Source organism: Benincasa hispida, chromosome 8 (assembly GCF_027475165.1).
Source record: "Benincasa hispida cultivar pf3 chromosome 8, pf3_genome.v1.1, whole genome shotgun sequence".
Lineage (NCBI taxonomy): Eukaryota > Viridiplantae > Streptophyta > Magnoliopsida > Cucurbitales > Cucurbitaceae > Benincasa > Benincasa hispida.
Window position 1 is genome coordinate 56,793,891 of NC_143485.1, and position 72,089 is coordinate 56,865,979.

The 72,089-nt window shown below is 34.2% G+C and overlaps 3 protein-coding genes and 1 non-coding gene across 7 annotated transcripts in view; 1 reads left to right on the plus strand and 3 right to left on the minus strand.

The window, feature by feature from the left end:
• Positions 1 to 1,018: 1,018 nt before the first annotated feature.
• Positions 1,019 to 4,613, minus strand: LOC120083009 (G-type lectin S-receptor-like serine/threonine-protein kinase At4g27290). Its single transcript, XM_039038486.2, has 7 exons — positions 3,252 to 4,613; positions 3,052 to 3,168; positions 2,845 to 2,981; positions 2,048 to 2,258; positions 1,726 to 1,963; positions 1,491 to 1,644; positions 1,019 to 1,409 (listed from the first exon to the last, which is right to left on the minus strand). The coding sequence occupies exons 1-7, from the start codon at positions 4,510 to 4,512 to the stop codon at positions 1,110 to 1,112; spliced, it is 2,418 nt and encodes an 805-aa protein (XP_038894414.2). The 5' UTR covers positions 4,513 to 4,613; the 3' UTR covers positions 1,019 to 1,109.
• A 31,393-nt stretch (positions 4,614 to 36,006) lies between these two features.
• On the plus strand, positions 36,007 to 36,113 carry LOC120084274 (small nucleolar RNA R71). The gene has a single exon (XR_005483639.1). It is a non-coding gene; the product is annotated as a small nucleolar RNA R71 (small nucleolar RNA).
• Positions 36,114 to 48,521: 12,408 nt separating this feature from the next.
• Positions 48,522 to 52,462, minus strand: LOC120083010 (G-type lectin S-receptor-like serine/threonine-protein kinase At4g27290). The gene is made up of 7 exons (XM_039038487.2): positions 51,128 to 52,462; positions 50,640 to 50,759; positions 50,279 to 50,418; positions 49,710 to 49,920; positions 49,364 to 49,601; positions 49,118 to 49,268; positions 48,522 to 49,036 (listed from the first exon to the last, which is right to left on the minus strand). The coding sequence occupies exons 1-7, from the start codon at positions 52,413 to 52,415 to the stop codon at positions 48,728 to 48,730; spliced, it is 2,457 nt and encodes an 818-aa protein (XP_038894415.2). The 5' UTR covers positions 52,416 to 52,462; the 3' UTR covers positions 48,522 to 48,727.
• An 18,034-nt stretch (positions 52,463 to 70,496) lies between these two features.
• The window catches only part of LOC120083008 (G-type lectin S-receptor-like serine/threonine-protein kinase At1g11300), a 4,328-nt gene continuing 2,735 nt past the window's right edge, over positions 70,497 to 72,089 (minus strand). The window contains exons 6-8 of one of the 4 annotated variants that reach the window (XM_090316611.1): positions 71,934 to 72,084; positions 71,519 to 71,839; positions 70,497 to 71,108 (exon numbers count right to left, since the gene is read on the minus strand). In XM_090316611.1, the coding sequence (XP_090172737.1) occupies positions 71,528 to 71,839; positions 71,934 to 72,084 (463 nt within the window). In that variant the 3' untranslated portion in view covers positions 70,497 to 71,108; positions 71,519 to 71,527. Of the gene's footprint in view, positions 71,109 to 71,413; positions 71,840 to 71,933; positions 72,085 to 72,089 lie in introns of those variants that run through there. The other 3 variants (XR_016531445.1, XM_039038481.2, XM_090316612.1) reach the window with 3 other exon arrangements.

Genomic DNA, 72,089 nt, shown 5'->3' on the forward strand with positions numbered 1-72,089 from the left:
CCCCATCTAACATGAATTTTTTAATACCCTCCATACTTGTGGGATTTTTGTACCTGGAGTAAATTAATATCACTTGAATATTATTATTAATTTTAATTAATTATTAAATTTGAATATATTATTTAGTCTTAATAAATTTTAACTAATATATTTACCATTGATATTTTATGTTATCTTAAATATTTAATATAAAATATTATTTATTAGTTATTAATATTTTAATTATTTTATATTTATTTAATTATTTTTATTAATTAAATGAAATAATTTAAATAATATTTAATATAAAAATATTCCATTTAAAGATATTTGAATTGATTAAATAATTAATCAATATATTAATATATTAAATAGTTAAATTTAGTTATAAGTATAGTACTTATTCTCTTACATTTGATTAAATAATTATTTAGTTTTGGTTTCTATATACAAAATTGGTAAATCAAACACATTTATTTAACTTTCAAAAAACACAAACATTAATTATCTCAGACATTTAAAACTTAGACATTTAAATTTCAGATATTTAATATTCATACACACGAAATAATATCTGCGATCCAAAAGATTCCAGGAAAAATGTTACGTTCATATTTTGTTGAATTAATTGACATCATATTCTTTTTAAAAATTATTATAAATGAAGATTAAGAGAACTTTTATAATGGATTAAAAGGTGTGCACATGAAAATTTCAACATGTAAGCTAATATTCTCTAATATATATTAGACAATCCTTCAGGCAATATAATATCCTTTTAGGAATATTTGACCTTAGACTCATATTATTATATAATGCATTGGTTGAAAAATGATGAATAATGAGTAGAAACCATGTTTTTTTTTCCTTTTTAAGAAAATATGTATTTTATGATATAGGAGAGATGTTCGATGAACCATAAATTTAGTTAATCTTAATTTAGTTGTTACTTCTTTTTATTAATTACACACTAAGCAATCTATTTTATTTTATTATTGAACATAGCTCGAGTTTATATACTATCAAGTGAGAAATTAAATGTTTGAATCTTCCATCAATACATATTCTATACTTTTTTCCACTAAATTTGATTAATAATGTAGAATTACATAATTGCAGTGTTGTTAGTATTAGCGACCATCGTCTAACAATGTAATAGTAACATTATTCGTAGTAGAAAACGACGAGTCAATATCAGACAATGCAAATCTTTCCCCATAGAACCCGGGTCCTTTCGGATGAATCAACGACATGTTATCATTTTCTAACATTGAAAGTACAGATGACATAATTGGTCTTTCTTCTGGACGTGCTTGAACACATAGAAGTCCAATATTTATGTATTTTAGTGCTTCACATTCTTGGAATTGATCACCCAACACTTCATCTATTAATTCCAAAGTCTTTCCTTCGTTCCAAAGTTTCCATGCCTGATATATATACCAATTTCATATGATCATTGCAAAAATCTATTAGTTTATTCAAGAAGGTGGTAGTTTCTCTATACTTACATGTCCAAGAAGATTCAGTTGACGATGTTCAGAGTGAAAAAAGCCTTGGTTCCTCTTGCCGCTAACTATCTCTAAAAGCATAACACCAAAGCTGTAAACATCGGATTTGAAGGAAAAGCAACCTTCCATTGCATATTCTGGAGACATATAACCACTACATAACAAGGTTGTGTCAAATATCATACTATAAAATCAAATACGTGAGAACCCAAGTAATAATATTCTTGTTACTTACTAGGTTCCAATAACTCTGTTTGTTTTTGTTTCCATTTGATATTCACCAAACATTCGTGCAATACCAAAGTCTGAAATTTTTGGCTTCATTTCACTATCCAATAAAATATTGGCAGCTTTAAGATCTCTGTGTATTATTCGAAGTCTTGAATCTCGATGAAGATAAAGAAGTCCTCGAGCTATACCAATTATGATATCAATTCTCATTTGCCAATGGAGTAAAGAACGCCTTCCGTCATCTATTTTAAAGGTTTTAGCTCATATCAATCTTTTGGAAAATCAGGTAGAATATTGAAACTAAACCAAAAGAGAAAATTACGAACCAAAAAGGAAGTAGTCCAAACTTTTGTTTGGCATGTATTCATAAATGAGTAATGTTTCTTCCTTGTGAATGCAGAAACCAAGAAGTTTGACAAGATTTCGATGTTGAAGTTGGGAAATAAAAAGGACCTCATTTTTAAACTCTTCCAACCCTTGACGAGATCTTTCTGCTAGTTTCTTTACCGCAATTTCTTGTCCAGATGGGAGTTTTCCCTGTGAATCAATGCTATATGGAGTAATAAAAAATCACGAAACTAATAAAACCCGAATATCTATTTGGACCATCCCAGTCTTGAGACCACTCTAAAGCCTCTATCTATAACAAGCTAGCATAACAACAAACAACTAATTTTTTTAAAAAACTTACTTTTTAAAATCTTGTTTGATAACCATTTGGTTTTTGACAATTAACCTATAAACAACACATTTTAAGGTCATTCTTTTGTTGACATCGTGTAATGGTGCTGACAAAAGCTTCATATGTCAACAGTATCATGTATAGTTTTGCATAGGCAAATTAAACCTTCTCTTGATGATGTTTAGAGGATGCCATTCTCTACATTCTTTAGCCTATTTTCAATTGTTTTTTGTATTGAAGAAAACGTCAAGTCTAGAATAAATCCAAAAGTATGAAGATGAAAATGATATATTAACTAAATATATATATTAGCAAAGTCTACCTAGTCAACAAATTTTAACTGTCACGACATTTTGTTATATCCACTAGTTGTCTGATTTTACTTGGAGACCATTTAGATACTAATTTCAGAAGTACCAAATGCGTCGCCATAGACAATACCTTGTAAACAGGTCCGAAACCTCCTTCTCCAATCTTATTAGACAATGAGAAATTGTTCGTCGCAGCTTCAATAATCGCAATCGATATCTCAAGTTCATTCTCATGAATTAAATCCTCAGTGATTGCAACTCCATTGTCTGCTGATACTTGAAGTTAAATAAAAATGGACTTATGATTCAAGTGAACGAGGAGGAAAGCTTTACGTACCTTTAGCTCTTCTTCTTACATTCCTAACGATAAAAATGCTGATTAAAGCCAAGAAGATTATCGCTGATACGGTTGGCACAACCACCGGAACTATTATACTCTTCCTTTCACTCCATTCTACAATCGCAAATTTATCAGACAATACAGAGCTTTTCTTATCAATGTAGGTGAAAAATGAAGAGAATCAGTTAATTTAGTACCTAATTCTGAAGCGGCCACTCTCACAAACAGATCATCCCCAGTTCCAGCATCACGAACACGTCTAATATCAATCAATTTGTCAAACCAGGTGACACAGGCAGGCCCAATATTAGGAAGTTGCAGCATGCCATAAGCCAAGCACAAACAATCATTCAAGCACTCTGTTTCACAATTATGAATACCCACTTTCAATTTCGCTAAGTTCCTTGTGGAATCTGGCAATTTCACATCACTTATCTTTCTAAATCCTTCTCCTTCTTTGCAAATTTTTTCATCCTTTCTCACACACCCATCTGAAAAATTTTGTGCTGAGTTTTGTTCAAACCCATCTAAACAACCACAGCTTGCTACTAAAACAGAGCTACAAAGACCAAAATTTCCACATAATTTGTAGTCGTTGCAACCAGATTCGTCAAACGTGTATGCTATGTCCCATAGTTTGTCCCCTCCGCCCCACACATAGTATATAACGGATCCACTTGGATCCAACACAGCTCTCGAAGGGCCATCTTTTGAATCCTTTAATGAATATGATATCTCAAATGAAGCATTATAGATGAAATTTGCTCCCTTTGATCGACTTCGGCTAAAACCATTGCCAAACCATGGCCCTCCCCTAAACAACGTCTTGTTTCCCTTACGAACCACAAGTTGAGGAAGCCCATCTGTGTTGACTCCATAACTGAGTTCACCAGAGGATGGATTGTTTTGAGTTTTCCTTGATGTTAACTTCCGATTAAGCCCTGTTTTGGAGTCCCACCCCAGTTTCATTCCCGGTATTAGAGTATCGAAGGGATAATCAAAACTCTGCCACACGTAATCTTCAGATCCTGAATTTGAATCTCTCAGCATGAAATTACCTGTATCTAGGAGTTGAGCGATCGGATCTTGAAGTGATCTTGTTGAATTTGAAGACCAAAAAACTTGATCTGTTTGATTGACGAGAATTAAGTTTCCATCAGGATTGAATTTTAGAGTGGCAGAGGAGTTTAGAATTGGGTTATCTCTGTTTGCCACCCAAACGACATAGTCGGGAAGGCCTTCGTACCATATTCCTAAATACTTGAAATTGGAGGACTTGGGTTGAGCGAAGAATCCCAATTCAAACTTTTCAGCGGCTGAAACAATTACTTGGGTGTCGTTAATGGATTGCCCTGCTTTTAAGATGTCGACTGCGATTGAGTGTTGAAGAAACAGAGGTATAAAACAGAGCAAAGACAAATGATTGAGCCTGAAGATGGATGTCATTTTCTGCATCATGGGCTTGATTGGTGGAGCAACTCACCGTGAAGATTGATAATCGATGCAGCCAAAGACATATAATGATAAAGAAAAGAATCATTCTCTGGTTATTAATTAGAAGAATTACAATGGATGCCATGATATTGGTTGACATCTTCCCATATTTGAAAATTTGTTGCATTGCATACAATAAATAATTTGCAATGCGGTTTTTTTTAAAAAAAAAATAATAACAATAATCACCTATTTAAAGAAGAAAAATATTTGGGGATTTTTTGATTAAGTGTCAATCACAAGTTGTAATGTGAGTTTCTTTTTTAATAGTTTCTTTTTCTTTTTAATGGGAGTAGAAGCATGGAAATGAATACAATTTGATAAATTTTCATAATTTTCGTGATACTCATTTGACTTTGACCATATACCATTTTTACATTTAGTACTTTGCATGTTGTTGAGGTCCCATATCACTGATATACAATTTTATATCTAATAGTGGATAAATTTTAATTTATCAATTTTAAGCGAGTTGGGATCTAATATGAGTTAACAATAAAGAGCATGTAGTTTGAATCCCTTACCTCTATCGTTCTCTCAGCAATTTTACCTTTATCCCTTTCATTCACCTGTTTGCAACAAAAAAAAAAATGGTCTCCAACTTTCTATCTCCTTAATATATATTGAAAGGATGTGTGAACACCTGAAGTAGAAGCAAATCGTAGTCCCAACTTAATTTTAGGAGAATGTATAAATTACAAAGGATGGAAAACAAAATATACAATCCTAATTAAGCGTGTTGTACAAAAAATTAGAAGAATCAAAGGATCGAAGCACACTTACCTTAAAGTCTAATTGTTCGTACGAGATTTCAAGAGAAATTTATTTCGTAGAACTTGAACTTTGTATTTGTATTAATTTTGTGGAAAGTGAGTACAATATCTAAACGATCGGCTTTTGGGCTTGTTGATCTTCTTGGACGATCGGCTTTTGGGCTTCATGATCTTTTTGGACGATCGATTTTTGGGCTTGTTGATCTTCTTGGACGATCGGCCTTTGGACTTGTTGATTTTCTTGGACGATCGGCCTTTGGACTTGTTGATTTTCTTGGATGATCGGCCTTTAGGCTCGTTGATCTTCTTCGATGATCGGCCTTCGGGCTTGTTGATCTTCTTAGAGGATAAGTGTTCGCACGAGGCTTCCGAAGAAACTTATTTCGTGGAGTTGAACTTGAGTTGGTGTTGATGGTGAGGTTGATTTGATGCAATGTGGTTCGATCTCTAGTACTTGATCCTCTGATTCTCTCTCGGTTGGGTAGATGTGCTTGACTTGAAGAAGAAAAGCACCGAACATTCTTGAAGTATAAGTCTTGGAAGAGTGCTTGTGTCTTCAAGGGTCTTCTGTCTTCTAGAAGTGCAGCTTCAGGAGTCTTGAGAGTTTTCTGCTTGTTGATGAATTCTCTCTAGGCTCTTTGAATGTAGAATTGCTTGTATCTTCAAAAGACTTCAGTCTTCAAAATGCTTGTATCTTCAAAGGACTTCAGTCTTCAGAAAGCTTGCATCTTCAAAAGACTTCAATCTTCAGAATGCTTGTATCTTCGAAGGACTTCAGTCTTCATGTGTGGTTAGCTTCAGGAGTCAAGGAGTCTTCTGATTGTAGAGAATTCTTTCTAAGCTCTCTAGAGTGTAGAATTGTTGACCTTTGCAAATGAGGGGAGCTTTTCTATTTATAGAGCTCCTTGATGGGTTTCATGGGCTTGGGCTTGACCTTTGGGCCTAATTTAATTGGACTTGGGCCTGGCCTTTGGGCCTAATTAATTGGACTTGAGCCTGGTCTTTAGGCCCAATTAACTGGACTTAGACCTATTTTGCTGTTTTAGGCCCACATTAAGCTCATACTTGGGCGTAACTGAGCCAACGCCCAAATTATAATGTCAAATTGGTCGAAATTAATTTCTCTCAATCGACGTCTGCGACAAAAACACAGAAATTTTTCTTAATTTCAATTTGAGACACATGTCAACTCTTAATTGGTCACAAATTTGATGATTTCGGAATTTCATCATTAATTTAGCAAATGATGTGGCGATCTGTGGTTGGTCCAGAATTTCTCCTCCAATACTAATCTCTTCACAATCCCTCTCTGGTCATAAACTCTTCATTCCCCCACAAACTCACGAACATCCAAAAATATGGTGACGAAATTTTCCGAACACCACCACAAACAAATCCTTCTTATTCTCAAGGTAGAGAACCAAGTAGGGTTATATGGGCTTGTTTGAATTAATTTTTGGTAGGGAGGAGCCTTTTTTTGAGAGAGTTCCTCCATTGCCTGTTAATAAGACAATGGATCCTCAACATTACCATATGATATGACCGCCAGGGTTTATGTTAAACCTATATAATGAATAGGTGGATTCGCAACCCTCCCACTACGTCGAGGTTTCCTCAACAGTTAAGGTGGATGTTGTAGGGAATCAAATTCCTATGGAAGTGTGAGATCGCCTTACATTCCGTTTTTCCATTTAAAAGGAAAAAAAAAGTCAAATCAGTTCATACCAAGAACAGTGAAGAATAAACATTATTTTAGCATGCTATTGAAGATGAGGAAAAGGAAAAATAAAGCTCACGTTTGTAGAATCCCAAACTTCTTGAAAAATCCTCTTTCTTTAATCACGAACACCTCTTCACGATCAAGGACAACTTGTAAGAATAACCTTGTTATTCTCTAGGATTCAAGGATTGGATGAGTGGTCTCCAATACCTGGAAGAGGAAGAGCTAGAGAGAAAATGATGAGAGAGTTATGAGGATTTTGGGGTGGAGCCTAGGTACTTTTGCATAACTGAAATCTTTGCCTTAAATGGGCTATAAGGATATATTTATATGGAGTTAAACCTTTCTCCAAGTATTTCCTTTATACCCTTAATACTAATTAATTAAATAACCCTTATTTAATTAATTAGCACACTAATTAAATAACTATACATTAAATCTTATATAATATATAATTAATTAATTAACATATAAACACCATATATTTATTTATATCCACTTCTCGAACATTATAATTAATTAATTCTTCATGAATCTAATTCATTTGAATTTAATGTCTGAATCTCATTCAAATATTTTTCTCTTACATAATTTGGATTATATATCACATCTATAACTAACCATTATATATTAATCTCATTAATATAAAATTCCCTCAATTGATTTGAACAATTCAAATCATTCCTCATTACTATCCTTTAGCGAGCTAACAAAGGGACCTTATGGACCTATAGATTAGAAGTTCCAATGATATGAGATTAATTAATTAAACATTTTAATTAAATTAATCAATATTCATCAACTATCGGTCACTAAAGATCGATAGCTGCACTTTTCGCGCGGCAGATATATTTTTGTATTCATGGATATAACCAAATCAAAGTGAGTCGATCCTTCACAAATCGCTCATAACTACAGCTGGGTCAAATTACTGTTTTACCTATGTAGTTACATCTAACTCCTTAAGTACCACTGATTCCTTTAACGAACAAACAGTTTATAGTCCAACTATAAACTAACACCTCTCAGGCCAATGAGAGGTTGTGGCATCATTATTCAAGACTCAGAATTACCTATTACAGGAGCAATTTATCTACTTTCTCTAAGATCAGGAAGGAGAGAATTTCATCTTGTGTAGTTGTGTTTCCAGCTCCTTACTCGGATAAATCCCCAAAATGGCAGGCTTGTTGAGTTGACTAACATAGCCATTCTCACCCATACAGATCAAAGGATTGTCCTCATAAATAGAAATTCATAACTCAGTCAGGATTAAGGTCAAGTTACCTATGGTCATCCTAGTGAAATGTAAGTCTCTTCTAATAATTGTGTTATATAGAGAGACTATTCATTTCATGGTCCGATCTTATACAAACTCTTTGTATAGAATACCTCCACTCACATGTCTCCACATAAATGATCAAGATGAGATCATTTGTAGTACTTTACCACAATTGTAACAACTACAAAGCGAACCGTATTCGTAGTGTCACCAGGATAAAGTACCCAGCCTCATCTGTCTACTATAAACCATTTAGGTTATTATTTAAACATGATCCACCTATATGTCAACCACATACATGTTTTAAGTTACATGATATGATATTGGATCTAAGTTTATTGGATTGAATTAATGTAGTCTAAATGTTAATAAAATACCTCTTATTTTATTAATTATATGTTTGCATTTACAAACTACAAGATATATGAGATTTAGGACACCAAATCCAATATATGTAACCTACTAGATGAACCAACATTGACAAATCTTGTTGATGTACTTGGCTCTTCAACAACTTTTATTGAAAGTTCAGTAGTTTCACTGGAAAGCACATTTAATACTATTTTACTGCATGGTTTGTGCTCCTAATGTAGTCTTCTTCTAAAAATGTAGCATTTTTCGACACAAATACTTTATTATCTTTATGATTTTAGAAGTAACCACCTTTCATTCCTTTAGGGTAACCTACAAATAGGCACAATTTTAAACGAGATTCCAATTTCTTAGGATTAGCCTCAAGCACATGTGTTGGGCAACCCCAAATTCTGAAGTAGCATAAATTACCTTTATGGTCATTCCATAATTCCAAAATAATTTTAGAAACACTTTTGGAAGGAAAATAATTCAAAATATAGGTTGCAGTCTATACTGCATAACCCCAAAACGAATAAAGTAAGTGAGTGCAACTCATCATGGGTTGAACCATGTCCAACAAGGTCCGATTTCTCCTTTTTGATAACTATTCTGCTAAGGTGTACCAGGTGCTGAGAGTTGGAATAAAATTTCATGTTCATCAAATAATCTTGGAATTTCAAATCCATATACTTTTCACCTCGATCAGATCGAAGTGTTTTAATTATTTTACCTAATACAATTTCAACTTTAGTCTTATACTCCTTGAACTTTTCAAGGGTTTCAGACTTATGTTGCATTAAGTAAACATACTCATATCTTAAATAATCATTAATGAAGGTGATGAAATATTCAAATCTTCCTCTTACCTCGACATTCATAGGACCACAGAGGTGTGAATGTATAAGTTCCAAGGGTTCTTTGGCTTTGTGACCTTTTCCAATAAAAAGGTATTTTAGTCATTTTTCCTTTAAGACATGACTCACATACTGGTAGAGAATTTTCTTCTAACTCACTTAGAAGTCCATTCTTAACCAATCTCTCAATACTATTGAGATTTATGTGACTTAGTCTTAGGTGCCAAAAGGGGGCATTTTCTTTAGGAGAATTTTCTAGTCTTTTGTTTTGAGTTACAACATTTCTAACATTTCAGTATTAAGGAGGATCTTAAATGCTAACGACCTTAGCATATAAAGGTTATTTTTTAGATTTGCAGAACAAATATGAACATCCTTCTTGTAAATAAACACTTTATTTACATTAAACGATAAGGAATAGTTTTGTTATAACAAGCATTTTACGGAAAACAAGTTCCTTTTTGGATCAGCAACAACATATACATGTTCTAATAAAAGGTACGATTTATGTAAACAAAGATGAAGTCCTCATTGTGCCTCAACCGAGACAACGTGTCCAGTTTCAATCTACATCGTCATCTCACCAGTCTCCAGCTGGCACTAGGAATTAATTCCCTGAAATGAAGAACAACATAGGTAGTGGCACCTGAATCAATTATCCAGGCAGAATCTAAACAAATTTCCAACACGAATAAATCACATTTACCTTGTTTGGCCTTATTCTTTTCTACCAAATATTTGGGACAATTCCTCTTCCAGTCCCTTCTATTTGCAATGGAAATATATTCTTTTTGCAGTCTTGGCCTTTCTGCTCTTTTGGGTAGCAGTGGGGTTAGCTTTCCCTTGATCTCCCTTCTTTTTTTTCCACTTTTTGGTGCTGGAGGAAGAAGATGCAGACTTAGTTCCAGAGGTCGAACCTCTGTAGAACTTTTTAGAGGACTTGGCAACATTTTCCTCACCCTTGTGTTTCTATTCCTTGACTTTCATCAAGGACTGATAAGTCTGCAGCTCCCATTGAGTAGGGTGGTCAAGTTTTAGTCAATTCTGTTTATAAACGCATTGCTACGGAACTGGAGGAAACTCTCAAATAGAGTTTTCAAAATGAAACTAAGTTGTCTGGCTTCATCGATGACAGATCCGTTCATCCCTGCCACGTTAAAGTGGATCATCATGTACAGAACATGTTCACAAACAGAGGTCTCTTCTTGCATCCGGGCATTAAAGATGTATTTTAAAGCGTAAGAGCGGAGTTATGTTGACGATTGTCCAAACATTCTCCTTAAGCACTCCATGATCTCACAAGATGTAAGCATCGACTCATGTTTCTTGGCCAAAACTTTAGATAAGTTGGCCAAGATATATGCTTAGGACTTTTCATTTGTCTTGGCTCATCGCTCATATGCTTCCCGAAAATTTCAAGCTGCTTTAGTAGCTGAGACTTTAGGACACTCCTCAACAAGGACGAATCGCAAGCCATCGATTATAAGCATAGTATTAATAGTATTTTTTTTCAAGTTTCATAGTTATCGTTGTTGAGTTTGTCAACGGAAAGCAAATTTAATGTAGTGCTCGTCATAATGAAATTGCTAAAACCATACAATTTATTTATATTAGTTATACATACATTGAACAACCAATCAATTTAGCAGAAACTTAAATGTACCCTATGTGACATCTATTTTCAGTGGACATGGTAAAAGCTACTGTAGGATGATCAGTTACCCCTTCATTGAATTAAGAAAATCTCAACTTGTAATTACACTCGAATTACTCTTATTCTAGAAATTGTTAACTTACTTAACATTATCATGTAAGTGTAACCCCTCATTTTATATTCTAGCATTCCACCCAATGAGCCAACCATAGGAAAAATTGACTGGGGCAAAAACTAAAGCAATCCTATTCATTTATGGAGTTTGAGTAAAAACTCATGCAAATGTCATCCGCAAGAAACACAAGCAAAGGTGTCTCGAGACCGAGCATGAAAGTTTACTACAAACTAATGAAGGAGACTGTGGGGATGTGTTAACACACGTCGCTCTCCCACTTACTATAAACACTCTCTCCATTCACCTTGTTATTGATCTATGAAAACACCACTCATAGGAGGACACAAGAAAAGGTGCCTCAAGGCCGAGCATAGATCTAACAATGTGAACTTTTAGGGAGAAACGTGAAAGGAAAGTTGAAGTATCATATACACCATTTTCCTCCCACTGAGTGTGTTGGGACCGGTGTCCTAAATCTCCTTGTAATCTCGTAGTTTGTAAACTTTGTATAAAAATATTATTGTTCATAAAATAAGTGTTATTTAATAAGCATATACTCAATCCAATAAACTAAGATCCTAGGTTATCTTATGTAATTTAAACAAATATGTAGAGACATACAAATGGATCTTGTTTAAATAATAACCTAAATAGTCTGTAGTAGATGGATAAGGCTGAGTACATTATCCTGGTGATAGTACGGATAAGACCCGCTTTGTAGGTGTTACGAATGTTGTAAAGTGCTACAAATGATCTGATCCTAATCATTCATGTAGAGACATGTGAGCGAGGGTATCCTATACAAAGAATTTGTAAAAGACCGGATCACGAAATGATTAATCTCTTTATATAATGATGTTAATAATAGAGACTTACATTTCACTAGGATGACCATAGGTGACATGACTTGAATCCTGAGTTAGTTGTGAACTCCTGCTCATGAAGGTGGTCCTTTGATTTGTACGGGTGAGAGTGACCAGATTGCCTACTCAACAAGCCTACCATTTTGGGGACTCGTCTAACTGGGGAGATAGAAACACAGCTACACGAGATGGAATTCACTCCTTACTCGATGCAGGGGCAAGTAGATAAATTGCTCCCTTAAGGGCTGATTCTAGGGCTTGAACATAGTGGCCACACCCTTTCCTGGCTCGAGAGAGACTTGGTCATAGTTGGACTATGACTTATTGTTCATTAGAGGGATCAGTGGTACTTAAAGAGTTAGATGTAACTACAGAGGCAAAATGGTAATTTTGGCCTTGCTGTATTTACGAGCAATTTGTGAAGGGTTATCGCGCTGTTGATTGGTTATATCCAATGGACATAGAAATTTATATGTAATACAAAGAGTGCAACTGTCGTTCTTTAGTGGAATGATCGCTAGTTAACGAATGTTGAATAATTTAATTAATTATCCAAGTACCATTGAAGCTTCAATTTACATGTCCAATAAGATCCCCTCTGTAGCTCGACATGGATTTAATTGATAATTAATTTTGGATGAATTTGAAGTGTTCAAATTAATCAAGGGAATTGATTATATATGATATAATAAATTTAATTGATATAATTAATATAATGTATTTGATACATTATAATATAAGGTAATATGAGAGAAATTTGAATATAATTCAAATACTAATTATATGAATAAAATTCATGTGATTAAATTTAATATAAATATGATTTATATTAAACACCATAAATAAATTGAGAGGAACTAAATATTTGGATATAATCCAAATATCAATTATATCAATGAGATTTATATAAGTGAATTTACTATAAATATGATTTATATTAAATGTCATGTATGGTTGAGAGAAAATATATCTATAGGTTATATTATATTTTATACAATATGTAACTGTAGATTATATGTTATATGGGATATAACATATAGTTTATATACATATAATAAGATTGTTATTATATATATATAATTATTATTTATTTTATTTTATTAAATTAATATTAATCAATTGTAACTCCCCCCCCTCCTTAATTTCTCTTAGCCAAATACGTGATGAGAGGAGTCAGAAAAAAGGGATGTTGCTCATTCATCTTCCTCCATGTAACACTGAGAGAAGAGTTCTCTCTGAAAAAAAAACAAAAAACAAAAAAACAAAAAAAACAAAAATAGAAGAAAAGTTCTTCTCCTCCCTCTCCTCCTCTCCATCTCATTCCCTCTTCCAAAACCCTAAGGCAGAGCCCACACCTCCTGTCATTCTCAATCTCTAAGGAGAATACAGGAAGCTCTGTTTAGTGGTGTCCTTTTTGGAGAAGGAGATCTGTTCATGACTTGTTCAAGGGATTCTTGAAGAATAGTCTTCAAAGGTAAGGGTTTCTGAAACCCTAAGTTTTCCTTTATTAAAGCATGCTATAATTTATGTAAATGCATATCTTGTTCTTGTTTTACTGTAAAACTTACATTATAGAGTTCTCTCCTCTAAGAGTTCCTTCAATTGGTATCAGAGCCAGGTTGTTGGTTTATTGATCCGAAATTCATTTTTTTTATTGAATTGAATTTTACAATTGATGCATGATTTTATGAAGTGGAAATGTGGATGTTATGCGTTGATGAAATTGCATTGTGCACTCAAGTTTCCTCAGCGGAATCCAAGTGTAAATTCCTCTGAGTTTCCTAGTAAGTCCAGGGTCGAACATAGAGACTTGTGAAAACAAATTACGTTGGTAATTTTTAAGAAAACCTTGCGGTAACCAAATAAATAAATTGATGGCTTGTTGTTGATTGCGTTAATGAAGAAAAATAACAATTACGGCGAAGTTTGAAAAGAGTTGGTAAACGGAAGATGCGATGAGTATGCGGTGAACAGGTTGAGAATGGTTTCGACTAACACTTCCTAGAATGCGTTCATGCTTTGCAATCATGCAACATACATACAATAGTAAACCATCTCTCGATGCGAATGCTACGGCTTCTAATGCTATAACACAGCAAAATATGCGATAAGTCTATAGGACTTACACATAAGCCTTTATTCTTATTTATGCGATGACAGGATAACACACACACAAATAAGGCGACCACATAATATCATTATTATCTCTAGGGTGCATGCAATGCAAGTTGACAAATAGAGCTTATCTCTAAGTCCCTATCTCTTGCTTATGTAGTTCGAATCTTGTTCTTTCGAGTTCAGATTCTAACCTAGCTCTCTCGAGTCATTAGGTTCTTTCTTTAGACTCTCTCTTGAGTAACTCTAAAGGGTATTTTGCATAGCATAAAACAAGACAATTGTAAGCAATGAACTTCCTAGGTCATGTTAGCTTAGTTCTTCTCAACCCATTCGACTAGTTTAGCTACTCATGCATGTCAAGAGAGTGAACAGATGTAGAAATAGAACTTCCATTGTATAAATATAAAGATGAGGTACAAAATAACAATGCAAGTAGAGAATAAAGGGCCTGGTAGCAATCTCTTGCTCCCCAGGCTTTTACACTGTTTTCTACTCGTGCTAAAAAAATACTCGCTCTCGCGAGAGTCGGCCCGCTCTTTGCTTCTTTGCCTCAAGGTTCTCTCTCGAGTATCCCTGAGCGATCTCTAGCATCACCACTCTTCTCTTGCTCCGCCTTAAAATGAAAAGGAAAACTATGGGCAGAGGCGTGAACTTGTGGAACAAAAGATAGCTGAACTGGTGAACTCGTTAACCCCTTTTCCGAAGGATGCCTCTGGTATTTATAGAACATCCAAGGTGAACGGCGGCTTCTCTCTCATGATTGTACAGATGGGATGGCTTTAATTCTGGACTGACGCGTCGAATAATGGTCACCGAAAATTTGAATGTACTTGTGATCGTTATCGACTGTCATCTTAATTCAGATTCGACTGGCATCAGCTTTCTATCCCATCGCGATTAATTATCCTTTCACCCAGATGCACCCACCATGTTGCGCTGACTAAGTTGCGGTGATCCTTCTCGGGCGAATGTTTGCGAACACAATCATCACAAAGCCTTACGGTGAAGTTGCACTTGACCAATGATTTCCTATGATCACAATTCTTGTATTGCGTCAACACATATTCTGCACAAAAATACAAAAATCAACTGTTCTAATGCGATGAACGCATTCGACCACGATATTCTAAAATTGATAATTAATGGACACAAATTAACATATTTCATCAACGCAATCCAACGTTGTTTAAGAACTTAGTACTATGATAACGTGCATTTCTACCCGTTATCACAATGTTGGTGGGTTTTCACTACATTCTATTTAAAGTTCATGCGATGAATGGTTTCAATATGAATGTGGTTTTGTTGATAGATGTTTCGGGATATGATACTTAGTTTTAAGGCATTATTTTATTTACAAATTTAGTTTGTAAAGGCCCCTGTTTTGTGCATAATTTTTGCTATAGAGTCTGTATTTATTGTTTGAATCGCTTGTGCTATTCTCGGGAAGCTTCAAAGACGAATTCAAAGCATTACTTCGATGAAGAAGACGAAGCAGTTCTACAATATCGTGTAGCAATCGTGTAGCTATGTAACTAATGCTACAAAATCATGTAGTATTTGCTACAAGATCGCACAACGAGTTTGCTACACAATCTCTTCAGAGAGTTCATTGAAGAGCAGTTTGGTTTGAGCGGTTCAAGGCCTGGTTCACCTGTTTCGAACCGAATGACTCTTATGCTGTAATAGTTAGCCTTTTAAGTTTTCTTTTAGATGTCCTATCCTGGTCCATTAACTGTTTATTTTAAATATACATATTATGTATGTTCTATATTATGTGTCATATTGTATGTCATAGTTTTAAAACCCACCATACATTATGCATTTATATTCATGCATCAGATAGTATAAATGTTATATTATATGTATGCATGCATCATTTATATTATAATTGTTATAATATATGGATGAATTTATGTATGGAAAGTATGTTATAGTATGATTCATTACCTAGTTATATAATTGTTATATATATTAGTAAGGAATGGAAATTGCATAAAGCATGACGTTACCTTAGGTTAATTTATAAACGTTATGATTAACTAAAGTATGTGAAGCATGCAATGGATGTTTTAATTGTTTCATTTGTTTATAATCATTATAACTAAATGAAATTAGAATTAAAATCAATAATTAAGAGTTGCATGCAAACCTTAGGTTTTAATCATTTTTAAAATTGTTTTAAAATATGATCGACATAGATCTACGTTCACAAATTTCTAATGAGATTATAAATTAGATTAATCTTTTTTAATCGGTTTAATAGGATTAAATTGATTTCAATAAAAGATTAAATTTGTAGTAAATATATCTATGAGAGACCATCTAAGGCAAGTTCTATCTAGACTAGGGTACTTAAGATGATGGAAACGTCACACCCTTACCTGGGAACCTACCTGGAAAGGTGAATTAAATAGGTTTGCTGCAAGTATGCAATTATTTATTAACACTTCTTAAAGTGTTTAACGAATATTAATCAAAATTATTTAACTTTCAAAAGTAAGTGTTACTTTTGGGCAAACTTAAACAATCACTTAGTAAAAATAATTAGCCGTATTTTTTCTAAGTAAATTAAACTCTATGTTGTTAAAATACTCAGTAGAAGGAAAAGATGTATATGATATATCATTTATTTCCACTCACGTATCTCCCTTAATATTCACAAGACTCATGCTTGGCCTTGGGGCGCCTTGGGAGCGTTTCCCTTCGGATGGTATTTGCATGGGTTAATATCAAGATGAATGGAGAGAGTATTTACAGTAAATGTGAGAGGGATGTGTGTCAACATGTCCTACAGTCTCTTTCATTGGTTTGCATCGTAAGACCTTCTTGCACGACCTCAAGGTATTGTGGGAGCGTCCCCCTTTGGATGGTGTGTGTAGTAGGTCAATATCAAGGCAAACTCCAGAAATGGATAGGATTGCTTTAATTTTTTCCTCAATCGGGTTTTTCCTTCAATTGACTCATTGGGGTGGAACTCTAGAGTCTAAAATGGAGGGTCACACTTACGGGAATTATTGAGCAAGTTAATGATTTCTTCACCAAATAAATGATGACTAATTGTTATAGGAATACGAGTTATTCTGGTATAATGATTGGTTGAGATTGTCTCAATTCAATGAAAGGACAACTGACTACCCTTCGATGGCTTTTGTCCTAAATCACTGAAGCGTTATTGCAAAATTAGATGTCAAATGGGGTTCATTTAGATTTTGCTAAAACTGACTGGATTTTTTAAAAAGTTATGCTAAAATCTAATGTAGATCAATGTGTTTATTTTTCAGCAAATATGTCAAATAGCATTTTTCCATTAGTTACCTTTTCTGGTTTGACCAATTTCAATTACACAATATGGAAAGAATCCATTAAAATGTTTTTCATGGTAAATGACCTTGAAATTGTCATGATCGAGGATTGTCCTCAAGTCCCAACCCTTAATGCACCATGAAATGGTCGTGATGCATATGAGGTGTGGACGAAGGCTAATCCTAACGTCCGAGTTCACATTTTGACAAGCATACCTGATGCGTTGGCTGAAAAGTTTGAGAACATGATCATTGCAAATGAGATCATGGAATCAACACGAGAATTGTTGGAACGAAAGTTCTCATGATTCAAGCAAATCGGGATTGATGACAATAAAACCAGTAGTGTCAGTTCCCAAGATAATCTCCAATCTATATTGAATGTCAATGGACTAACAGAGAAAGTAACTGTTGCCTACTTTGGTTAAGTTCATCGATGAGGATTGTCCTCTGAGATGAAACTTGGAGTTTATGACTTGGGTTATGGGGTTGATCCCACTACTCTCTAGAAAAGGAAGAACTCTAAAGAACATAAATCTGATTTACTTGTCTTGGAGACGTGCTTAGTAGAGAATGATGATTCTGCTTGGATAGTTGATTCTTGAGCTACTAACCACATGTATTCTTCCTATCAAGGATTTAATTCCTAGAAACAGTTGGAAGCTGGAGAGATGACTCTTAGAGTCGGTACTGATGAGGCTGTTTTAGTTGTTACTATAGGTAGGCTTAAGTTATTTTTGGACAAGAAACGATATATGTTATTAGATGACGTATATGTAGTTCCTCATATCAAGAGGAACCTAATTTATATTTCCTATCTAATTGAAAAAAAATATTCCATATCCTTCTCTGAGAATAAAATGCTTTTTTTAAGAATGGAATGGAGTTAGGTTTTGGTTAAATGGAAAATAACTTATATGTACTAAGGCCGTTAGTCATAAAAGTCGTGCTCAATACTGAAATGTTCAAAATAGCAATAACTGTAAAAAGGCCAAAGGTTTCTCTTAAAGAAAATGCCCATATTTGGCATCTAAGATTAGGTGACATCAATCTCAATAGGATTAAGAAGTTGGTGAAAAGTGGACTTCTAAATGATTTAAAAGATAACTCTTTACTAGTATGTGAATCATGATTTGAAGGCAAAATGACCAAACGACCTTTTATTGGAAAAGGTTATAGAGCCAAAGAAACCTTGGAGCTTATACATTCAAACCTCTGTAGTCTGATGAATGTAAGAGCACGAGGAAGGTATGAATATTTCATCTCTACATATATGATTATTCAAGATATGGATATCTATACCTAATGCAATATAAGTCTGAAGCTCTTGAAAAGTTCAAGGAGTACAAGACTGAAGTTGAAAACTTGTTAGGTAAAAAGATAAAAACACTACGATCTGATCGTAGTGGAGAGTATATAGACTTAAGATTCCAAAACTATATGATAGAACATGGAATCACGTCCCAACTCTCAGCCCCAGGTATACCTAAAAAAAATGGTGTATCAGAAAAGAGAAACAAAACCTTGTTAGACATGGTTCTGTCTATGATGAGCTATGCTCATCTTCTTGGCTCGTTTTGGGGATATGCAGTAGAAACTGCAGTTTATATTTTGAATAACGTTCCCTCAAAGAGTGTTCCCAAAACACCTTTTGAGTTGTGGAGAGATCGTAAAGGTAGTTTACACCACGTCAGAATTTTGGGATGTCCAGTCTATGTGCTAATGGAAAACTCCAAAAAGTTAGAACCTCATTCAAAAGTATGCCTATTTGTAGGTTGCCCTAAGGAAACGAGAGGTGGATACTTCTATGATCCAAGTGAGAATAAAGTATTTGTATCGACAAACGTTACCTTCTTGGAAGAAGACCACATGAGGGATCATAAGCCGCGAAGCAAAATTTTTTTAAGTGAAATTTATAATGAGTCTATTGAGATTTCATCAAGAGTTGTTAAAGAGGTCGATACATCAACAAGAGTTGTAGATGTCAGTTCATCTAGTCATCCATCTCAAGAGTTGAGATTGCCTCGTAGTGGGAGGGTATGAACCCACCTGTACACTACATGGGTTAAACAGAAGCCCAAAACATCATAACTAATGATGGAGTTGAGGATCCATTGTCTTATAAACAAGCAATGAAAGATTTTGACAAGGATGAATGGATTAAAACCATGAATCAAGAAATGAAGTCTATATACTTCAATTTTGTCAGGGAACTTGTAGATCAACCTAATGGGATAAAACCTATAGGTTGTAAATGGATCTATAAGAGGAAAATAGGTGTAGATAACAATGGTGAATTTTTGGCTAATTTTAAGGATTGTAAAAATGTGAAAGAGTTGAAATAATTTTGGCGAAGATGAAGTATAGAAAGAAAGGGAAGTGGGGTAAAACTGGATTTTAATTTGGGTCATTGGATTGTTCAAAAAGTAAAATGAAAGGTGAAGATTAAAAGTCAAAAAGTAAAAAATAAATATAAAATAAATATTTTAAAAAAAACTTAAAGTGACCGTTATATTTTGTGTTTTTTTAATTACTTTATGTTTTAAAGTAACTGTTGGTCACTTTTATATATATATATATATATATTTGGAATCCTTTTTCAACAAAATCAATTTCTTATAAATCTCTCTCTCTCTTTTTTAATAAAACTAAAATCCACCAATTGAAATTTTAAGCCCCATTGTCTCTCACCCTATAGTTCCAAGTGACACTCTCTAATTAGTCCAATTTGATGATTAATTCGCCATGTCATTGTCTCGGGTATTTTCCATTACGTTTTTTTTTTTCGCTATATCTTTTTCATCCGAATACTGATATGGGTGGTTCAAAAGGCATCAAAATCGTTGTTCCAAGCTCTACGCTATGGACTATTCAAAATAATAAAATTATTAGTAAACAAAATCAGGTTTGTTATCATCAAAACATTAATTAATTAATTAAAATTAATTAATTTGAGATTAAAGGCCAAAAACGCAATGGTAGCTCATGTTCATACACAAAATGGTTTAGCAGAATCATTTATAAAATGTTTGCAGGTAATTGTTAGACCATTAATTATAAGAGATAAGCTTTCACATCTATATGGAGACATGCTATTTTGCATGGAGTGTCACTTGTACGCATTAGGACATTAGCTTATTATAAGTACTCGCCATTACAATTAGCTTATGAACATGGGCCAAATATTTCCCATCTGAGAATTTTTGGATGTGCGATATATGTTCCAATTGCTCCACCACAATGTACTAAGATGGGTCCTCAAAGGAGGTTAAGAATATATGTTGGATATGATTCCCCATCAATTATTAAATATCTTGAATCCTTGACGGACGATGTATTTACTACATGATTTGCTGATTGTCATTTTAATGAGACAAATTTTCCAATATTAGAAGGAGGATTTCAAAAGTTGGAAAAATAAATTACTTGGAATGTATCGTTATTGTCTTATTTAGATCCCCGTACTGATCAATGTGAACTTGAAGTTTAGAAAATGATTTATTTGCAAAATATAGCAAATCAATTACCAGATGCATTTATAGATGTAAATAAAGTAAGTAGACCATAAAAATTGATATCTCAACACAGTAAGTTGTCACTAATGAGTCTGGAATACGCCAGAAGCATGGTAGACCAGTGGGTTCCAAAGATAAAAATCCTCGAAAAATAAAAATATTAATAGTAAAAAATACGTTATTAAGGATGTAAATACCTATAAAGAAATTCATGATATAACTAATGAAGAAGGTCAAATACCTAAAGATAATAATGAGATTTCAATAAACTATGTCATGACAGGAAAAAAAAATGGAACCTAACTAATGTAGTTATTGACAACATTTTTGCGTATAATGTTGCTCTTGATATTATATCTGAAAATGAGGATCTTGAACTAAAATTTGTTCAATAATGTCAACATAGAAAAGATTGGCTTCCGTGGAAAGAAGCAATTGAGACACTATTAAACTCACTTTCAAAACGTCAGGTTTTTGGACCAGTAATCCGAATACCAAAAGATGTTAAACCTGTGGGATACAAATGGGTATTTGTAAGAAAAAGAAATGAAAATAATGAAGTCATAAGATATAAAGAAAGACTAGTTGCACAAGGTTTTTCACAAAGAACTGACATTGATTATGAGAAGACATATTTTCCGATGGTAGATGCAATTACACTAAAATATTTAATTGGTCTGACTGTGTATGAAAGTCTAAATATGCATCTTATGGATATAGTCACAACATATTTATATAGATATATTGATAATGATATTTATATGAAAATCCCAAAAGAATTTACGGTAAATGAAACATATAAATCAAATTCTCGAGAATCATATTCAATAAAGTTATAGAGATCGCTATATGGATTGAAACAATTAGGACGAATGTGGTACAATCGCCTGAGTGGATATTTGTTGAAAGAAGGATATCAAAATAATCCAATATTTCCATGTGTTTTTATAAAGAAATTACAGTTAGGATTTGCAATTATAACTGTATATATTGATGACTTGAATATAATTGGAACTTCTGAAGAGCTTTCGGAGGCAATAAAATATCTTAAGAAATAAATTAAGATGAAAGAGTTTGGAAAAACAAAATTTTTCCTTGGCTTACAAGTTGATCATTTAGTAATGAGATATTTATTTGTCAGTCAACTTATATAGGAAAAATTTTGACAAGATTTTATATGAAAAAAGCATATCTATTCAACATTCCAATGGAAGTTCATTCATTAGATGTGAAGAAAGATATATTATGACCTCGACATAATAATGAAAAACTTCTTGGTCTTGAAATATCATATGTTAGTGCAATTTATGCACTTCATATGTTAGTGCAATTTGTGCACTTATGTATCTTGCTAATAATATAAGACCAGATATTGCATTTTCAGTAAATTTATTAGTTAGATATAGTTCTTCTCCAACAAAAAGATATTGGAATGAAATTAAGCATATATTCCGTTATTTCTGAGGAACAATTGATATGAGTTTATTTCTTTCAAATAAATTAAATTTTAATCTAGTTGGTTATGCAAATTCTGGATATTTATGTTGAATTGATAGTAGCACATAGCGGAAGCGACGAGGATCGATAAGCGCTCTAATTGATTAATTTTGGCAGAAAAGAAAACATGCTGAAATAGAATTTAGTGGGTTTCAAGAACATACCTTTGAAGAACCGTTGAAATCTTTATTTTTAGTTGCAAATTCCTCCAAATCTCTGTGCAGGCCACCACAAGATCTTCTGTACTATTCTCTTGGTGCTCTAAGTTGAGTGGGACTCAAAATAAGTTGGAATCAAATGGAATATGGAGAAAGCTCACTGTAGTAACCCAAATGAAGAACATCTTCTTCTACCCGATTTTTTCAGAAAAATTCAATCGATTGCCTTACTTCAACTTCACTCCAATTTCTTCAATATATTTTAGAATATCATGCAAAGAGATTTGTTGCATAGGATGCAACTCATGCTTAGAGCAATTGAAGATTGAAGATAATGGATTCTTTGTGAGCAACTTGAAGATGAGGATGAAAAATCCAATTTTTCATTTTTGTGCTTTTCTATTTCTAAAATCTAAAATTTATTTTAAAATAATATTTTATTTCTAAAATAAAAAATTTATTATTTTTACAAATTAATTTCATAAATTAATTTTCTAATAAAATTAATAAATAATTATTTAAATAATTTAAATAATTCTAATAATTTAATATCCAATATTAAATTAATTTTTACACAAATTCATGTTCATATATTTAAATATATATATTCTCCAATTTCGTTAGATTCTAATTTGAACGTTTCAAATTAACTTATCATGCTACTCTAGAGCTAATCCATTTCCGAGCTAGTAGGGGGACCTCGTGAACCTACAGATCATGGGCTCCAACGATTCGAGATTAATCGGCTAAACTCATTAGATCGATCTAACCCCCATTTGTTAACTAATGGGTCACTCCACTAAAGCCCACAATTGAACTCCCCTCGCTGTAGATATATTATGTCCATTCGATATAACCATGATTAGTAAGTCAACCCTTCACAGGTTGTTCGTAATAACGGTTGGGTCAAATCTCTGTTTTACCATCGAAATTACCTCTTATTCTTTAAGTCCTCACTGATCCCCTAATGAACAATTGTTTTGTGATCTAATCAACAAAACCGAGTCCTTCTCGAGCCAATGAGAGGGTGGGGTTCCTTGTTCAAGACCCAAAATCAATACTTAAGGGGGACAACCTCTCTATTATCCCTAAAAGCGGGTAGCTATGAAGCACAGATACTTCATATGAGGCAAAGAATCAGTATCCGACACGTAAAGATACTGATACTTCCAGATACTTCTTAGATACGTATCTAACATGCAATTTGACGATACTTCCAGATACTTCTCAGATACGTATCTAACACGCGATTTGACGTATCTATTTCTATGTGTACTTTTTTTTTTAAAAAAAAAAAAAAATACAAGTAACTCAGGTAATATTTCCCAATCTAAAATTAGGTAACCTATTTAAAAAGTTCACTACTCGAGTCGAAAACTAGAAGAAAAATAAATAAATAACGGACCAAACCCTAGACTAGAATCATCTAATCTTCATCTTTACATTTGAGTCCCCATAAAGTCCACCAAAATATAAACCATTTGGATATCTTCAATAATAATTTCTCCATTTATCTTCATACTTCTCTCTCTAATCTTCTTCTTCTTTTTTGCAATATAAGTCGCTTTTCTATTGCATTTTATTAGCTATTGTACTTCAACATCTTAGATGTTGTTTTTTTTTTTTTTTTTTTTTTTGTATTTTAGTGTTTATATTCTATTTTGTGCTATAGATCATTTTGACTATTTACTCAAACTTGATCCACCTTATGTGTCTCAACATAAAATTCAAGTACTCATCCAATAGTCAAGGGACTTTTAGGTTTATTGGATTTCTATTAAGCAAAACATCTATTCAATAATACCATATTCAATTTCCAGAATAAGTTCTATTGTTTACATACCACGAGTTTTAGGACATAAAACCCAACAAACTCTCACTTGGACTGAAACTCCAGTGGTAACTTATATATTAGCAGGCGCAACATAGGAATCTCATGGTCCAAACTAATGGAAGAGACCGCAGGATATGTTGACACATTTTCTTCATCCACTTACTATGAACTACTTCCCCCGTTCACCTTGATATTGACGCATACATCCGCTTTCCGTATTCAAGTCACTTCCAGGGTGACACGAAACGTCATATGAATCTCACGGTGTGAACTATCTGGAGACGTGGTAGTTGAAATCGTACACTAGATTTCTATTCGAACAACTTCCCCTTATTCACCAGAGTCTAAATTTAAGCTAAAAAATACTTTCCGTAGGGAGGTCACTTCTAGGGTGACACGAAGTACTGCTTAAATCTAGACTGTGAACTCTTAGGAACGCGAGAGCTAAGAATAACATATCGTGTATATTATTAATCTCCCACTGAATTTTTCTAATAACTCTATCATATAGAAGTTATTTAATACCATTGAAATGTTCTAATTTTTTAGTATATTTATACTTAGGTTCTTATCAGCTAATAAAAATAACCCTAAGTCTATGTGGTTTATCTAAATATAACACTTATAAATGGACTTAAACCTACGATGTCTAGGTGATAAACTCTTTTATTACCTCACATCGCTCACGAATACTCATAAAACTTGTTTCCAACACTCAATTATTTGACCATAATCCCCAGGCAGGAGGTGTTCCATAGATCGTCAACTTAAATACCCCCAGCCTTCGACAGGATTATATCCCGGTTGAGTTTGTAACCCTAGTTTTACAAGTTTAACGACCTATTTTAACTATTAAAACAAGTGGTTAACCTACATAGGCATGCAACTTTTTTTCGTTATGGATTTTAAATGTCTAACCCAATTTTATAACAACTTATAAAACTTTAGACATGCTAAACATCCACAACATACATGCATTCAATATTTAATATAACACTTATATTAAATATAAGAAACCCGAACATGCATACTATATTATAACAAATTATAACATACTTTCAATGCATGTTGCATACTTCCTATGGTGGGATTTTAAATCTAAATGGCATACTATATGCACATACAAGATTTATTTAATTATAACATACATCCAATGCATAAATAATTAAATGTGGACCGATATGGTTTTAGTTTTAGCAAAGACAAGCAAACAAAAGTCTAACTATTATAAAAACAGCTTCAACACCGCTCGAACCGCTCCAAACTGCTGAACCGGACCCGAACCATCTAAATCGAACCAGCCAAAAACCATTTAAAGCTGAACCGGACCAGACCTTAAGAGAACCAGTCAAACCAACTGCTTTTGCTCTTGCTCTTGCTCAAAATCTCGCTAAGGCTGATCGTTTAGCATTGACGACCATCGTCATGCGTTTTGCCTGATCGTTTAGTGTTTGCATGATCGTTTAGCAACTATTGTATATCGCTTAACAAAGCACGATCGTGTAGTATTTGCCTTCTATCGCATAGTGTCATCATCTAGTGTCGAAGGACTCTACACGATCGCTTAGTGTCCAACACTATCATGCAACTCCATCGTTTAGCACGAACAATTTACTGCACGATCTCTTAGTGCCGCGTCTTAATCGTTTAGCGCGTGCACAAGGTAAGCGATCACTTAGTGCTACCGCATAGCTCTTGACGCATTGCCCAACTACCGCGCATAGGTAAACGATCGCTTAATGCTATCGCTTAGAATTTCAACGCATTGCTTAGCTGTTGCATAGAGGTAAATGATCGTGCTATCGCATAGCAACTTACTGCATCGCTTAGCTCCCACCAAAAGCTACACGATCGTGCAGTGCTATTGTGTAGCAATACAACACATCGCTTAGCTCCAGCAGGTACACGGGTTTCTAGCGCACAACACCTAAACGATCAACGCCCGAAGCTACATGATCGTTTAGCTTTTCTTCACATCGTCTAATGCATGAAGCTAAATGACGATATGAACAGAGGCTGAACGTCTGGAATCTGCAACTTGGTCTCTTCGCTTGTTTCTTCGAATTACAGCTTAATTTCAACTCTAATGACTCCAATAAATTACAGACTCTTGGGAAGACATATAAGCTCATCAAACAAGAGCCTTACAAATTTAAACGAGAAATTAAAGAGAAATTAAAGGCCAAAACTCAAAAAACCATATCAGTACAGCAGTTTCATATTTTCATATAATACACCCACCAAACCAAAATTAAACTGAACTGAATGCTTATATGATTCTCTGATACCAATTGTTGGATTGATAGCAGCACGCAGCAGAAGTGACAAGGATCGATAAGCACTCTAATTGATTAATTTTGGCAGAAAAGAAAACATGCTGAAATAGAATTTAGTGGGTTTCAAGAACATACCTTTGAAGAACCGTTGAAATATTTATTTTTAGTTGCAAATTCCTCCAAATCTCTGTGCAGACCACCACAAGATCTTCTGTAATATTCTCTTAGTGCTCTAAGTTGAGTTGTGGGACTCAAAATAAGCTGGAATCAAATTGAATTTGGAGAAAGCTCACTGTAGTAACCCAAATGAAGAACATCTTCTTCTACCCGATTTTTTCAGAAAAATTCAATCGATAGCCTTACTTCAACTTCACTCCAATTTCTTCACTATATTTTAGAATATCATGCAAAGAGATTTGTTGCATAGGATGCAACTCATGCTTAGAGTAATTGAAGGTTGAAGATAATGGGTTCTTTGTGAGCAACTTGAAGATGAGGATGAAAAATCCAATTTTTCATTTTTGTGCTTTTCTATTTCTAAAATCTAAAATTTATTTTAAAATAATATTTTATTTCTAAAATAAAAAATTTATTATTTTTACAAATTAATTTCATAAATTAATTTTCTAATAAAATTAATAAATAATTATTTAAATAATTTAAATAATTCTAATAATTTAATATCCAATATTAAATTAGTTTTTACACAAATTCATATTCATATATTTAAATCATATTTAAATGTATATATTATCCAATTCCGTTAGATCCTAATTTGAACGTTTCAAATTAACTTATCACGCTACTCTAGAACTAATCCATTTTCGAGCTAGTAGGGGGACCTCGTGGACCTACAGATCATGGGCTCCAACGATCCGAGATTAATCAGCTAAACTCATTAGACCAATCTAACCACCATTCGTTAACTAATGGGTCATTCCACTAAAGCCCATAGTTGAACTCCCCTCACTGTAGATATATTATGTCCACTCGATATAACCATGATTAGTAAGTCAACCCTTCACAGGGTGTTCGTAATAACGGCTGGGTCAAATATTTGTTTTACCCCCGAAATTACCTCTTGTTCCTTAAGTCTCTACTGATCCTCTAATGAACAATTTTTTTGTGATCCAATTAATAAAACTGAGTCCCTCTCTGGCCAATGAGAAGGTGAGGTCCCTTGTTCAAGACCCAGAATCAGAACTTAAGGGGACAACCTCTCTATTATCCCTAAAAGTGGGTAGGAGTGAATTCCATCTTGCATCCTATGTCCACAGCTGAAATGGGAGGTTTATTGAGCCGGTGCTGTTGAGCCAACTCTCACCTATGCAAATCTAAAGATAATTCCAAATAAATAGGAGTTCATAGTTAGCTCAGGATTAAGGTCAAGTTACCTAGGTCATCGCTTTGAAATAATCAGTCTTAAACAGTAATCAACATTATAAAGTAAGAGTGATTGATTTTGTGGTCCGATCTTGTACAAACCCTTTTACACAAGGACACTCCCACTTCTCATGTCCCAACATGAACGGATTAGTATCACTTCGTTTGTAGCACTTTACAACTACTTGTAACAACTACAGAGTAGGCCGTATCCTATAGTGTTACCAGAATAAGGTACCCAACCTTATTCATATACTATAGATCATTTTGACTATTTACTCAAACCTGATCTACCTTTATGTCTCCACATAAAGTTCAAGTACTCATCTAATAGTCAAGGGACTTTCAGGTTTATTGGATTTCTATTAAGAAAAACATCTATTCAATAACACCTTATTGAATTTCCAGAATAAGTTCTATTGTTTACATACCATGAGTTTTAAGACATAAAACCCAACAATTTATCTAATCCACACAAAGCTAGATCTCAAACAGCTTATCTATTCACACGTTGAGGAACTGCTATATCATGGCAATCAATGAAATAGACCATAATTATCACTTCCTCAAATCATGCTAAAATTCTTGCAATTCACGAAGCTAGTCGAGAATGTATATGGCTAAGATTAATGACTCAATGCATTCCTGGAACATGTGTCTTATCTTTTAATAAAATTCTTCCAATAGAACATGTATCTATTTCTATGCGTACTTTTTTTTTTAAAGAAAAAAAGACAAGCAACTCATCTAATCTTTCTCAATCTAAAACTAGGTAACCTTATTTAAAAAGCTCACCACTCGAGTCCAAAACTAAAAGGAAAAGAAAAAAATAACGGACCAAACCCTAGACTAGAATCATCTAATCTCCATCTTTACATTTGAGTCCCCATAAAGTCCACCAAAATATAAAGCATTTGGGTATCTTCAACAATTGAATGAAGAAGTTCTTCGTTTATCTTCATACTTCTCCCTCTAATCTTCTTCTTCTTTCTTCTTTACAATATGAGTCACTTTTCTATTGCATTTTAGTAACTAGTACTTCAACATCTTAGATGTTGCCTTTTTTTGTATTGTATTTCAGTGTTTGTATTCTATTTTGTACTATTGTTATTAACTTGTTTGCTAAAGTTATCTATATCCTAGATTTTTTTTAAAGAAAAAGAAAATGTATCTTCAACATATCAGTATCTTCATTTTTTAGAAATATATATATTAAAAATATATATAAAAAAATGACACATCCTTAGACGTATCCGTATCTTAGTTTTTTAGAAAATAACGAATCTTCGTATCCGATCGTATCTATATTGTGTTGCCGTATCTGTGTCTGTACTTCATAGTGTATATATATATATGGACATCTAAGGGGAAGTATTATAAATATGTTATATTGGGTTTAATTAGATGTCCAATCCATGCGTCGCTCTACCCATGTGTCTCATACCTACACATTATTGGTGTCCATAATGAGGTATCTCCTACTTGCCATTTTAGCTATAAATAGAGATATTTGATGGAGCTTGAGAGAACGCACATACATTAGTGATCAATCCAAAAGATTGGAAAAATGGGAGAAATTCCTCTTTTGTTATTTTATTTATTATTATATTATATTTTCTCCATATCCATATTTTCGTTTTGTCGTTCAATTTTACCACAAGCATTTTATTATTGTTTTTTATTTACGATTTTCCGTGTCCAGGTCTAACTAAGAAAAACATAGCCGTATCATAACGTGTATACAAAACCAGAACATGTAGTTTAATAAATTAATTAAATTAATTTATTAGTTCAACTAAAAAATAACTTTTTTTCTGATAAGTATGGATCACAAGATTTGAACCTTTATCTTCAGTCAGTACATTTTGTATAATTTATATTGTGATCGATTTAAAGAAAAAAAAATAATATTGTGCAAGAGATGTTTGAATTGACATGATCTCTTGAGAACGAACCATTTGACTTCGCTATTTAAAATATTTCTTAATATTTTAACTTATAAATCATCTTCTAATTTCTTTTTTAAAGTATATAATAATTCAACATGTAAATTTATATATATCTGAGTTTTTTTAAATATATATGTATCATAGTCAATTAAGATCAATAGAAAAATGTTTCTTGAATTCATTGACTCCATATTGTGTTCACTTTGCATCCGGAAAATTTAATATGAAAGTAGATAAAAAAAGAACTCATATCTATAATCTCCAAGTTATGTAAGGAGAATATTTATATGTTATTTTTGATTTTATATTTTTCATAAATTCTCATATTACACTCTATCGAGTGATTGTAACTTTTCTAATGTATGTGTCTTTTTGATCGAATAAGTACAATTGATGTTGACCAAATACGACACATACTATATGTTTCAATTGGATGCATCTATCTGGGATGGAGGTGATTATACACTCTTTCAACGAAAATTGATATACACTCTGTCTAGGATGGATATATGGTAAAAAAAAAAAAAAAAACGGAAATAGATATTAATGTGAAAAAATTCTAATAAATATTAATGGGAAAACTAGTTGAGAGAAAAAAAAACTACATTTTGATTATTAATCGCTCAATTTGAAGAGGCATGCCAGAATATCTATATATATATATATATATATATATATTTCAATAATTAAGCAAAGTACATGTCTATGTGTCTCTTATGCCAATGGACAACTTTTCGAGTTGATGCTACTCTTTCATAGGTGTGATTTCTCTATTAAAAAAATTGGTCTAATACACATGAAAAATAATCAAATTCCAAAATGTAAATTTATTTTATTAGAGAATTGAAGTTCTTCCAAAAAGAATGGAAACTAAAGATTTTTCGTTCATCAAAAGGGAAACATTGAACCATGACAAAATGAGGAGGCTTGAAATTCAGAAACTCCTTTAAGTCGATGAAGAGGTACTCCACCTATCTTTTTCCTTTATTTTTTGTTTAAAGAATGTATTTCTTTTTTTTTTTTTTTTTTAAAATTTTCAAATGGAGATATGGTTGGTTTCAAATTTAGGAAAATATTATGTATAATGTATAATTTGTTAAATATTTAAAATGTGAATTCCATTATTAATTTTCAATGGTTTGTTTTCTTATATCTATAATTTGGATACTATTTTGACAAGTTAAAAAATTATAATTAGAATCAAATGAAAATAAACATTGCCCTTCAAAATCTTTGTATGAAGAAAGCAATAAAAATCAGGCTAATGCGATTAAACAAATTTAAAAAAAAAAAAAAAGTAATAAAAGTTCGTTAAACAAAATTAAAATATTTGGAGAATGACATTTAACAAACTAATTTGTTTTTAATCTAAAATTAACTAAAGAAAAAAACACTACTGTATAGCCAACTTAAATAGCTATTATTCACGTCTTATGGATAGTTTCTTTCATTTTTGTTTGACGTCTTCAATCATTTTGAATTTACATTGGTGTTGTTGAACAATGTAGATAATCAGATGAAACTGTAAAAACAATTTTTTAAAAGAACATAAAAACATATTATTTTTCAGATTATTTAAAAGAACTAAAAAATATTTTTTAAAAAAAGAAAATGCAAGGAAATAATTTATTTTGTTTTTTCAAAAAAAAAAAAAAAAGAAAGAAAAAAAAAAAGAAGAATGAAAATCATAACTATGTGTAACAAATGATTTGTTTGTATATAAAAAGACTATTCATTTTTGTAGATTTCAAAATAAATAAAAGAAAAATCATTATTTTCTTTATAAAAAACTAAGACTTTTGGAAAAACACAACTACTGTGTAAAAAGTATTTTTATATTGGTCGGGAAAATTTCATCCCCTAAATTCATATTAAATAATTTAAACCATTTCCACTAAATATGTAGTAGCAGTAGTAATGAGTCGAACACAGGAAACTTTTGAGCCCGAAGCAACAAGGGGAGGGGGTTTTGAAGTTGATTAGTTGCAAGAGAAATTAAATTGCATAAAATTAAAGCAAGCAATGTTGAGACGAAAAATGCAAAGAAGCCTAACTTGAGTTATTACGGAGTTTCTCTATTCACTGTACTTGATCGTCAATTTCTCATTACTTGAATTAAATGTTTGGCAACAAGAGCGTAACTCAACTGACATAGTGCTCGTACTATCATCCTCGAAGTCTTGCTCATACCTAACCGAACTAATTGGAAAAAGCAATTAGTTTGTCCTAATCAACTAACTAGTCCAAATTAAATTGATGAAAAACATGCAAATCCAAATTAAAAAACCATGGTTAAATATTCATTTGATTCAATCCTATATTCATTAGAACAATACAATTCACAAGCTAACCTAACCTATCACTTCTTAGTGGTCAACATAAGATTATATGTCATGTATCATGATGGACATCCAGGAATTGTTCAGGCACACGAACAGACAAAAAAAATGGAAAAAAGAGAGAAATCATGTGGAGTTCGGCTGAAATTTGAGACCTCTCTTTTATTTACAAAATCGTGATAGTGTCGTGGCACTAGGGTGCAACGCTGCAATGCAAGCGCTAGCGCAGTGAACATTCTGGTCATTTTGGCCTTCTCTTTCGCAGTTGATGCAATTAAGCTCCATTTTGGCATGTTTTAGCTCTACTACATCACTAATGCCCATTCTACATCTTAAGTGCTTGAAACCTATAAATTCATCAAATAAACATATAAAATCCAAAAACAATCTCGAATTAAGCAAAGCAAGATAGCACATTTTCAGTGCTATCAAACAACCCAACTTAATTCTTGATCGTCATCGAGCATGGTAGAATAAAACATACAGTCATGCAATAATATGCTTACTCACATGCATGGTTCGTTACTCAAATCTTAATAGTCTCCTAGGACTTAGTTTGCACTCAATAATGAAATCAATTCATAATCAGTCATTGAAGCACAATTTAAAATTGATTCTAAACTCATTCATGGAAGAATGAGTTTAAAGCACTTCTAACTAAGTCCTAGCAACTCATAATGGTTTTAAATAGCTCTCAATTTGTTTTCTCCTACATTGGCTCATGCACTAACCGTCAAGTGTAAAAAAAATCTGAGCAGTAATATGTCAACTGAGGTGTCTGAAGTTAATCTCTAGGGCACTAAATTTACATTTATTTTACCTAGGGGTATTAGCTTTTACGCATCAGGGAACTATACTCACACTTTTCTCGCAAGTGTCGTAACTAATCATAATAAAGGTAGCTTTTTCTATCCCTAGTCATGTATGACATTACAAGTTAATTTTTTTTTCATGATATTATCTTTTCAGTGCAACATTTCATTTTCATATTTTAAAGTAGGCATATAGATTGTTTTTCTCTCTCAGTATTATATTATAGCTAGAGACGTCCAATTTTCCCATGAGGACGGGGATTCCCCGACTAGGTGGGGAATGGAGGAGGAAGTGGGGGCAAAACATTTCCTGTGAGCTAAACAGGACGAGGATGGGGAATGTATTCCACATCTCCATCCCCGCCCTGTTCCCCGTCCTGCCCTGGTTAGTCTCTATTTATTTATTTAGTATAATTAGTTAATGTTATGTTATTATTAATATTGTTATATAAATATTACATTTAAATTTCAAGTTGAATTGTTTATTGGTCAAGATAATAAATATGTTTAAATTTATTATTCAAATTTATATTATATATGTGAATAATTTGATTTATATTTATTTCGTTCTACTAAAAAAGTTGATTGGTTTTTTTAGGCCGAAATTTAAGTAATTTATCTTTAAATTCAGATTTTTTATGTAAAACTAATCATAATAAACAATTTAGTGATAGAGTTAATTGCTTATTTAAAATTTACCCACATTAATGATTTTAATTAATTGGTTTTTTCAAAAAAAAAAAAAACTAACTAACGGAAAAAAAAAATAAGGAATCTCTACGAATTCCCCATGAAGAATCCTTGCCCCGATCCCCGTGGAAAATTTAATATGGATGGGGAATGCAATGGAAAGTGGGGATGGGGACAGAGAATGGCATCCCCGACTCCACCCCGCTCCGTGGACATCTCTAATTACAACCGATCATACAAGACACTATCTAATAAATGGAGCTCTTCGGTGTGACAACAAAAATACAAGCCATATAAATACAATTTTAAGAATGCAAGATCTAATATAGACAGAAAAAGAACTTAAACGTGCATAAAAAGTAAGAAATTTTTTTAAAAAGGACTAAAAATCATGATTAATCATCTAAAACATCATTTTACACAAGAAAAATCACAAGGGAGTATGTCATCAACTTATCATCATAACAAACCGCTGTCATCAACTTATCATCATAACAAACCGCACAACATGAATGAGTATGCATATAAAGCACACAAACAAAATAGCGTAAACTATAACAACTGTGTCAGCATCTTCCACCCTCAACTTAGGAGGTTTGCCACTATTTTGAACAAGAATAGAACTATAAAATGCAGGATGAGCAGTATAGGGAATATTAGAAACAAAAAAAAAAAAAATCAAACTTTTCTTCATGTCTTAGAGTTAATGACCCTTTATCTACATCAATTATAGCCCTAGAAGTCTTTAAGAAGGGTCGACCTAACAACACAGATAATTCAAAAGAAGGGGAGTCAACATTCATATTAATAACATAAAAATCAGAAGGAAAAGTTAGGCCTTTGACTTTAACAAGCATATCTTTAACCAATCCTACTGACCTAACCAAAGAATGGTTAGCTACCTGCACCAAAATATCAGCAGGTGCAGGATGTGTAACTCTTTTAAATAGAAGTAGGCATAATGTTTATAGTAGACCCTAGATCTAACATAGCATGCTCAAATTTTCTAGTGTCTATTTGACATGGCATAGAAAATGTAGATGGGTCCTCCTTCTTAACAGTTAAATTACTTGTGATACTACCTCATGTTCGACCTCTTTTTCTCTCTTTTCCTATGACGAGGCTTCAACTAAAACCTTCTTTCCCCTTGTAGTAGGGCTCTTATCTCTAGAAGACTAGATAGATTTCATCTCCGCCTTATGTGATCATCCCTGAACATTAGTCAACCTACTAGGAAAAGGAGCACGGGGGATATTAGCTTTTAAATTAAGAAGTGGATCAAATCTTACCTCACGTCTTATTGATGGGCTAACAATCTTCTCCTCAGTATCCTCTTCACTCACCACCTTAACTGGCTCAGAAGTAAGCATCAGGGAGTTTTCAATGCAACAAATAGTAGAAGTGGCATTAACGTTTTGTACCTCAGACACTACCTAGGAAAGGAGCTTCCCATATTGAGCATCTAACCTATTGATCGTGTTGGCCAGTTAGAAAAGTTGATTGGCCATGTTCTGCATGTGAGAGAGGTTGTCTTTTGGCTCTGCATAAGCTGTGAAGTGGTATCTGCTAAGCTCTTCACCACATCCTCGAAAGGCATTCTTGAGCTACTTTGTCCCTGATTTCCTTGATTTCCCCAACGGTTTTAAGTGTACATCTGTCCACTTTGCTGATTGGAAGCATAGCTCACCTTAGATATAGGCTCCTAGGGTTGTGCCTTGGTAGAAAACCTGTTTCACAAGAGCAAACAATTCAACAAGTTCAACTCTATGTTCATTTACCTCTTGTAAAGATGTTGGAGGGTAGGAGGCTCCTATTCCAAAGTGTTGGACACTTGCTGCCATGTTAAAGATGAGTGCTTTTGTCTTTAAAGGGGTCTTATTAACTAGTGCACCTCTTACAGCTGCATCAACATTACCTCTATCACGAGGGACGATCCCTCTATAGAAGTACTGTATTAGAAGCACTCAAAGATTTGATGATGTGGAAAACTACCACAGTGGCATTTGCAACACTCCCAATACTCATGTATGGTCTCCCCTCCATTCTGGGTGATGCCATATATCTCTTTTCTTATGCTTGCAGCTCTAGAGGTGGTAAAGAATTTCCCCAAGAACTGCTTCTTCATTTCAGCTCATGTGGCCATTAATCCAGCTAGAAGGTAGTAAAATCAATACGTGGCGTGGTCCTTGTGGGAGAACGGGAAACACTCAGATTCATCATCTCCTTCGCCACACCATGCCGTCTCATGCCATCGCACATGATATAAAACTCATTTAAGTGCTTGTATGGGTCCTCTCCTACCAAGCCACAGAAAACAAGTAGTAAGTGAATCAATCAAGACTTAAGCTTAATGTTACCTGTAGGCTTGGGATATGTGACGCAAATAGTGAAAGAAATATGACATGAGGATTTCTATGGGCAGTGGAAGGATTGTTCCAAATTCCATTTGATATTGAATACTAATAATTACACTCAATAAATGGAAACTAATAGGTCAAGCACAATACGAAATTACAACATGGTTTAATATAATCAAGGGATAAAGTATCATACCCTTGAAAACTCATTCCTCAAACTCTCGCGATCACAAATGCTTGTTCGGTCTCGAAGAATAGAACGATCAACAGCAACGACTATACGAACAACGCGAACACACAATGAACGACCTCCAAAACCTCGAACGCAGTCGAGTTGAGTGAGGACACCACCACGATGATTACCTTGGTATTCTCGGTGTGAGAATTCAGGAGTGTGGGCTCTGTATGGACTTGGTTAGAGGACGAGACTGGAGGAATAAAAATCGTATAGACAATTGAGTAAGTGGGAGATGAGAAGTGTCTATCGTATAGACGAATGCTCAATCGTGTAGAAGAAGGCAACCTATCGTATAGACGATGCCCTGCGATCATTTAGCTACGACCAGCTAAGTGAACTATCGTATAGTAACACTTCATAATCATTTAGTCTCTCTATCAGCTATCGTTTAGTGAAACAATTTCACTTGACAGCATCTTCGTGAGTTTCTTTCCAAAAGTAGCAATTATTCTAAAATTAGGAAAACATTTTTTCTTTTATCTCACAGTTACCATAGAACTACCAATAACCTCCCACTCAATAATCTTCCACTCAATTAGGAAAACAATTTCACTTAATGTAAATCATATTTACATTAATCCTCCACTTGATGTATCTCATACATCACACCAATTATATCATACATAATCGAATTTCCTCTTGTCAATTTGAACATTTTAAATCAACCTCAATAACTGATTCTCAACTTGAATCTATTGAGCTACCAAGGGGACCTTATGGACCTGTAGCTTGAAGCACCAATAGTACGTGAATAACTGACTAAACTCTTTAGTCACGGGATCCACTATCCGTTAACTGCTAGGCACTTTACTAAAGATTGATAGTTGCACTCTCCTAACTACAGATATATTTTTGTGTCTATATCAACCAATCAATAGTATGATAACCCTTCACATATCACTTGTAAGTACAGCTGGGCCAATTTATCGTTATGCCCTTGTAGTTACATCTAACTCCTTAAGTACTACTGATCTCTCTAATGAACATAAGTCATAGTCCTACTATGACCGAGTCCTCTTTTCCAAAGAGAAGTTGTAGCCATTATGTTCAAGACCCGGAACCAGCCCTTAAGGGAGCAATCTATCTACTTACCCTTGCTTCGGGAAGGAGCGAATTATATCTTGTGTAACTGAGTTCCCAACTCCCAAATTAGACAAATCCCCAAAAAGGTAGGTTGGTTGAGTTGACAATCTGGCCATTCTCACCCATACTAATCAAAGGATCACCCTCAAAGGCAGAAGTTCCCAAAACATTCAGGATTAAGATCATGTCACCTATGGCCATTTAGGTGAGATGTAAGTCTCAAGTATCAATGGTATTATATAAAGAGACGAATCATCTCATGGTTCGGTCTTAAACAAACTCTTTGTATAGGACACCCTCGCTCGCATGTCTCCACATGAATGGTCAGGATCAACCATCTGTAGTAGTTCACAACACTTGCAAACCTCTACAAAGCGGGTTGTATCCATAGTGTCACCAGGATCAGGTATCCCTCTTTAATTCTTATACTATAGATCTTTTTAGGTTATCACTTAAGACATGATCCACTCGTATATCTCATATACATGTTAAAGTTTACATACAATAACCATGGAGCTTTGTTTATTGGATATGAGTAAATGCAAAATAAAATAACTCTTATTTTATTCATAAGAATGTGTACAATTTACAAACTACGAGACTTCAGGAGAATTAGGACACCAATCCCAATAAAGAGGGTGTTGGTAAACATTAGGGGCAGCAAGGTCCCTTAATTTAAACTCTTACTCAAGTTGAGCCATTATCTCTTCCACTTCTTCTTGTAAAGACACTTCTTCTTCAGTGCCTTCCACACAAATTTGTTCAACTCTAGCTTCTCTCCTTCATCTCTTCTCCTCCTGTCAAAGCTCTACAAAATACTACAAACTAGATCCTTGGGAGGATCGGGTCATACAAAGAAAAATTCAAGAACGAATAAAGAATTGAAATCCTTTCAATAGAGAAACTACTTGGTTCTCCATCAACGATGCCAGTTTGGTCAAGCAAATTTCGCCGCCTAAATTCGGAGCAAATAATTTAAATCGTTTCCACTAAATATGTAATAGTGGTAGCAACGGGTCGGACACAGTGAACCTTTGAATTACTCTATCAAGTAGTTTATAGCCTGAAATAACTGGGAGGGGGGGGGGGGGAGGGGGGGGGGTTGAAGTTGATTGGTTGCATGAGAAATTAAATTGCATAAATTTAAAGAAAGAAAAGTTGAGACAAAAATGTGAAGATAGCCTAGCTTGGGTTATTACAGAGTTTCTCTATTCAATGTATTTGTTCATTGACTTTTCATTACTTGAATTAGTTGTTTATTTATACCTAACCTCTAATTGAAAAAGCCAATTAGTTTGTCCTAATCAACTAACTTGTCCAAATTGAATTGAAGAAAAAGATGCAAATCCAACTTTGTCTTAGTTGCATTAAGATCTAGGAAAACTTTAGGTGGAATATTCAACAGGAAAAACGATGAATAAATATTCATTCAATTCAATTCTAGATTTGGTAGAATAATTTGATCCACAAGCTAATCTAACCTATTGCTACTTAGTGATCAACATAAGATTATATATCACGTATCAAATGTTAATCAAAATGCATCAATCATAAAATCCACAAGTGTCTGATAATATAATCATAATCTTATAAGAACATAATTGAATCAAGTAAATACATCAATGTTCGTTTCAAAAGCTCACAAGCACATGAAACTAGAGAAAAAGTTCTAAAATCAAAGCTAGAACAAGTTACCTTAGCCCATAATTATCATGATGGACATCCAAGAATTGTTTAGGTACATGAACAGACAAAAGAGATAGCGAAAAAAGAGAGAACATGTGGAGTTCGGCTGAAATTCGAGATCCCCTAACCATTGGCGCAAATTTCTTATTTAAAAAGTCGTGGTAGCACCGCAACACTAGGGTGCAACGCTTCGGCACTGATGGAAATTCATGCGTGCCTAGACTTTGGAGCACCGCGGCGCTACACCAAATTTGGTGTTTTTGGAAAAAGCATCAGGCGTTAGTGCCGTTACGTTGTGCACTGCGTATCTAGGGGCATTTCTTGTCATTTTGGCCTTCTCTTTCCCAGTTGATGCAATTAAGCTCCGTTTTGACCCATTTGAGCTCCACTTCTTCACTGAAAGTCCCGTTCTACCTCTTAAGTGCTTGAAATCTATAAATTCATCAAATAAACATATAAAATCCAAGAACATTCCCAAATTAAGCAGAACAAGACAACACATTTTCAGTGCTATCATATATGTATAATAACTATTCATTTCTTAAGCTTCAATATAAATAAAAGAAACATTTCTTTCTTTCTTTCTTTCTTTCTTTATTTTTTTGCAAAAATCAATCAATTACAAGAAATAGTCAAACAATTATCCATGAGGTAATAACATATCATATTATGTCACTTTTATTTATAAGAATCATTTTATAACTATTAATGTAACTTTTTTTAGATAATACTTTAAATGTAATTACATCAAACAATTTTATTCGGGGCTGCTCTCTCTAAGGTTACTGTCGCTGCTTGGGTTGGGGTGGTTGACCTTCGTAGGCCGCTGCTTCAAACTTCGCCGATCGTATTCGACGGGGGTAGGCTTACCGGTCGGCTTCTTTAGGTGTCGCTCGGGTCGGTCGTTCGTTCTTTCGTTGGTACACCGACCGTTCGTTCGCTGGTGTGGGTTATATTTTTCCGCTTCAAATCAGTCATTCGTTCGTTCGCTGGTTCACCGTCTGATCGTTCGCTGGTTAGGGGTAGAGGGTTCGTTGGTGTGGTTGTCCGTTTGCTTCGTTCGTGACTGAGGTGTTTTTAGACGTCAAGACTTTGATTTGAGGTTCGGGCATTGATAGATTTGAGGTATTGAGGTGTGGGTTTAACCATGGTGAGAGCTGGTGATGATGGTGTGTAAGCGGTGGCCTTTAAGATTGAAGGAGAAGAATGCAGGTCGAGTTGCTTGTCAACCCTTTCGTCTGCTTAGACTAGAGATCGATTTAGGATTGGGTGCTCGTTCTTCAAAGGTGAAGGATTTTGGTTTGGTTGACTGTTCTTCTGAGGAAGGTGAAGGGTCTGGAATGAGGAGTGGTGGGTTGAAGAAGCCTCTGTCGTCTAACCTAGAGGCCGAAGAAAATCGAGTTGTGAGGGATGAACGGGGTGGGCTGGGTTTTGGGTTAGCTGATGGGCAGGGGAGTTTGGGCTCATGTGGAGTTGGGGTGTAGGAAGTGAAGGGTGTGCCTGGGAGCCTCGGGGGTGTTGGGGGCCCGGATGTAAACTGGGTTGTAAGGGGTGTTGGGTTGGGCTTGGAGGGAGCTGGGGTGAGCCAGCCTGTTAGGAGTGGTCTGAGGCTAAGTGAAGGGAGTGGACTGGTGCAAGGGGAGCTGGGGATAGGGTCGAAAGGCATGAGAGCTTTGGTGGGTGGGTCGTGTGGTGTTAGGCCGGAGTTGGAAGGCTCGGAAGAGGGGAGGCAGAAATCAGGCAGTGAGAAGGTTTCACGGGTTAGGCTTTGTGGAAGTGAGGGTCGTTCAGTGGACACAGGGTTCTTTGTGAGCGGGAGGAGTCGGTTCCCAAAATCGATTTAGCTAGGGGGTTTGGTCCAAAGTCGGACTGATTGGAGAAGGGGTGTAGTTCTGGTGGTTCTGGTTCCGGCGTGAAAGGGGGAATTTCATGGGCGGCCCTTTTTGGGTCTAAGTTGAGGGGTAATTTAGAGTTCATTCCCTCGTTGGTTGAAAATGATAAAGTTATAGTTGAACCTTGTGAGGAGATTATTGATAAGGGTGTTTGTTTGTGGGAGAAATCTTTGGTTGGTCAGTTTGTGGATGCCAAACTTCTGTATTATGTTATTTTTCGACTTATTCAGAGAATTTAGAGACGTGTAGAGATGCCAATTATTACTTTGTTGGAGAATGGTTTGATTATCTTTAAATTTCAGAAGGTGGAGTCACAGGATTGGGTGCTGCAGAATGGTCCGTGACACTTGGGTGGTAAGCCCATCTTATTACGATAGTGGTTCATAAGTATTGTTCCTGAAACCTTTGTTTTTTATTCTGTTCCTATTCGGATTAAACTAGAGCGTGTTCCCCTGGAGTTGTGAACGGATAGAGGTTTAGCAGTGTTAGCTAGTGTTGTGGGTAAACCTGTCTCTTTTGATGTTACAACAAGAGAGTGACGACGGTTATCGTATGCGAGGGTTTGTGTTCAGGTGGATGGTGATTCATTAATACCCCCTTCAGTCACTGTTAGAATGCGGGGTCAGGAGTTTATTATTCCAGTAGTGTATGAGTGGAAACCTCGTAGGTGTACTTGTTGTGGTTCCTTTGGGCATGTGGGGTTGTATATGAGAAACAGGGTGTGGAAAAGGGTCAAAAGTTGTGTATTGTGGCACTTAATGAGGGATGTTTGGGGGAGAATGGGGGAATTGAGAGTGTGAAGAAGGGGCGGGACTTAGGTATTGCTGCGAGGGGAGTTAGCTCAGTGGATGAGAATAAGGGTGTGGAGAGTGTTGATGAGTTTACTATGGTTAGTCGTCGTAGGTGTGATAGAGAAGGTGTAGGGCATAAGGGTGGCAGTGGGTCACCGGGTTCGGCACCCTTGAGGAGCAGAGTTTATGGGTCCCCTGGAATTACGGGGTTTGTAAAGCATGGTGATGATCGTAATCAGTTTGATGTTTTGTGTGATGAGGGGGGAGACTCGTTGGCATTGGCACTAGTGCAGGCAGATCCTGATCCGTTGTCTGTTATGGATGGGATGTCCAGGAGTTTGGGCAAAGGCTCAGTGGGAGGTGGTAGGTGTGATTTCTTGCAAGGTTCATGATGTGGTGTTCCTAGAATGTTAGGGGGTTGAATGACTCTATTAAGTGTAGGGTGGTGGCGGCGGCTTCCTCCTCTGTGGTATTTCACGTCACTCCTTCTGTGCATGGTTAGCTGTGAGGGATAGGCTGGGAATGGGGATTGGTTGAGGAGTTAGGGTGTGTTGTTAGAGGGGGGTGCCTTCTGTGTAGGGGGGGTGTGGAGTCGTGGGATCATTTATTTTTTGAGTGTAGGTTTGGGAAAGAGGTGTGGTCTGGTATGTTGTGTCAGTTGGGTTCGTTGCATCGGATGGCGGGTTGGGATGTAGAGTTGAGTTGGTTGTGCCGAGTGGGTCGGGTAAGGGGGTGCGTAGTAAGTTGTTCCGTGTTTTTAGTGTGCTTCTATATACTACATCTGGCAAGAGCGTAATCGGTGGCTGCATGGAGGTCGACCGAGGTCGGTGTCTACTCTAATTCACCTTATGGTCTCTACGGTTCGTGCTCGTGTTGCTTCCTAACAGGTTGATCTTCTTGGTCTTATCTAGTGTGTTTGCGGATGTTTTTTCTTTTTGAACTTTACGTGGTTCTTTGTTTTGTTGTTGTCCCTAGTTTGCGGGATTTTGGGTTTTTTTTCTTTGGCTTTCTCCATGGTGATTTGCGAGTTTTGCATTTATATGTTGGTTTTGTTCTGGTCTTATCTTGTTGGTTTTTTTTTTTACTTTGTTGCACTGTCTTTTCTTGTGTTTTGTTGCTTTGATGCCTTGATCCCAGGTTATGGGTTCCTCTGGTTGTTGTATAATAATATCACCTATTCTAAAAAAAAAAATTAATTTTATTCACCAATTTTTGTTTTTTTCCCCTCTTTCTCCTTCTTACTTAAAATTTAATTTAAACAATTTAAAGTTTAAACGTAATGAAAAAACTATTCATTCATAAATTTTCAACTAACCCACTATTTATATAATTAAGTCATTTTTATTTCTATCATTAAATCAATTAATATTAATAAAGCTGAAAATGAGCCAAAGTGGCCATAATTCAATTGATTTATGAGCGTGTTATTGATAATGAGATATGTGGTTTAAATCCTCCTACCGATTATACTAAAAAAAACTTGTATGAACTTTCCAACATGTGTATTTTAATCACAAAAGTTTATTTAAATTTCTTTTATAATTTTTAGAGAAGAAATATCTAATTTTCTCTTAGCCCTTATATAAATTATTTGAGCCCTTTGAAAAATTCTTGAATGCTTTGATTTTATATAATTATGTAAGAAATGAAAACAATGTATTTTATGTTGATGGCATTATTGCTTTTGATACTTTGAAACATTCTTCGAAACATTGATTGTTCCTTAATAATTGTTAAGTGAAGTTTTTAAATTTGTTTCCCATCGGATCTGAATGAGGCAACGTGGAGTATGGAGAAAATGGGTGGGTCCACAAAAAATAAGCCTACTATAGAATGCTTCAAGGGAGGCGATTTTTAATGTGAATCTGAAAGACTTAGGATTTGTTCGAAGATTGTGTCCTAAATCTCATGGTTGTATAAACGAAATTAATTTATTTAATAAAATAAGGAGTTATTTTATTTGATATTTAGACTTGTGTAACTCAATCCAATAAATTAAGATCCGAGATTATTTGATGTAATTTTAACATGTATGTGGTTGACATACAGGTGAATCATGTTTAAGTAATAACCTAAATGGTCTGTAGTATATGGATAAGGTTGAGTACCTTATCTTGGTGAGCGTAGGATATGACCCACTTTTTAATTGTTACAAGAGTTATAAAGTGTTACAAACGGTTTAATCTTAATCGTTTACGTAGAGACATGTAAATGATGTTATCCTATACAAAAAGTTTGTATAAGACCGGACCACAGAATGATTAGTCTCTCTTTATAGTGCCATAATTGAAGAGATTAACATTTCATAGGATGATCATAGGTGACTCAACCTTAATCCTGAGTGAATTATAAACTCCTGTTTATCATGACAATCATTTGATCTGTATAAGTGAGGGTGACCAGATTCACCGACTCAATAAGTCTACCATTTTAGGGATTGTCCGGTATAGCTACACACGATGAAATTCACTCATTCCCGTCTGTAGGGTAAGTAGATGAATTGCTCCCCTAAGAGCTGATTTCGAGTCTTGAACATTGAGGTCTCACCCTCTTACTGGCCCCAAAGGGATTAGTTTATAGTTGAACTATAAACTATTTGTTCATTAGAGGGATCAGTGATACTTAAAGAGTTAGATGTAACCATAGGGGTAACGATAATTTGACCCAGCTGCAATTACGAGTGATTCGTGAAGGGTCGACTTACTATTGATTGGTTATATCCATGGACATAGAAATATATCTACAGTGTGAAAAGTGCAGGTGTGAGTCTTTAGGGGAGTGACCTGCAATTAATAAGTTTTGATTAATTTAATTAAAGAGATTATTTAAGAAATCTCGTATCATTGAAGCTTCTAATCTATAGGTCCACAAGGTCCCTTGTTAGCTCACTAAGGGTAAAAAAAGAATCAATTAATTATGGATTAATTTGAGTTGTTCAAATTAAATAAGAAAATTAATTGTATAAGATACAATTAATATAATGTATATGTTGGTTTAAGAAAACATACAACGGAAGAAAACATAATCATAAAGCATTCTAATTCATCAATTTTGGCTTTGAAATAGACATGTTCATGAGATATTAAGAGGGTTTCATACATACCTTTAAAGATCTTCAAACTTGAAATTCAGCTACAATCTCCTCTTCTTTTGGTCGTGAACCACCATTAGAGCTTCCATACTATTCTCTAGGAGCTTTAGATTGAGTTGTGGGACTCAAAGCAAGTTGAAATTTAGGGAATGAGAGGAGAAAGGTCACTAGTTCAACAGTCTTGAAGAACTCTTCTTCAACCTTGAGACTTCAACAAAATACATTAGATTGCATGAACCTTTCCACTCCAATTTTAAGTGTTTTAATCGAGCCATAGCATGTAATCTTATTGCATAAGAAATGACCAGCTCCACCTTGAGATTTTTAGGTGAAAATTTAGTGAGGTATGACTAAGGTGCTATATCAAAGTGAGAAAATCCCACATTTGAAAATTTTCCATTTTTCAATTTATTTTTTGCTTTTTTCATTTTGAAACTAATTTTTAAAATAAAATTGATTTTCAATTTTAATTCTTTAATTAAAATTGAAATTTAATTAATTATACAAAATTTAATTCAAAAATTAAATTTTCTAATAAAATTAATAATTAATAATCCATTAAATAATTTAATTAATTTTATTAATTTAATATCAAATATTAAATTAATTTAACACCAATTCCATCACCATTAATCCCTATTCATGAAATTCAAAAGTTGTAAACTGCTTGATAGAGAAATTCAAAAGTTCCTTATGTTCGACTCATTGCTACCACTACACTACATATTTAGTGGAAACAATTTAAATTATTTGGTCTAGATTTAGGCGACAAAATCTGCCTGACCAACTGTTTAATACCAATTATTTAGTGTTGGTTCCAAAGAAAAACAACACGATGAAAGCTATTGACTTTAGCTTATGCAATGTGGTGTACAAAGTCGTTCCTAAAGTGTATGTTAGTAAATTAGAAGCTTACCCTACCTCACATTATTTCTGAATCTCAAACTGCGTTTGTCTGCGGTTGGTTGATCTCTGACAACGTCCTTATGAGTCAGGAATGTCTACATCATATCTTAAACATCAGGAGTGAAAAGGAGGGCTTGACTACTACTAAGCTTGACATGAGTAAAGCATATGACAGGATTGAGCGACGGTTTCTACAGGGATTGATGCTAAAGATGGGTTATGTTCTCAGTGGGCAGAGCGTATTATGGACTGTGTGACAACAGTGAACTTTTCAGTTTTAGTGAATGGTAAACCTTCTGAGGTCTTTTCCTCTAAAGGGGTTTAAGATAAGGTGACCCTCTTTCCTTTTATTTATTCATTATTTGCACGGAATACTTATCCTCCTTAATTAGTGCTGAAAATCACATAGAGGATTACTTGGTTGTAAGTTTGCAAATAGCCCATAGATATCTCACTTATTCTTTGTTGATGTTCCTGTTTTGTAAGGCTTCGTCTGTTGCTTGTAACCTTGTTAAGAATATCCTACATATTTATGAGCAGGCTTATGCGCACTGTGTTAATTTCAACAAATCCGCATTGTTGCTCAGTCCTAATATTCCCCAAGATTGCAAAAACCAAATGGGCAGATTGCTTGAGATGAATGTTGTGACTGGCTTGGGCAAATATTTGGGGTTGCCATCTCATATGTCAAGAAATAAGAGATGGGAGCTTAAATTTGTAAATGAAAATGTACAAATAGTGATTGATCTCTTTAAAGGAAACATGTTTTCAATAGAGCGAAAAGAGGCTTTTGCTCAAAGTTGTGGTCTAAGCCTTATCTACATATGCTATGTCGTGTTTAAAGCTCCCGAAATCTCTTTGGAATGGTGTGGCTAGAGCTATTGTAAGTTTTAGTGGGGATCTTCAGGGGGCAAAAGGAACATTCACTAGATGAATTGGAAGTTTACATGTACTTCTAAAGTGGTTGGTGGAAGGAGTTTTAGGGATTTTGAAGGTTTCAATCAAGCATTATTAGCGAAACAAGCCTGGCGAATCCTTCAAAACCTGAATACCCTTCTAGTTAGATTATTTAAAGAGAAATACTTTTGTGATAAGGAGTTTCATGAAGCAATCGAGGGGTATAGTCCTTCTTATGTATGGCGTAGTGTGTTGTGGGGGCGTGAGTTGTCGAAGGGTGGTATCAAAAGAAGAACTGGGACGAGAGAGGATACCCTTGTTTACACCCACCCATGGATTCCGAGGGAACATTATTTTAGGCCCATTATCCCTTACTCAGGGACGAATGCCAATTTGAAAGTGTGTGAATTGATAGTTAGGAGGGGTTTGGGATGCAATCAAATTGAGGCAGTGGTTATGGGAGGAGGATGTTGAGCAAATCTTGGAGATTTCGATGTGTAGAACAATGATTCCTAATGCTTAGGTATGGTATCTCACTAAGAATGGGAGATTCACGACTAGTAGTGCTTATATGTTGTTCATTCAGTCGAAAGGTGTTAGCTCATCCTCTAGCAAGGGGCCCAACTGTGTTTGGTGGGAAAAAGTGTGGAGATCTAAGCTCCCTTCAAAAATCAAAATTTTTCTTTGGAAGCCTTTTCATGGCATTCTCCCAACAAATTTGAACCTCGCAAAGAAACATATCCCAGTCTAGAAGTGTTGTGTGTGCTGTGGCAGAGAATATGGATCTGTTGTTTCATTGCAAAAATGCTTTTAAAAGTGTGGCTGAGTCTCTTACTTAAAGTTGCTAGTCTGATGAGGGAGATGAGCTATTGCGGTGATGTGTTGGTGAAGGCGGCGCTTTGTCCGGTGCAAGTAATTATTTGCAGATATATATGACAATCACTATTATAAAAGGGCAATAATATATATGACAATCTAGTAAAGTTCGCACCATCCAAAATAATTTATAGATATGAATAAATTTAACTTTTATCAGTAAATATCAATAACTAAAATACTACTAATAGATCTATCGGTCAATCACTGTTATATCTATTTGATAGACATAACTGGTTCTAATATATCAGTGATAGATCGATCAAGGATAGAAATATAATCGTATCTATCATTGATTGTTTTGCATTTGCTATTATGTTTGTTATTAATATATCATATAAAAATAATATATAAGTAATTTTTACGGAATATTTGGGATAAAGATTATTTAAGACTATAATAACCACATCTTCCTACGGTAAATACTATTTTGTAGTCCTCAATTAGTTATAATCAATACTATTTCATGTATTTACTGTTTGCTACCATTTTTACTATTTTACATTTATCATTTTTTTATTCTTTGCTATAGTGTTTACTATTTTCTTTTCAAACTAAAATAGTTCACGCCTCAAACACATACTATTATAATTCAAATTAAAATAATCTATACTCCAAACACAAACTGTTATAACCCAACTATAATAACCATTTCCTTGCCCCAAACGTCTCCTTAATATTTCTACATTATACTCATTCCCAACAATCTTACAACAGTTGTATATCATTCAATTTATAAGACCTACTACACAGAGACAATCAAAAGACCAAAAGAATAAATTGCTAGAACAACAGAAAAAAAACCCATGAATGATACAATTAACATGATAAAAAATTAAACATATAGTCAGTTTTAGTTGACTATTCTACAAAACTATCGACCGTCTACTAAAGTGACAGTAACATTATTTGAGATAGAGGTTAGTTGATCCCCTAATGATGAATCATAATCATATATGAATCTTTCCTCATAAAATCCAGGTTTTTGAGGAAGAATTAATTGCATCTCATCATTTTCTAACATGAAAAGTACAGATGACATGATTGGCCTTTCTTCTGAACGTCTTTGAACACATAAAAGTCCAATATTTATGTATCGTAGTGCTTCAAATTCTTGAACATGACCCACCAATGTGTCGTCTATTAATTCTATAGCTCTTCCTTCACTCCAAAAATTCCATGCCTGATATAATTACAATTTGACATGATCAATGTGGAAAAGTAAGGTTTTGCAAGAAGATTATTTTTTTTTTCTAATACTTACATGTCCGAGAAGATTAAGTTGATGTTCTGGATGAAAAAAGCCTTTGTTCTTCTTCCCACTGATTATTTCTAAAAGTACAACTCCAAAGCTGTAAACATCGGATTTGAATGAAAAGCAACCATCTATTGCATACTCCGGAGACATGTAGCCACTGTATCAAAGTATTAAAATTGTTATATGGTAGAATATTAAAAAATGTAAATCAGATAGATAGGATCCCAAATTGATGGAATCTTTATTACTTACTAGGTCCCAACAATTCTTTTTGTTTTTGTTTCCATTTGAGTTTCTCCGAACATGCGTGCCATGCCAAAATCTGAAATTTTTGGCTTCATTTCACCATCTAACAAAATATTTGCAGCTTTAAGATCTCGATGTATTATTCTAAGTCTTGAATCACGGTGAAGATAAAGAAGTCCTCGAGCAATGCCAATTATAATTTGAATTCTCATTGGCCAAGTGAGTAAACAACGTCTTTGAACATCTACAATTTAGGGATTTTAACTCATATCAGTGTTTTATAAAATCAGAGAAGCAAAACGAAGTCCAAAGAAATGCAAGTATAAAAGAAGATATATATTTGGGCACCAACCAAAAAGGAAATAGTCCAAACTTTTGTTGGGCATATATTCATAAATGAGTAAAGTTTCTTGCTTATGAATGCAGAAGCCAAGAAGCTTGACAAGATTTCGATGTTGAAGTTGAGATATTAAAAGGATCTCATTTTTGAACTCTTGTAGCCCTTGCTCAGAGCTTTCTCCCAATTTTTTAACGGCTATTTCTTGTCCACATGAAAGCCTTCCCTACAAAAAGGTAATAATTTAGAAAAGAAAAATTAGGATAATTACAATGGAGAGTATTTTTAGGAATAATAACTTAGTGTACAACAAAAATTGCAAATATAGTAAAATTTATTAGCGGTAGACTTCTATTGCTGATAGACACTTATTAGCAATATAACCTATCACTAATATAGTCTATCATTGATATACTATCTAAATTTTATCATATTTGTAACTTTTTTTTATATTATACTATATCTACTCATACTTTGGATCAGATTGTTATAATTATAACCGTCAATATTTGAAATCTTCTTTAAAATATTAAAGTTAAATTTGCAAATTGAAATATATTCTATAAACTACCCTGAAAGATTACCTTATAAACAGGCCCAAAGCCACCTTCTCCTATTTTATTGGAAATAGAGAAATGATTTGTAGCAACTTCAATTGTAGAAATAGGCATTTCAAGTTCATTTTCTTGAATTGGAGTTTCTATGGCAGCAACTTCATTATTTCCTACATGATATGAGATTTGGGAGGATTTTCAAAAATAGATAAATAAGGGAAATTATTTACCTAAACTAACAAAATTTAATATTTTTATAAAGGCTGATAGAATTCTATCAATGTCTATCTGTAATAAAAATTTATAGGAATCTATCATTGATACTATGTGATAGACATTGATAAAAATTTATCAGTAGATATCAGTGTTTTTTATTAGTCAAAAGCTTTACCTCTTGATCTTCTTTTATTCCTGATTATAAACAAGCTGATTAATGCCAAGAAGACCATCACTGATATTGTCGGCACAACCACACCAACTATAAGCTTCTTCTTAGATTTCTTCTTTGTTTCTACAATCGAAAATATTTTCATGAATTCAATCACTATAAATGTTCTAAAGAGTGTTTAAACTAAGAAATAACATATTAAATTACAAATTATCGACGATCTCATTCAGTTACGTGTATATTTAATCGTTAAACTTGAAAAAAAAATGTGACAGATCTCCAAATCTTCAATTTTGTTATTCAATTCTAATACTACTAGGTTTTTTGAAATTGAATGTACAATAGAAAATTTACGAACTTATCAAATATTTTGAAACTTCAGAGACTTTTTTAACACAATCCATAGAAGTGTTGAAAAATTTTTATGGTTCAAAACGTTTTTTTTTACACGGAAATCAGCCACTAAACTTGTAATTTAACCAAATAAATACCTAATTCGGAAGCTGCAACTCTGAGGTAGAGATCTTCTCCAGATCCAACATCACGAACAAATGAAATATCAATCAATTTATGAAACCAACTGACACAGCCAGGGCCAACATTAGGAATTTTCAGAACACCATAAGCTAAACAAGAACAATTCGTCAAGCATTCCATCTGGCAATCTAGTCCACTGCCTAATTTCATTTTCACCAAATCCCCTGTTGAATCTGGCCATTTCACATCTCTTATCATCTTAAACCCTTCTCCCTTTCCACAAATTTCTGGATCCTTTCTCACACACCCATCTGAAAAATTTTGTGTTGTTCTTTCTTCAAACCCATCTAAACAACTACAACTTGCTGTTACTGAAGAACTACAAACACCAAAATTCCCACACAATTCATAGTCATTACAACCCTCTGCTTCAAGTGTAAACGATGTATGCCAATCGTTTTCTTCATTTCTCCATGCATAATGAACAAGAGAACCAGCTGAATTCAACACAAGTCTTGAAGGTCCACTGGTCAAATCAGTAAACGAAAAGGAGATCTCAAATGAAGCATTATAAACGAAATTGGCTACATAATCTTGAGACCCTTTGGGGCCGCCATGACCAAACCATGGCCCTCCTTTAACAATCGTTTTGTTTCCTTTACGAATCGCTAGTTGAGGAAGCCCATCTATATCGACACTTAAAATGAATTCTCCTGTTGTTAATTTTTTGTTTAGCCCTGTTTTTGAGTCCCACCCGAGTTTCATACCCGGTAACAGAGTATCAGAAGGATGATCAAAACTCTGCCATTCATAATCTTCAGAGCTTGAATCTGAATCTCTCAACACCAAATTCCCTGAATCCAGCAACTGGGCTACAGGGTTTCTGACTGATCTTGCCGAATTTGAAGACCAAAAAGCTTCTCCGGTTTGATCGACCACAACTAAGTTTCCATCTTCTTTGAATTTTAAAGTGGCAGAGGAATTTACAATGGGGTTGTCTCTGTTTGCCACCCAAACGACAGCATTATTGGGAATGCCCTTGTACCATATTCCTAAATACTTGTTATTCGAAGATTTGGGCTCATTGAAGAATCCCAATTCAAACTTGTGTGCGGCTGAAACAATGAATTGGGTGTCATCAATGGATTGCTCTGCTTTTATGCTTTCGGCTGCAATCGAGTTTCGAGAAAACAGAGCAAAGAGTGTGTTGAAAACGAGTAAAGAGAAAAGATGGCAACTAGAGCTAAGATTTTCCATGACTCTTTTTCTTAATTCAGGCGCTAGAATATTGGGAGTGTTCATATAGAAAGAAAACTAGTCGTTGACTTCAAATTGTTGAACTATAATATGATATCTGTCTTGTCTATCACACCTTTTAATTTTAAAAAACTAGTTGAAAGTTTCAATTTGGAGTACAGATTTTCTCAATTTTATTGCTTTACTTGCTGGAATTAGAATCGGTGTATTTGACTAAGATAAATCTATACTTATAATCTGAAATACTTAAATAATGACTTGATTTAGTTTTATGTATTTTGGCTCCTGTCAATTTCTTCCATATATTTGTTTACTTGTAGAAATTATGTAGATAGCTCTAGTGTAGCTCAAGTCGTTGAATATCTCTTGGATTGGAAGCAAGAGCTACCTAATTGTATAGTTGACTTAGACCGGATTAATAAGAATAATACTATCATATGCAGTTGAGCTATTCTCGTTTTGATAATTTATTTTTGGGTTGAATAGTATGTAAAGATAAGAAGATAAGATTCAAATATGATATCTATTAGATTGTTCGATGCAAGTAAAATTCAACATTGATTAAGAACTAAAGAGATAACCGTTTAGATTGTTAGATTCAACTATCTCTATTGATACGAGACATTTTGAAGTGGTTTCAAATGTATATAATATCATACAAATATGAAGATTCTACTTAATTATGTTGATATTCTATCATCTTATTAAATAAAAATAATAAACAGATTGATTGGTTTTTTAATATACTTTAAAAAATGCTTTAAAATTATATCAGTCGTTTTATATTTTGAATTTTTATTTTTATCTCTAAATCGGAAAAGATGGAAAGTATATGAACTTTTCAACATGCTTTTTTTTATTAGGAAAGTTTATGTCATGCTTAATTTAACGAGGAAATAGTTAATTTTCTCTTAATCCTTAATTATATAATTATCCTAGCCCTTTGAAAAGTTCATAAATGCTTTAGTTCTAAAATTAGGTAAAAGAAAAATGAAAACAATGTAATATGTGGCAATTTTGTAATTAAATGGATTTTCATTTAATTAGGGCTCGAAAATAACTAGTTATTTAAGTATTTTGAATTTAAAGGTATTTAAGTAAATAAAGGCTTGTGGCAATTTTATAATTAAATAGATCTTCATTTAATTAGGATTCCTTTATGTATCACCTTAAGTTGAAAAGGGGAGGGATACTACACAGAAGGGAGAGAGAAACTCAAAGAGGAAGCTTATCGACCATGACAGCCAACGATTGACAAGTGACGTGGCTGGCAATTGACTGACGGGCAGCGGTACGACGAAGGCAAGCAGCTCCACAGATGCATCGCCAATTGCAAGTCGTCATCTCAGAACCATCTATGCGTAGATCCGGTCAATGATCTTTCTCCAAATTTCATCGCCTTCGCCTGCAACTGTTGAATCTCGTTCAACCTCTCTTTGTTCTGTCGCATGATCGGTCGTTGTCCTCGCTGGTCCGCTGCTATCTGGAACACCGTTGCAGGTTCGTCGTTGAATTTTGGTTAATTTTAAAAGGTGTTTTGGTTAGATGACTTATTTGCAAAATCTCAAAGGTAGAAGACATAGTTGCAAAACACTATCCTTAATTGTCGAACTATTTTTAAATAAAGAAAAATAAACCAACTTATTTTTAAATATTATAAAATATATATTTTGATATATTAAAAAATATTTTTAACAATTTTTTCATTTAAAACCATTACCTCTTGCAGATTTCCTACAAATATTTGGTGTAAGTTACACATTCGACGATGTGGAATTGTATTATTTCATCTTTTTAAATAATTTTAATAATACTGAAACTCTAGATATTATTATTCTTTTTATCCAAATAACATTTTGTTAACTATTTTTAAAATTAATGTCTTCCTTGTATGATCTCAATATATTATCACGGGCGCCTCGTTTTTTAGAAATTTGAAATGATTTTTTCTTTAAAATCACAAATTGGAATATTAATCATACAATAACAATAGGATTTAAGAATCATGTTATGGAAAGTACTTCTACAAGACTGTTACCAAGTCAATTGATCTAGTCAACCTAAATATAACTTAAGTAATTTAAGTATTAAATTCTGAAGTTCGAATTCCTATTCCGACATGTTGAAAAAAATTAAAGTTAATTCATCTTCCCTTACATCCTACAAAACCTTAAACCCTTATTTAATAATGTTTTTGTTTCCTATATTTAGTTTTTCGTTTTCCTTTTTTTTAAGAATTTGAAAAATAAAGATGTGTTTAGTAACCATTTTAATTTATTGTTCTTTGGAAAAGAAAAAAAACAAAAACAAAAATAAAAACAAAAACAAAAACTTATTTGATAACTGATAATTTGTAGAACTACAAGTTATTTTGATTCTTATTTAGAATAATTAGGGAAATTCAATGGAAAATGTATTAACTTTAGAAAATCATGCAAAAAGATTATCCTTGTATTTACACACCTGCAAAACTATTCATCCTGAAATGTTACAATTCTAACCTCTATAAACGTAGGATTTGGAATACAATAGTATCAAGACTTGTAAAAGAAAGCTAAGGTTGAAATAGGTGAACATATAAGAAGACCAGACCAACTTAACTATGCGTTGAAAGTGGAACCATGCGTTGAAAAGAAGTATACAGCAAGAAGATGACAAATGCATGGCCAATGATATGTTCAAAGTGCAAGTTGGGAGCTAATTTGAAAAAGACTGACAAAGCCAGTTAACTGATGACAGGGGAAAAGCGGTGGGACAAGGTATGAAATTAAATGCAAAGTGTGTCAGACAATCATTAGAGAGAGGTTTGAGAAAATATCAAGTGAAACTATAAATAGCTCAAGTCTCGCACACTTTCACTCTCTTCTCTCTGGTTTTTTCTCCCTAACTACTTCTTTGTCCTTCTTTGCCCAAGCTTTTCTTCTTTTGATTCTCAAGGAGAACTCCTTTAGTTTCAAAAGAGGAGGAAGAAAAAAGGAGAGAGCCATCATTCAGTTTTTTGCCCAAGTATAGATAGTTGATCAAGATAGCCAAAGGAAGCAGAAGACTGTGACTGCGGCATGACACTTTTACTTCTAACTCACATTTCTTTCGTCCATTCTATATGTTCTCTTTTGAATTCTATTATGACATTGATAGTGTGATTGTACTTCATTCTTAATATAAATCATGATCTTCATCATCTCTCATCCATCCATGTGCTTGCTTTTCTTCACAATGAGTGGTTAAGTCCTTAATGTGTTTGGAAGAAAAAATTAATATTCTAACAAGGTTTGCATAAGTAGAAGTTCATCTTGTTTAATGTATATGTGTATAACTTTATTGCTTGGATCCATCTGAACAATTGGTTTAAGTAGAAATAGCTAACTACTATAGACACCGTATTTGTTTAAGCATCATCATCATCATCATCACTATTCTTATTCTTATCATTATTTTTTATTTTTTTATCTCAATGTTTTTTTTATTATTTTAACTTATTATTGTTGTTCTAGGTACTTTTGATTTAGTATGTTCTCATGTATTAATTTAGTATTTAATTATTCTTATTCTTATTATTTATTATTTTTTAATTTTTTAATTTATTATTATTATTTTACCCGATCTCCAACAAACTTTCCTATTCTTTCTCGACGTTCTTCTCCTTCTCTTTTCTCTCATTTCCCATTTAAATCCCTATGAAAAACACAACTTCAAGAGTAGAACTCGCCTATAAATTGAACACACACAGTAGAGATAAGGAAAGGGGAACCAAGAAAGAAAGATTGAGTGAGAATTGATCAAGATAAGAAAAATTTGGTGTTTGGCCATTGAGAAAGTAAAGAGTAGAGTGAAAAGAGAAAGAAAAAAATTTCAACAGACTCACGAATGGAGTGAGTTTCGACGATTATGCATAATTCCGGCGAAGCTCCATTGACACTTGTGGTGAAAAAATAAGAGAAGAAGGGAGGGAAAAGAACCCATTAAAGAAGGAAAATATTGAAGAATACGAGAAAAGGAGAAAAATAGTGAAAGAAAGAAAGAGAAAGGGGAAGAAAGGGAAATTGGTAAATATGGAGGTGAACCCCACTTTTATTTTGTATTCATTAGTTTAATAAGTACACTGGACTCCACTTTTATTTTATATTTATTTATTTATTTATTTAATAAGGGGTGAGTCTCATTTTATTTTATAATATCTTTTATTTTTTCTAATAAAAGTTATGGACCCCACTCTATTTTTATTTATCTCAAATTTATTTGGTTTTTACTATTATCATTTTATGTTATTGTTTTCCCTTTTTCTTTTTCAATTTTATTTTTCCCCTTCTATGCTCACTTTTTATACTTCTTCTTTCATATTTATTGTTTTTTTTATTATTATTTTACCTCTTAACTCTTTCAAAATATTTCATGGATTTCTCTTATTTTATTTTTACTTTATTTTTCTAAGTTGTTTTAAAGATCTTTAATTCGTTAGGTTACATTTTAAGATTTCAAAAATTAATTTTGAAATAGTTTGATGTTTTCAAATAATCTTAAGCAAGATTCACTTGCAAGTTTCTAAATATAGGATCTCAATTTATAAATTATCAAGACATTTAAACATTTTCTACTTTGCTAACTTACTTTCAAATTTAAATTTCTTCGTTGGTATTTGTTGTAGAAAATACTTCTTGTTTTGTTGATGATTTGATATGTGACGATGGTCATACATTGATCATGCGTTGATAAGAAGAATATGTGTTAATGGTATATGCGATGATCACACGATAATCTAAAAGATATGCAATATGCATTAATAATTTATGCGATGACCATGCATTCCTTCCACAAGTTTTCTTGCTCTCTCACCAAGTATAATGAAGATGCAAGTTTTTCGGGATGATCCGAGGTCAAACACACAACTAAAGAATACTGGTAAAGTAATGTGTTTGAGGCGGTGAATAAAAATAAAAAGAAAGAAGTTAATTAGCTATGCACTACTCCTACTCCTAGCTAAATAGACTAAGTAATTGAAGTTTGACTATGAGAATTGGTAGAGATGCAACAACTGTTAACGCGTAATGAGATGCATAGACAAGTAGAGTTAAGGAAAATTTTCACTAAGTCATTAATTTTGGTCGCAAGGGTAATCCCTGCTCGCCACACTAATGCATCGCACACCTCTCAGTAGTCAGCCACATGCTTATATCTCTATAATGCATGGTTGCATTTGTAAGAGTATATCAACATGTAGTGGAAGCAACAAGGATCAATAAGCATTCTAATTCATTAATTTTGGCAGAACTACAGCATGCTCATCTAATATAAGAGGGTTTGAAGTCATACCTTTGTAGAATTCTTCAAGAACTTGATCCTCAGCAGTTGTCTTCTCCAAAACACACCGTGAACCACCTCAAGATCTTCTTAACTATCTTCTTGGAGCTTTAGAACGAGTTGTGGGACTCAAGAACAACTTGAAGCAACGAAAAACAAGGGAGAAGCTCATTGCACCAATTTGTTTGAAGAACCCTTTCTTCAACACGAAATTTTCTCTAAAATCTCTTTGAATGCATGCCTCAATTCTACTCCAATCTTCCTTATTTATTGTAGGTGAACATGTAAAGAAGATCACTGCATGAGATGCAGCTCATGCTTGGAGTAATTGAAGAGAAAGTAAGTAGTTTTTGTGTGAGCAAGTAGAAAATGGTAATGGAAAAACCTCGTTTTCCATTTTGTGCCATTTTTGTAATTTTTCAATTTTTCCCAAGTATCAAATGATTTCAATAAATCAAACTTGATTTCAAAAGTGAAAAAATTATTAATTTTATAAAATTAATTTCATAAATTAAATTTTTAATAAAATTAATAAATAATCATTTAAATAATTCTAATTAATTTAATATCAAATATTAAATTAATTTTTATACAAATCCATCTTCATATATTTAAATCATATTTAAATATAAATTCTCCTATTCCGTTTAATTCTAATTTGAATGTTTCAAATTAACTTATCAAACTATTCTAAAGCTTATCCATTTACGAGCTAGTAGGGAAACCTCACGGACCTATAGATCATGGGCTCCAACAATTTGAGATTAATCGGCTAAACTCATTAGACCGAATTAACCCTCATTCATTAACTAATGGGTCACTCTATTATAGCCCATAGTTGAACTCCCCTCACTGTAGATGTATTATGTCCACTTGATAAAACCATAATCAGTAAGTCGATCATTCACAGGTTGTTCGTAATCACAGCTTGATCAAGATAACTATTTTACCCCTATGAATACATTTTGTTCCTCAAGTTCGAGCTAACCCTCTAATGAACAATTTTGATTCATAATCCCTATGAATCAAATCATTTCTCTATCACGAGAAGGTAGGACCCCGATTGTTCAAGACCCGGAATCAGTACTTAAGAGAATAGCCTACCTACTAACCCTAAATCGGGTAGGAGTGAATTCCATTTTGCAAGGCTATGTCCCCAGCTATTTATCTAGTCTTATCCCAAAATGGAGGCTTATTGAGCAGTGTTGTTGAACTACTCTCACCGTTTGCAGATAAAAAAATAATACCGAACAAATAGGAGTTCATAGTTAGCTCAGGATTAAGATCGAGTTAACCTAGATTATTTAATAAATGAAATAGTTAGCTTTAACAGTAAATGGTTGTTATAAAGAAAAATGACTATTTTCGTGGTCCAGTCTATATGCAAACTGATTGCATAGGATGCCCCCACTCACATTTCTAAACATGAACGATCTATGGATCACATCGTTTATAGCTCTTTACAACTCTTTGTAACAACTATAGAGTGAGCCGCATCCAATAGTGTTACCAGGATGAGATACCCAATTTCATCCATATACTTATTAGACCATTTAGGCTATATACTATTAACTTGATCCTATTTACGTCATTCATAAAGTTAAAGTATTCAGACTATAGCCATGGATATGTTTATTGGATTTTCATAATAGAATGAAAAATCAACAACTTATTATTATTGATAAATAGAATGTTTAACACAAATTGCGAGTTCTAGGATATTCCCAATAGCGTTGAGCATAAGATTATTCCTATCTCTAGGAACACTGCTCACTTTGCTTAGTAAATTTCACAACTTACCCTCTTGAGCAGTTGGTTATAGCTACTCAGCTCATAGACAAACATTATGATAGCCTCATACAAAGCAAAGAGGATTGACTCACTATACTCGCACAACGCATACCTCTCGGTGGATTACTACATGCATCATATCTCTATGCCGCATGATTGAGTATGCGATATCTTTTGCAATCTACACTTAACTCATTGCGATGAAAGAAAAAGATGATAAAGTAGAAGAAGATGATGAGAATGGTGTTGAAGGAACTAAAGAGATGCATTGATTACAAAATGTATTAATGTTTTGAGCTGAAATATAATACAATACAGAGGTAAGAAGAGAGCTAGATGGCTAAATATAGGCAATCTCTTACTTTCATCAGATGTCAAGGCTGCCAATGGTGCCATGTATTGGCGGTGGAGTAGTCTCTCTCGAGCTCTATCTCTAGCAAAGCTCCGGTTGTCAATCGGAAAGGATTGTGGGAATGAAGAACTCTCAAAGACTGTTTGTTTATGCTCTTATATATGATCACAAGAATCTGCCCAAGGCAGAGACTCGGATGCCTTGAATTTGGGCTCCAAGGCTTTATTTATAGAGCTCAGACGTCGATAGCATTGATAGTCTCACTCTGAATCATTGTCATCATTGGCGCGGTAGGTGAAATTTCATCATGATCTTATCTCTTTGATACTCCCAAGGTATGGGTTCATGATTGTTTCTTCTGAAGTATCAACGCATTCCACCCACTTTGTAATCAACTTTCTATCACTGCTCACTCTGTAGTTGCGACATTTCATGCGGCGAACTTGTCTTCATGAAGATCAACGCATGTGATCAACTTTGCGATGGTCTAGGATCAATGCATGCAATCGATTCCTGCGACAACTACAAAAATAGACATTTTGATGCAGAATAACGCATGATATAGGGTTAGCGGGAATTTTCAGTGTTGATTGATACAAGCTCATATTTCCACATGAATCTTTAGTCATTTTAATGCATATTTTGCTCTTCAACCCAGATAATTCTAAGTAAAAGATCGTGATAGCTTGTATTTCTACAACCTATCAGTATTACTAAATATGACATTATTCAATCTTTAATATAAAAATGAGATTTCTTAATAGTATTTAAAATCATAAACACAAATCTTTAATAGATTATAATTTAGATTGACAAAATGAATTTTAACTTCGCTAGAGAGTATATTTTATTAAGTATTTCTTAATTTGGACTTGATATAAAATTTTCTTCAAATTTCAATTTTTTTGTTGCACTGAATTCTAAATAAAATCCAAATTAACAATATTGTTTTTGAATTAAAATTTTAGCTTAATTTAAATTTCAAATTTTAAATGAATTTCATATATTTTCTAAGATTTTCCATAAATCCTATGATGGAATTGATATTGCTCTAGAGAGAAATATTTCATAAGAAAATCCAAATATAAATTGTCATACATTTTTGCTTACAAAATTTCATTATACTTTATCCTCAAAGTTATAGTGAAATTAGGTGAGACATTTTCTTTTATTTAAAATTACCAATTTTTATATTTCAAACATAATTGGCTAAGGTAATAATTCTATCTAGGCTGAGATACATAAGTTGACCGTAAGAGAACACCTTTACTTGGGAATTGTTTAACTAGTCAAATTTTATAAGTTTTCATTTTGTTAATTTTTATTGCAATTTTGGATGATAGAGCAAAACATCTTTTTAAAATGGGTGTTGTAGGGTGCTAATACCTTTCCTATACTCAATCACCCACGAACCTATCTTTGAAAAAGTAGATCATTTTCATTTTTATTTCTTTAATGGTTAACCAATCACACCTTAAAATGATTAGTGGTGACTCCAAACCTTTCACCTCGGAGAGACCCAAGGGAAGGACGTTGGTCGCTTTGCGTTGCGATGACATTGCTATAGCTTGGCGACTCCACTGAGGACTATAGAGGGCTAAAGCTATTACATTTTATTTTTATTATCTTTTATTTTATTTTATTTATTTATTTGGTTTCTTTTCAAGATATTTTTCTGGCTCACTAATTTTAATTGATTATAATTATTTATTTATTTATATTTATTTTCTTAGGAAAATTATTTTGTTTGTGTTGCGTTCATATTATTTGTTCATTTTTTTGCTACTTTTTTATTTTTTTTACTTATTTATTTTCCATAACTGCATAGTTTATGTAATCATCTTATATTGTCATGCATTTCACACACCTTCACAAGCCTCCTACCCGGACTATACTTTTTAGGATTAGATTTGGAGGCTGAGTTGTGTGACGTTCATGGAACCTGGTTCCCGTGTAGGTGCATGAAAATCTCCACTGAAGCCAACTATGTCGCAAAAGCCGTTGGAAGGCTTGGGGACCGTATTTTCCTTAGATGTGTTAGATTTAACCTCACATTTATGCATATGTTTAAGAATTTGGTTTATTCATGAATTTAATCGAGATGTTATTTCGATTATTTTACTTAGGATCCAGTTGCATTTATATTTTGTTTATACATTTGATAACTCTAAAAAAGAGTTATATTTTCGTGCTTAATTTAGGCTCGTTAAGGGACTTTATGTGTTAATTGTCTTATTTTATAGGTATCGAGCAATCAAGAGGTAGAATTAGTCATTTAATGAAAAATAGGGTTAATTTAAAGTAATTTGGATGTGATTTGAGCATCCGGGATTTAAAGGAGTAGAAATGACCAAAATGCCCCTGTTAAAGCGTCGCAACGCTTGTTACATGCATAACCTCAATGCGCAACGTTAAATGGAAGAAGTTGTATATGCAGGGCAGTGTCACAACGCTGCAATGGTTAATGCAATGCCAACATTCGTGCATGTGTGCCTATCACAAGTGAGTGTCGAAGGCACCGTTGCAATGCTGCGACGAATTCCTATAAAATTTCTCTTCGATTTTAGGTGAATAGAGGAGGCTGATTTCATGGAGGTTGAGGTTGAGCTTCAATTTTCCTCTTCTCCTTTCTGATTTTGGCATCTTAATTTAGGATACATTTTTTTTTAGGTTGTAAATGATGGATTGGACCTTTCCTCTTCCTCTTGTCTATGGTATGTTGAGGTAAATTCTATCTAATTTTTGGAGCAAGAACCCTATGTATTTTTCTTGAGATTTCTGTTCGTTGGACTTAATGCATATTGAATTTATGTTTTCTTAAATCTTGTTTGATTTTGATATATATGTGTGTATTGGATTGCTGCTCCTATCACGAATGTATATCTTAGCTAGTTGATTTTGGGCTCGCGCGTTTCTCTAATGTTCGTCTACGTTTAAAATCACCCCGATAGCAAATGGTTGAATATGTATGCTAGGAATTATAGTCTAATCTTGATCAGTCTTAGGATGCATGCTTGATCTAGGTTCAAGGATAAATCGATCGATCGAGTTAGGGCTTTTCCATTGATTAATCGACATAATAGAATCCTAAAGCTTAATGCACACGTGCTTAGTCTTAATTGATCACTATCGATCCCAATTAGGATTTAATACATGTAGTTTAACTAGGATGCTTTCTTGGTTCGGTCCTAGCTAGTTGTCTGCCTTTGTAGAGGCTAGTTTGGTCGTGTCAAGCGAGTATTGTGTATGCATAAATCGGTTGCATGTCTAATTAATGGATTTCAATGATTGAAATTATATATGATCTCTCTTGCTCTCCAAACTAGATAATTCCTATCCTTAGTTTGCATTTATCCACTTTTATTTAATTTCTTGCACGTTTATCTCTTTCACACCAAAACCCCACATTTACTACTCTAGTTAGGAAATTGACTTAACGAAATAAATTGTGCTTCCCTACGGATTGACTCGGACTTATCACTGTTGCTACGTCTTTGTAGTGATAAGAGTAGTTAGGTAATATAAATTTTCTTTTGATTGTTAGTCTTTTGGGGGCAACATAAAAAAGGCTAGATCAAAATGGCACCATTGCCGAGGAGGCAAGCCAATTAATATCTTTTAGTTGAATTTGACTTGTAAACTTTAAAAACCTAATAATATTTTTATTTTCTTGTGTCTACTTGTTTTCTCATGGCAGACGATTTGAACATTTATTATGTGCTTCGTAAGAAGTATGTGGTTTCACTCCCCTCAATGTAGATATATTGTGTCCACTCGATATAACCATAATTAGTAAGTTAACACTTCACAGGTTGTTTTTAATAACGGCTGGGTCAAACGATTGTTTTATCCCTGAGATTATCTCTTGTTCATTAAGTCCCACTGATCCTCTAATGAACAATTAGTTTGTGATTTGATCATCAAACTGAGTCCCTCTCAGGAAAATGAAAGGGTGGGGCCTCTTGATCAAGGCTCGAAGTCAACACTAAGAGAACATCCTCTCTATTATCCCTGAAAGCGGGTAGGAGGGGATTCCATCTTGCACCCTATGTCTCCAACTATCTACCTGATCTTACCTCTGAAATGAGAGGCTTATTGAGCCAGTACTGTTAAGCTAACCCTCACATATGCAAATCTAAGGATAATCCTAAATAAATAGGAGTTCATAGTTAGCTCAGAATTAAGGTTAAGTTACCTAGGTCATCGTTGTGAAATATTCAGTCTTAAACAGTAAACAACGTTATAAAGTAAAAGTGACTTATTTTTTTGTCCGATCTTACGCAAACTCATTGCACAGGACGCCCCCACTCCTCATGTCACTACATGTACAAATCAAGATCACTTCGACTGTAGCACTTTACAACTCCTTGTAACAACTCTAGAGTGGGCTGCATCATTTAGTGTTACCAGAATAAAGCACCCAACTTTATTTGTATACTATAGAACATTTTAACTATTTACTCGAACCTGATCCACTCTTATGTCTCCACATAAAATTTAAGTACTCATGTAATAGTCATGGGTCTTTTAGTTTATTGGATTTATTTCTAAAATGAAATAAGCAATTCATATATTCAATAACAACTTTATTGATTTACAGAATGAGTTTATTGTTTACCAACCACAAGTTTTAGGATATAAAACCCAACATATGTGACGCTACTGTCTTGTAGTGTTGCAACACTTTATCCAAGGGCATTTTCGTTATTTCATATCCTTTTGAAGCCCAGTTGATCAAATTAGCTCCTAATTTGCTCCATATTAATCCCAAACAGCTCATAACGACTTATTCCATCCAAGATGCTCGATACCTATAAAATCATTAAATAAACACATTAAACATAGTAACGATCTAGAATTAAGAAGAGAAAAATAGCACATTTTTTGTGCTATCAATATGTAGTTGCTCAAGAACATCAAGAAACATTTAAATTATTTTTTTATCATTATTTTTCTGTAAGCTTCGGGGGAAGGTGCAGTTGGATGCATGTCAGATGTTCCCCCTGCATTGGAGGTACATGTTGGAGAATGGATCGTAGAGCCAAATGCTCTTTCTATTCCAACCTTCTCAGATGCATTGGTTTTCTCATATTGTTGTTCAATTGCATTTATTGTTGGGTCAGGGTGGTTGTTTTCTCTTGAGTCTTTTCTTTTAGCCTATGCTAGAGGCCTAGCACTTTGCAATGTCATCGTTTGACATTGCTTCTTACCATTTTCATGTTGTCTCGGAGCTTCCGTGTTGCTTGGCAAAGTAACTTGTGGGCAGTTTTTCAGTTCATCAGCAATTTGACCTACCTATAACTTCAAGTTCCTAATGGATGATGCCTGACTCTTCAGTAATGTGTCATTCTAAACTATATAGTCTTTCAACAGAGCATTAAGTGGAGAAGATGAACTCAACGTAGTTGTACCTCTATTGTGAAATTGATGCGGTGGTTGCTGCTAAGTATGCTGAAATCCTTATGGCGGTCCCTACTTCTACTGCTGCTACATGCTAGGATTCTCTTGATTTTGTTGATGGCCTCCCCAAGAAAAATTAGGATGTTTTTTCCATCCTGGGTTGTAAGTGTTGGAGAAGGGGTTATTCTTCACAAAATAAACTGATTGTGGATTTTGAGGACAAACTTCAAATGAGTGTGGCTCAATGTAACCCACAAAGCTAATCATGGGTTGTCCCAACACATCTATTTGATGCACATTCTGCATCTGAGCTGCATTGTTCATGATCAAATTATTCAACAAGTTCTTTGATAGCACCTAAAATGTGTTATTTTCCGATTCTTAATTCTAGGTCGTTATTATGTTTAATGTGTTTATTTAATGATTTTATAGGTATCGAGCATCTTTGAGGTGGATTGCTTTGTTACAAGCTGTTCAAGGTTAATTTAGAGTAATTAGGAGTTAATTTGAGCAACCGGACTTCAATGGATATGAAAGGACGAAAATGTCCCTAGATGTAGCGTTGCAATGCTCAATTGAGTTGTGCAATGCTACAAGGGGTAGCCTCCACAACGTTGGAAAATAGGGCATCCTCCACAACGCTGGAGGCAACACAACCCGCGTGCAAGTGATAACTGGCAGAAATGTCAGTTATTATAAGCCTTTTATTTAGAATTATGAGGGCTAACAGGTAGAAAACACAGTGATAATACTTAGAATTTATGAAAAATTGAGTTTTGCGTCAATAAGCACCTAAAACCTCACTAACCCAATATTATGCGTTATTTCGTGCCAAAGTGTCTATTTTTGTAGCTATCGCAGGAATCAAACACATGCATTCGTAATAAGCAATCACAGACAAACGCATGCGCTGAAGCCAGGCGACCACAAAAGACGAACGCAGACGGAAACCCCATGCGTCCTACACATGGAGGTTGCAGTAATCGCATGCGTCCAACGCATGGAGAATGCGGTGAACAAATAGAGATTGCGGCCACAGATTGACAGCCATAATAGAAGATCGCAAGATGGGTAGAATGCGTTGATAACTTCAGCTAAATTAAGCTCGGATGCATATCTTAGGAGTATCAACAAGATAAGGCGATGTGACAATGCCCATACCGTGACAAAAGCAGCAGTGAGCCATACCTTCATCATTACAGCTGTCAGCATCCAAATTCTATAAATAGCCCTTGAGACCTTCATTTTGAAACATCCAAGCTTTTGCCTCAGAGCATAAGTTTGTGATCATAGATGAGAGCTTGAGAGAGATTTACAGTGAGAATTCTTCATCTCCACAACCCAGACCGAGTGACGATCGGAGCATTCGCCAGAGATAGAATTCGAGAGAGACATCTCCACCATTCATCCATGGCACCACTGGCAGCCTTGACGCAGAGTCCTTCATCTCCCTTCTAATCTCTATATTGTATTACATTTTAGCTTGAGATATTAAGATATTTTGTGATAAATGCAAATTTTACTTCCTCCATCACCGTCTTTTTCATCATCTTCATCTCTATCATAATTTATCTTCAGTATTTATTTATCAAAGTCAATCGCATGCTTAATCGTGTAGCCTAGAGATAGGATGCATGTAGCAACCCACTAAGCGGTGTGCGTTGTGTGAATATAGTGAGTTAATCCTTTTTGCTTGGTGAAAGGCTGTGGCAACGCCTGTCTATGGGATGTTGCGTTGCTTGTCTATAAGTTAAGTAGCCGCATCTAACTGTCTGAGAAGGTAAGGGATGAAACGCACTAAGCAAGGTTCGCATTGTTCCTAGAGATAGACACAATCTTATGCTCAACGCAACCATGCACTATAGAGATATAGTCATGCGGCTGACCATCGAGAGGTGTGATGCGTTAGTGCAACAAGCTGGGATTACTCAGGTAATTTAAGATAGTAAACATTACTATGCGTTATTGGTTGTTGTGTTTCTACCTATTCTCATTGTAAATCTTCTATTGCTCAATCAGTTTAGTTAGAAGTAGGAGTAGTGTGTAAAACATTTAAACCTTCTTCACTTTATTTTTTTCTTATTCATTGCCTCAAACGCATCGCTTCACAAATATATTGAGTGACAAGTCCCGTGTTCGACCTCGAATTACCCGAGAAATTTGCGTTTGTGTTATACTTGGCACAAGCATAAGAAAACTTGTGATAGGAACGTGTGGTCATTGCATGTTAAGATTAACGCATCGTCATTCCGACATATGACCTCAGACAAATGGGGGAAAACGCATCAATTATGTCTAACGCATGATTCCATGTTCAAACCCATCCGTCCTTAATAATTAAAATAAAACAAAACGCATCCCTGAATTATATCCTAACAGTAAGCGAGCATTGCAACACTACACCCTAACGTTGTGATACGTTGGAGACAATGTTGCAACACTTTTGTCGAGCGTTGCAATGTTGTGGTGCTGAGTTTAAATGGTTTTCTTCGTTTCAGGGCAACAGGATCGACCTCCAATTGGCTCCTAAGCCGATTTCTTCATCTTCTCAATTCTCTACTTGTAATTTTCTCTAATTTCTTCCTTCTTCTCATGTAACTAGTTGAGATGGAGCCCGGATTTGTCTTCTTCATTCCATGGGAAGGTAAGTTCTAGGCTTTCTCTAGCTTAAGGAATTGAAAGAACTCAATGTTATTTTGGGAGATTCTTAATTTATGATGTATATTATCTTGCTTATGGATTTTCACTCTGAATATATTGATTATGTACTGCATTTCCATATATTTGATTGACAACCAATACTTGTTTATGTAGTTCTATGCTTAGGTTTATCCTTGATTAAGGCAATGAACCATAGGAAGCAAGAGATTAGATTAACGTACTTAGTTGTGAAGTTAACCGCACTAGGTAATGCTTTAATCAATCTTGAGGTAAAAATCGTATTAAATGAGTTAACTAGATAGTGGAAGTTAATTAGTTCATTCTAGCATATCCCTAGAACTTAATGTGATTAGCTAATGTGATTAGAGAGGGTTCATCTTCTCATGCTAGTTAATTAGATAATAAGGACGGTTAGTTAGGGTTCTAATTAATTTGGCTAGGCGTAAGCAAGGACTTTAAGTCATATGTTATGGTTCAATGATCTTGATTGCATTGGGTGAATCCATTCCTCTAAGCTAGGACATCTCGATTGATTGCACTTCTATCTTTACTTTTTTTGCATTTTATTTTCTTTTACACATTTCCTATTCCAATCCATACCAAACCCCCCCATTTTACCACTTTAACTAAAAATGAGCTTCGAGGAACTAATCTTTCGCGCTTTCCTATAATTCAACCTCAGACTTGCCACTTGTACTACCACTTAGTATAAGTAGTTCGTTTGATGATTTATAAATATTATTTGTCTAGTGAGGGTTTATAGGCAACGATAAACTCTAATGCTCAACATTCGTCATGGTGGCCACTTGTTTAGCTAAGTTGCTCACTACATCATTATCTATCACTCTTACTCTTCGATGTCTGTCCTCCAGTTGTGATTCATCACCCCACTCCATGTTATGCTTGGCTATTCAATCTAAAATCTCCTTAGCTTCATTATAGGATTTGATCATAATCCCTCCTGTGGTAGCTGAGTCTGCAACCATCTAGGAATGTTTATTTAGGCCAATGTACAATGTTTCCATCTGAATCGTGAGAGGTAACACATGGTTTGGAAAATTGTTGACTAACCGCTTAAATCTCTCCCACGTGTCATTTAAAGTCTCGGTATCTCTCTATTTTATGTTTACGATTTCCCTTTGATGCCTTGTGTTGACAGTAGAAGGGAGAAATTTTTATACAAATTTCTCTACTAACTTCTCCCACGTAGTCACCTCGCCAGGTTCAAAGGAGCTCAGCCATTGTTTTGCATCGTCTCTCAATGAATCATGGAACAAAGATAGCCTTATGTCTTCAGGTGTGATTCCAAGTATCACAAAGGAATTGCATGTCTCCAAGAAACACTTTAAGTGTACGTGGGGATCCTCCCTGCACGTTCCACCAAACTGCCCTGCAGTTTGTAACATCTGTAACATTATAGGTTTCACCTCAAATATCGTCCCATCAAGGGTTGGATATATGATCCCAGGTGCAAAGTCATATAGAATAGGCGAAGCATATTCACACATTGGTCGCATGCTGTTGTTCACCATCAAGATAGGATTATTGACAATATTTGCTAATTGTTAAGCCACGTGTTGGTTATTTTGATCACCAGCCATTCTTTTCTGCCTTTTCCTCCGCCTTCTATTAACTCTGATTCATTGACGGAAGGTTATTTCAATCTCAAGGTCGTATTTGGGCTTAAAAGAGTCTTCTGTGCTCATGAAACATTTACAAGCTCAAGCCCAACTTGTAATACTCCTTTGATTGAGAGTCCTACAAAAAGAGTCAAAACGAAATTACTGTTAGCTATGTCACCTAATCCTCGACAATGGTGCCAAAAACTTATTCCGTTTTTATCTTTACGTTATGCTTATGTCGTTTTCTATCTTAAAGTGAGACTATGCGTTAGGAGATAAAGACTAGTATTTCATGCAAAGCTCTGATTGCGTACAAGTTTTCCTACATTAGATCCAAGTATAAACCTAGCCCAAGTTCCCTGGCAAGCCGAAGGTTGAACATAAGGATTAGTTAGTCCTAACACAAGATGGTGAGTTGATCTTTCATAATTTGATTCTAAGTACAGATATATGTGTTGAGATTCTAAACTAAACTAAGCCAACATACATGCAAGAGAAAGAGATTGGAGAAATAGAATGTGTTAAAAGAATATGTGATGTGTTGGAATATAATGTAATGATTACTCAATAACAGACAATAAGTTTGGATGAAATAAATGGAATGAGATGGGGCTGGGAAGACTAACTGGTAATCTCTAAGTATACATGTATGATGTGTCTAGGTTATGTTCTCCACTTAAGTCTTTCAACATCTCTCGATGCGTCTGCCACACTTATCTTATCTCTAAGATGCATGTGTTTATTAATATGACAGATCAATATAACTAACTTTATCTCTAAAGCTACTCAATATTCTTACGTGATGTGTTCCACTTACTCTCTCAAGCAGTTAACTATTTTTACTCAGATCGATTAATCAGATGGATTCAAGCATAAAATGCTTTAAGTATACATCAAACAAGCTGAATGCACATATATATGACTTACTAGATTAACATTTAGTTCCACCCAACCCACGATGGATTTACCTACTTATGTTGAAGGAAAGAAAGAAAATGGATATGGAAATGGATGAAATCCTGATTGAATTAATATTAAATATTTCTACAGAACCCCAGTTCAATCAAGACAATTAATGGAAGAAAATGCTAAGTAGGGGAAAGAAAAGCGTCTCAAGTCGTCGGGATCAATCTCTTGCTCTATTTGGCTTGATTTTAGGTGCTTGCTGTTGTGATTGGGGTGAAGGCATGTTGAAGGTCATCTCTCTCGACCTCTAACTCCAGCAAAACCTTTGTATCGGTAGTGGAAATGGTGGTCGAACTCCTCTTATTCTTGCAAGTGGCTGAGGAACTAACTTTTTATAGAGATACTACTACCTACTCCTAAGTTTCTAACTTTACAACTCTCTAACTAACTACTTTTCAGGTGAGTAGCATCTTCTTTTATAGGTGTTGGACTTAGCAACTTGTGATATGATAGCATTCAATTTCATGTCTTGTTGTAGCCGCTTGCCATCCGGATCTGCTAAGTCACTGCTCGTCAGGTTGCCCATACTGCATGTTGAGATTTGACGTTAAGTGCACGAGTAAAATGTATCTTCTTGCATCCGTTAGGTTCCAATGCATGCTTCCTGCATTGGCTTCTCTGGAACCCTTAGTGAAAATTCCACAATTCCTATATTATCAAGCGTTAGTAGTGCACTTTTGTTTAAAAAGGATGCTTTTGTATGTATTGAATGCATATATAAAATTTTATGTGTTTTTCTACTGAAATGAATGTGTTTCTCATTATTTGACCCTAATTATTCAAACTTTAAGAGAACAATAACTTTCTACAAGTTATCATCGTCCCTAGAACTCGACTCGGTAACCAAGTAATGAGGCCTCGTGCTTGATTATTTGGAGTGCCAGATAATAGATTCAAGGCATTCCAACACCAACACTTTTTTTTATTTATAGTTATAATATAATATAATTATATAATATAAGAAGTATGTAACATGCATTAACATATAAAAGAAACTAAATGAAAAGAATTCAATTCAATTGAAAAGCACTACAAACTCAAGTCTAAAAAGTATTTACATAAATATGCTATCGACCATCAAATGAGGTAGCTGTGATCATGTTTGGCGTGCAAGTTCCAACATGGCTTTGTTTGAATGCCCGAGTGTGAATCTCAATTTTGCTGCTACTAAATCCAGGTTGCTTTGGCATCGGAAGATCTGTGATTTCATTGTGAAGCATCGAAAGAATTGTCGTTATATTTGGTCTTTCCTTTGCCAATTCTTGAACACACAATAGTCCCACGTGAATGCATCTCAAAATCTCTGCTTGAAAATGCAATTCAAACATTGTTTGATCAATCAAAGCAACTACGTTGTCCTCCATCCATAATTTCCATGCCTGAAATGACACAAGAAAAGGTAAACAAACCCTATGTTAATAGAGGAATACTAATGTATAAATATTATAAATTTGATGGATAGACGATCCTTACAAATCCTAGAAGGCTCGACGCGTGTTCATTCTCATAGAAGCTAGTATTTTTTCTTCCGCTAATAATTTCAAGCAACAAAACTCCAAAACTAAACATATCTGATTTCTCTGAAAATTGGCCATTCAATACGTATTCTGGAGACATATAGCCGCTAAG

What these genes read in the sequence shown, in the direction of transcription:
- LOC120083009 (XM_039038486.2), bottom strand. Translation starts at nt 4,512, where the DNA reads ATGATGCAGAAAATGACATCCATCTTCAGGCTCAATCATTTGTCTTTG. An exon ending in AGTGGCCGCTTCAGAATTAG is followed by an intron (nt 3,169 to 3,251) that starts GTACTAAATTAA and finishes TTGCGATTGTAG; the next exon opens with AATGGAGTGAAAGGAAGAGT. An exon ending in TTTGGACTACTTCCTTTTTG is followed by an intron (nt 1,964 to 2,047) that starts GTTCGTAATTTT and finishes CCTTTAAAATAG; the next exon opens with ATGACGGAAGGCGTTCTTTA.
- LOC120083010 (XM_039038487.2), bottom strand. Translation starts at nt 52,415, where the DNA reads ATGAACACTCCCAATATTCTAGCGCCTGAATTAAGAAAAAGAGTCATG. An exon ending in GAATAAAAGAAGATCAAGAG is followed by an intron (nt 50,419 to 50,639) that starts GTAAAGCTTTTG and finishes CATATCATGTAG; the next exon opens with GAAATAATGAAGTTGCTGCC. An exon ending in TTTGGACTATTTCCTTTTTG is followed by an intron (nt 49,602 to 49,709) that starts GTTGGTGCCCAA and finishes CCTAAATTGTAG; the next exon opens with ATGTTCAAAGACGTTGTTTA.